The 57,587-nt window shown below is 42.1% G+C and overlaps 1 protein-coding gene across 4 annotated transcripts; it reads left to right on the top strand.

Moving 5' to 3' along the window:
• Positions 1-670: 670 nt before the first annotated feature.
• LOC111857177 (homeobox protein engrailed-1-B-like) lies at positions 671-13,736 on the top strand. 4 transcript variants are annotated; one of them, XR_011983008.1, is made up of 4 exons: positions 671-1,464; positions 4,007-4,434; positions 5,313-5,382; positions 13,474-13,736. XR_011983008.1 is itself a non-coding variant. In XM_023837739.2 (2 exons), exons 1-2 carry the CDS (start codon positions 954-956, stop codon positions 4,324-4,326), a joined length of 831 nt encoding a protein of 276 aa, XP_023693507.1. In that variant the 5' UTR covers positions 671-953; the 3' UTR covers positions 4,327-5,295. The 4 variants fall into 4 exon arrangements, 1 of the variants encoding a protein (XP_023693507.1); XR_011983009.1 differs by lacking the exon at positions 5,313-5,382 and having other exon boundaries at positions 13,474-13,735; XR_011983006.1 differs by lacking the exon at positions 13,474-13,736 and having other exon boundaries at positions 5,313-7,119.
• The last annotated feature ends 43,851 nt before the right edge of the window (positions 13,737-57,587 follow it).

Genomic DNA, 57,587 nt, shown 5'->3' with positions numbered 1-57,587 from the left:
AATAATCATTTAATATTCCTATACTACAGGCAGTATTTAGGCCCACTGGCTTTTTTAAACAACTGCAGATGTATAACGATTTTCAAAACACCGAAAATGAATATAACATTATTAAAGTTATTAAACGAAATGGTTAATATAAATGTAAGTTTATAATAACATAGGCCTACTTAACACCTGTCCTCATCTGACAGCAGGAAAGACAAAATTATCAAGCATATCTGTTCGCGTGAAACACCGTGTGCTTAAAAACTTTTTTTTTTTTTTTAATCTCCTGAATAACCGGCGTACTTTGACTCATTCAAACCTCTTAGAGGGTTTGTTGTTATAAATCATAAGTACGTACCACGCAGCTTGGTTTTTTCCTATGAAAGTACACCGTGTGCTGGTGGATCTCTATTGAAATATGCAGGGAATTCACAATTTTAAAGATTATTATATGGACTTTGATCACACATCATGCTGAGATGAAGACTATACGACGTAGTACTTCGTTTAGTAAAAGAGCAATCTTATATATTTACGGAGCGTCCTGAAATGCGATTGGACATTCACTTCAGTCGGAAATAGTTTCAGCAGTTTATTGGCTGACTGCACGTGTGTGGGGGATCACGTGTTTCCGGTTCTTATTTAAAAAAAAAGTGTGTGAAGCTGAGCAATTTTAGGAGAGTTTGCAGGGATCGAGCTGTCATAGATAAAAGGGGGGCAGGCACTGCAAATGAGCTGGCCATGCGATGTCAGACGGACATATTATAGCACTTCGGACTCCTGCTGATACTACCTGCAAGATGCCGGCATTTTAAGAACATAGCCCTCCAATTTATCAAGCGTAACTGTAATTATTTCAATTTAATTTAAAGTGGTTACACTTTGGTTGTAACTGGATACAAATACTGAGCAGCAAGTGGAATTTGGTGCGAGCGGCAGACGCTTTGGCCGATCTGGTCTCAGGCATGGAAGACCCGAAAGAGCCGAACGGACGAGATGGGAGCGAAGGGGAAAGCGTCTCTCTTTCCCCGAATCTCCCGTCTCCACCAGCCGTACCACACCAGGCGGCGCAGCAAAGTCACAGAACCACCAACTTTTTCATCGATAACATTCTTCGGCCAGATTTCGGTTGTAAAAAGGAGTTCGCGGGCAGGGAGAGAGCGCACACATCGGACAGAGAAAACGTCAATCCATTGGTAATCAGGCCATCCCTCCCCGCCACTTTGTGCCAGGATTCAAACTGCAGCAATGACAGCACCTCGTCGTCTTCCTTGTCGTCTTTGCCGCCCTCCAAGCAGAACTCGTCAACACGAGGGGAAGGAAATGGATCTAATTCTATAAAATGTGGCGAGAACACCGCGTCAATAATGGTTGTGAATGCGGATAATGGAAGAACTGCCCCCGTTACAGACCCCCAGCCACTGCTATGGCCTGCCTGGGTTTACTGCACGAGATATTCGGACAGACCGTCATCTGGTAAGGCAGAAGTCGCTTAAAAATACTTTTTTCTTACGAATTGCCAAGTGAAGGAGAAGAAAAGGAAAACGAAGAAAAAAACTACAGTTGTTATGGGTTAAATTATTTATGGCTACATATAGATAATATATATTCTCAATGTATATAATTTTATGATTTATTTAAGGCATGTAATTATTACTGTTTGAAGAAATATATGATTAAATTTCATCGCGATTTATTACCCGTTTTAGTGATTTTTAGTAAGAATGTATCTCTGTGTGTGCGTGTGTATGTCAAGTGTACAGTACTAGGTTTCGAGACCTTAGACTGTGTACATTTCGCTGTTTTGCCAGCGGCAAAAACAATTGCAACAATTTAATTAAGAGTACAGTTGGTAATATTGGCTTTATTGGGAAAATCAGTGAGACCCATTAAAAACTTTATTATAATTTCTGATATTATTATTAATAATAACGCCAATAATAATAATCAGCCATTTTATCCTCACTTATTCATTACTATTGTAACAAAAAGTAAATTATAGCCTATTAAAATCTATTAGTAACGTGCAACCTCTTCCACAGGAAAATCTAAAAATTCACCCTTTGATAGGATTTATTGCATCTTATTATATAGCTTATTACATTTTAAAGACAGAATAGGATGTTTATTATAAAACCCGTGGGCAGCTACAGGCTACGTATCCATCTCTGAAAGTATTAACTGACGCTCTCTCGGCTTTTATTTATGAAATAAAAATGGGAGGTTAAAGCGATTTGTAATGTTTTATGACGTACATTCGACGTGTGTGTAATGGCATTCAGAAAGTAGCCATTTTACACTGTCTGGAGAACATGAGGATGGGATGTTCGCAGTGTAAGAGTTTTTTTTTCATTCGCGTTTCTGGAAATGAACGGTATACAGGTATAGCTGCACAGATGGCTAAGACCTGACAGCCCAATGCTCACTCAATAAATAAATAAACAAATAGGATAGATAAGCATCGATTGGCTAAACTTTACTGATGAAGCTATCAATCTAATGTGACTAATACATCACTGCTTCGATTTCAGCTAAATTGAATAAATAACAAAAATAACCATACAGGCCAAGTTTGGACCTTCCCCATTGTTACCTATTATTTCGTAAATGTTTGCTCATTGATATTAATTCTGACTGCGTTTTCTATAATGCAGCAGCTTATTAACAGGAAGACATCGGTCGATGACTTAGAAATTTAGAAACTAAAATAAAACTTAAATATTTTGATAATCCCTAATTGAATACAGGTGCATGTTTGTTAGTTATAAATGATCGAATAGAAATAATGTCAGGTGTGTATGCCTACCTTTCAAGGTAATTGTATTTTCGCCGTTGTGTGTAGATAGATAGATAGATAGATAGATAGATAGATAGATAGATAGATAGATAGATAGATAGATAGATTGATTGATTTTGGTGTCCTTTCATAGAAAGATTTTTTTCAATATCTCCAAAATAATCTAACGATGTCCGCCGGTATTATCTTGGATGAGGATTATACATTGTATAGTTAATTTTACGTAATAGTATGATTGTATTTGACATTTAATTAATATTATTAAAAAGGGACTCGAAGCCTGAAATGCTAGCTAACTTTTCGTAAAAAACATAACAGGAATAATATTTCGTAGTCAAATGAAAATTTCAGGTCACGTTAATTGTGTTACTGTTGGTAAAACGTAATATTTAACAAAATCAATGAAGAAAAGACTGAATATATTTGGATAAAGGGACCTGCAGAAGTGCCAGTCTTCATTGTGCCGGGAAAAACCGCTTACAAACAATTGTAGCTGAAGTCATCAAAGACTGGCTGAAGACTTTTCTTTTGTCATGCATATGAAATAGCTATCCATTGTTTAATTCTATGCCGTTTACACATCACAGGCAAAATATTATTCTGGTTATGCAAATGATCGTGGATCATATAATGATGAGCACTTTACAGAAACAGCAGCGTCCAAATTTCGGACTTCGGGTAGCAAGCGGGGGAAAATACTTAGGGGTTTGTGGGATATCTCGAATAGAGTAGAAGTTTTTCGTAGTGCAATTTTAAAATATATTGAATCTAATGTCATTTTGGAATTCGAATTTGGCTCTCCCTGGACATGGGAAGCATGGTACGGTGTTTTGTTGTGTTGTAAATTTTGCTTTTATTTGGCCTTGAACTTCAAATCATACAAATCACGATTTTTTTAAAAAAATATTAAAAACAGCAAAGGATGATTTGTAAGACAGCGCGCATCACAATAACGCAGTTAATCTGCACGCAAAACACAAGATGTCCCGTTGATGTCGGAGTTGGGTAGTAATGATATTTTTTGCTGGTCATGCCAGATGATAATTAAATCATACACCAACGAGCTTCAATACACACGCTGGCGCATACATTGAAATACGGCCGTATATGAAATTGCGTGCTTACGTGTACTTAAAAGCTACGACACAAGACTCATCTATATGTATGTTTATCAGAGATGCTGGTGTTTATATCCTCGTGTCATTGTTGTTTGTACTGTAGGCCCAAGGACGCGCAAGTTAAAAAAGAAGAAAAGCACCAAGGAAGACAAGCGACCCAGAACCGCGTTCACAGCGGAACAGCTGCAAAGACTTAAAGCCGAGTTTCAGGCCAATCGCTACATCACAGAGCAAAGGAGACAGTCACTGGCCCAGGAACTGAGCCTTAACGAGTCCCAAATCAAAATCTGGTTCCAGAATAAGAGGGCAAAAATTAAAAAAGCCAGCGGTTACAAGAACGGTCTAGCCCTGCAGTTGATGGCGCAAGGCCTGTACAATCATTCCACCACCACCGTCCAGGAAGACAAGGATGACAGCGAATGAGCCTCTTCCCAGCGCCCCATCGGTGTGCCATAGACACTTAACGGGAGCATTTTTTTTTTCCTTTTTTCCACTTTTGTGAAAAAAGAAGATACGAAGGGAAATGGACAGGTGCTATTTAAAATCTGAAATTTCAGTCTGTCGTATAGCATATGGACAAAACTATATAAATTGCGAACATTAATAAAAAATCTATATATAGCCAGAAATATTTCGTTGTATATTTAATTTCAGAATTTCAGGTCCAGACGTTTGTGTCAGTATCCACTTGCTGGGTATTTTTTTAAGCATTTAATTTAGTTATGTTATCAACTACTGCCTAATTCTATTTTCTCCTCATTCTTCTGTTATTATTATTATTATTATTATTATTATTATTATTATTATTATTATTATCAACTTCTCAGCTAGAACTAAAGTCCATAATTCGAAACTCCGTTCCTGAGCCGCCGCTTCAAGCCAAAGGTTTTAATATTTTCGGAAGGTGTAGTCCGAAATAAAATTGTAGAATGTACTGCAATCGCTTCTCCTCTATGTCTGCCGGGTCACTTCCGCGTTCATTAACCTTAAGATGAGATCAGTCATGCTGTTAGGAATGTCGGGTTATTGTCTGCGATTTCGTTCGAGTTTAAATCGAGTGACTGGAGAGCCAGGTCATCAAATGGCGTCCCTAAGATATTTTAAAAAGCAAATGAATCTCTTTATAGTTTTCAGTTTTCTCTTTCTCCAGTACCTTCGAAGGAATTCCATGTTATGTTTTGGTTCCTAATGTGCTTTTGGAGATCGCTTTGCATCGACAAGTTCGTGTTTTTTTGTTTTGTTTTGTTTTTATACTCCTTAATATGAATTTTATGATATTCATTTATTTATTTAATAAAATACACGTGCATTTACTTTCCAAGGGGAAAATTTGTGGCAAGGATGGGTAAATTTGGCGTAGAAATGTTGTCATGCGTTCATCACTCCGGCTCTCCCCTTCTGTGTTATAGGCCAGACGAACAGTGTAATTCATCGCGTCCACATCTGAATATGGCGAAATGGATTCACGGGCGTATGACAGTAAGATCACGCGCTAACCGCGATCAAACTCGCTCAGACTAATGGTAATAATGACAATGATCACGATGTGTATTATCAATACTGAAGACATTTTATTTTTTAATGAGATATTACAATTTACTGTTCTGTGGAGTAAAATTACTTAAAGTAAAGCTAAGCTATAGATAAATTCTAGATGTAAATGGATAAAAATGGGTAAATTATTTTACATTAAAGAGTGTTTAAGTTTATATTGTTCGAGGATTGCATCACATTCAGTATTCGGAGCCGGCGTTTTTAAATAAAATAACTTGAGCCGATTTGAACGTAATAATAATAATAATAATAATAATAATAATAATAATAATGACACATTGCGTAATACATATAAAACATGCATTGTTTTACAAAGTAAATCATCTGTGAAGATATATTACTTTAACTATATTTTAACAAGCCACAGAAATCCCCAGATCGTTTTTACGTGTTTTTTACGCCTAGGCTGAAACCTGTATCCAGTGTACAATTACTTAGCTGTACATTGCTATGTATAGTGTGGATAGCAATCCATACATGGTTATATGGAAAACGTCATTCATACCAGGAAATAAATTAATGAATGGCAGGGCAACTGTAAAATGTAATTTCATGTAAGGATTTGTCCCAGTCGGTAAACAACTCTTGGCAAGTGCAAAATAATGTATTACAATAAGCTCTCTCAACACCCAAGTCTCACTATCAACCTGCTTTTGACGGTTTATTTACTTATAACGTCGCCATAGAGAATCTATTACACGTTTTTGCCCTCAAAACTTAACCCGTCGACCTAGTCTTGTCTTCCAGGCCTGACACGCATTGGCCTTGTTGGTGTGATCGTGCCGAAGATCGCCCGTTAAACAACATGGTCTTTTGTGTCACTGTCCCGAAATCAAAGCAGACCTTTAAAGGGATCTACATTCTGGGTTAAAGGTTAAACGCAGTAGCCAAAGCCAATTATGTATGCCTCCCTCCAAAATTTGATATAATTCGACAAGCCAAAGTAACTAAAAGACGGCGTTTAGCCTACACTTATATCTGCAACGAAAATATGTAATTTTATAGACTAAACTGTTCAAAATTACAAATACAAATCAGAATACAATATCTATCATTTTTAGTCTCATTTTATAATGGAATGTTTTCTGTATCAATCGCTTGTTCATTGATCGTTGCTTTCAATTCTTGTTGTAAATGACCAAATAGAAAATAATAAAAATAGACATCTTCAAGATAGATGTGCAAAATATGTTCAGGGGTTTTGTACACCATAGTAAATATACGGTAAACACAGTAATTTGTACAATGAAAATAAAATAAAAGCATTTTTAATATACTGAGGTGGGTATTATACACATAATACTTTTGCATTACTTTCGTTACCATTTTCTTCCCAATTGGATAAGTGGGACTTACAGTCCACGCACCAGCCTACTTGCTTGAAAACTTTTAATGAGATTCGAACTTGCAACCTTTTGGTTACAGCTCAGTATACTTAAAATGTATGCGACCTATTATGGATTCCCTTTTATTGATGAATGCATTTAACACCTTTAACGTGTTTATGCGCATTAGCGTATTATATTGATTGGATTTATGTTTTTCAAAATTAAGATATGAGTTTCTGCGGAACGCAAAATGTGCTTTCAGTACGTTGTTAATCTCAAACCATGCAGCTAATTATTGGTAAAACACCTATTCTCACACACCCCGTACAGACGCATGTATTGGAAACTTTTGTGTGGATTTCTAACGATTGATTTGAATCAATATTCACTCATGAATTATTATTAATATTATTATTATTATTATTATTAAGCACCAGCACCATTCGTAGTATTAGTAGTGATTAAAATAACAATAGTAATATTTACAAATATATTTTGAAATATTTAATATAAATGGGAAACGTATGACGTAAATATGTGGTTCTATTAAATAAAAAGAAGTAAATGTTAGACGATACAAAACCGATTTTGTATCCAATCCTATAACAGGCGTTCATGGACAAACCGCAAAAGCTACCATAACTATACATACAAATACGACAGTGACAGCAAAATAACATCTTTTTAATTTTTAATACATTATCACTTTATTTTTACATTAAAACTAAAAAAAAAAAAACAGCAACTGCAATAAATGACTCCAGTGTGACTCCTAACATTGTGGGGTATATGGTCGACATAAGATGTTGTAAATAATATTAAAAACCAGTTTGTATATCAGTTTATATATATAATACAATAAAACCAATAAACACGTTTATTGGTGAACAAGACTGACAAGAATAATAAGAACAAGAAGTTGCCGATAATAGTAAAATCTCTGAGCAAGATCGTCTTCATTTTTAAAACGCGTTGTCAGTAATGCAAAATATACTGTGTTAAGATGCACCTGTTGCGACTCCATTATAAATCGACATTAAAGTGTTTGCTGTGCTATTTGAAGAGTATTCATCTTAGAGTAATGTGTCTTGTGTACGGAATTATTTTTAGAGATAAAGTCTATACGGTGAATTAACGTACAGTTACACTTACCCTACGTGTTAATGCAATACAGAGAAAACGGCATTCCGTTCTTTTCTATGAAGTTCTAATTAATTGGCTTGTGAAAAGTTTAGTTGATCGATGAATACATTATAGTCCTGCATATTATTGTCTGAATAAGCATTTAACAATTTTACTATTGTTACTGAAGCGTACCATCTAGGCCAATTTCCCTTATTATTTTGATCACGATTCCACGATGGATGGCGTTTGAACTGCATGTTTTCAAAAGCTGAAAACAGAAACACAAATCGTTGCGTCATATTTCACGTCAGACTTTTCAGGTGCTTTTACAGGATCGGTGCAAGCGTATTCAACAAAAAAGTGGTCAAATAATTAAACGTTAAATATTTTGTTTATGCTGTTTATCTCCTATAATTACAGTCGTTATTCTCCTTACCTCTCGTGTTTGGTTGAAATTAATTTACTTAGAAAATCTGACACAACACCTTTTTTCTGTTTCCTATAAGTACGGAGTTTTACGTCCCGGATAAATCTGACGCCGTATTTGAATCTTTAATTGGTACAATTGCCTTTGTTAATCAACTGCATACAAGTGGTCTGTCAGAATTCCGAGTTCAGTGATTAGTTTAATTATCTGTGATGTATATTATTTCTACAAATACTAATGCGTTTTTAAATTAGATTTATTTTAATTAACTCTAACTATTGTTCGCCAAGAGAAGCCACGGGCAACGCGTTTTGCCGCGGGATACTAGTTCTTTCTAATTATTTTGCCATGAGTCATTTTGTCCAATTAAATATATTTATTTAATAAACACCATACGCATGAAATATTAATATACAATGACAAATAAAACGATGCGCAAAGGCCCGAAATGCGTAATTTTAGGGAAGATCAGCTAAACGACGGAATTAAAGGCTTGAGAGGACGCCGAGGGTGACGATATCGTCGGCGTTGCCTCTGAGTAACTGTTACTCTCTTTCTATAACCGGTTATCTTATCATGGCTACTGCCACGCGAGCTCGATTATTCACTAACTTTTTCACAAACTGTCGAATAGACTAGTAAAATGATAGCTGCACCTGCGCAAAGAAAAGCAGCGCCCATGACGGAGATCTTCCTCCAATGCTTCTCTACTGTCTTTACGTTTGGATGTTCAGAATTCATCTGTCCCCATTTTCATTGGTTTCCGGAAAGGTTTTGTTTCTCCATCTGACATTTAGTTTCTTTCACCAGCTGCCAGTAGAATGCAAACACAACAAAGAAACGAGCTCAGACAAAAAGTGGTACAAGATTAGTACAGATAAAATGTTACATACCAGCCTATGGCAAACCGAAAAGCTAATGTGACATGAAATATAAACAGCATTATAGACAGGCGCCGCGCCGCGCACAAACAGAATTCAATTACACTATTAGGATAACATGAAACAATGCTGGAACAAAGTAAAGGTTTCACTTAAGCCATAATTACTCCGTAAATATATACAAAAACTACCTGTATTGACCATTCAGACTGTCGTTTGTTTCTTACGAATTTAAAATATATATTCCACACACACGCTCTCTCTCTCTCTCTATCTATCTATCTATCTATATATCTATCTATTTCGACAATTATTGCTAATACAGGCCAAGGAGAAAGGCGGCCTTGTCTTTTTAAATATTATCCCTTAAGACATTGCATGTTGTAATTTGTTGTAATTTTTTTTTGAATATTTAAAAATTCTCTCTCTTCTATGGCAGATTTCGATGACATTGGCTTTTATGTGTTTCCTATAGTCGACAAGACCATATTATTATCTGCACAAAGCCAATCAATGTGTACACCAAATGGTACAAATACGCTCTGAGCGAGAACTCGGATATTTCACTTTGTCCATTTAGCTAAACGCAATAACGACCACGTCCACAACAACAATAGCAACAACAACAATAAATAATAATAATAATAATAATAACAATAATTTAGTCGCACCCCTTGGTTTTTTTCCTAAAGACCACGAGGCATCCTGTAAACAATGAATGAATTGTTTCATTAACAATTAACATGGAGCGTCAGCGAAGGGAGCGAATTATGCAGCGGCGACGCACGCGGGAAGCTTCACGTGCAGCCTAATATTTTGTCCCAGTGCAGATGTTGAATATTCGCATACTGTACTATTCGTGCACAGCTGCTCCATGCTGTCCAGCCACGCCACGGCCTTCATTTGCATGCAAATGAAAGCAATAATGTCCACTCAGGAAATTACTGCATAATAAAAACGGTGCGTTCAGGTAAATATTGTGAGGCTGGAAGGAAGGTGTGAAGCCATCCGCAGCTTCTTCCAAATGAAGTGCAAGCCCCCCGCCCCCCATATTCATTGTGTTTGAGAAATTTAAATAGGCAGGGGGTCCTGCAGCAGCCTGATGTGGAGGCAGAGAAACGCCTTTTTGCATGTCTTTATGCGGGCTGCTGCACTCATGCTACGCTGATCAAAGGAGAGGAAGCAAAATGACCCAAATGGGGCTGAAGTGTGCTAATCTGGTGGCCACGGGATTCTTAATCTTGATGGGATACAAAATGGGAAATAACCTGCAGATTGAGCATCAAATTAAAATTCCCCACTGGTTTGTTGTTTTAGAAAGTCACTGCAAATTAGCTGCTATGGTTATGCTTGATTTGTTTCTGTGGCGCGAACACAATTATACACACAAACACACTCATACACACATTTGTTATATATCTGCAACTGTGTGCAGGCAGTCATATAAGTACAAGTACATGTGTGTGCACATTGGGTCACGTATGCGCTAACACGTGCTAACACGCATGGTGCACAAACAGCAGGCCTTCACTTCCTGTCCCATGACTGCCCACAGAGCTTTTATCTTTTCATATGCTTCATTGTGTGTGTGTATATATATATATGTGTGTGTGTGTTTTCAAAAAAGACAGGCAGTTAATGGATTACTTACAACTTTTTCTCTGCAATTGAAATTAATGAATGACTTTAATGTTTATGTTAAATGGCAAAACACAACAACACAGATGACAATTGATGGCGGCGATGACTTTTGCAGCCAGTAGCTACGATGGAAAAGCAAGATGTTTCTTGGTCATTTTGAAAATTTGCATGTCATGATTTTTTGGAAATGATGGCATGACATGTACCTGTGGATCAATGCTCTCACTGCCAGTGAAGAGCAACTTAAAATAAGTGCACTGAGACATCTGCACTGACATCATTGTGGGGGATAAGGAAGTCAACTGATGTCACTCTATGGCTAGTAAAATTCCTCACTGTGTCCGTGGGATTTCACTACAAAGGACTCATTGAAGAGGAACATCTTGCAACATAGGAAAGGTTAGGGGAATCCAGAAAACAGTCATAAACAATAAAAATGGTACAAATTACATAGTGGATGTATGCAGAGCCGTCTGATAATTCTTCATCTCATACAAAATTGCCAGAAAAGAGCCTATTAGTTGACCAAGAGGATTGTATGATGGATAGCATCTCTCCCTCTCAAGATGCAGTCACTAATACCGTTATAACGATATAATCCAATAGGATTATTCAGATCATCACTTGGAATGGTGCCAATACTTCTCTGTTCTTAGCAATCCTTCATTGTTATCCCAAACTCAAAATTTCAGCAAAAAATATTTGAAAACATGCATGCTTGTAACTAAAAGGCATTATCATACATAATTGAGTACTTTATTACATGTGTGATTGCCAAAATTATCCAATTTAATTTATTCTAACTATTAAAAATATGCAGCAGTTGGTAACAGAATGCATTAGCACATGTGCATGTCAATACACACTAGGAAAGAGAGGCAATAACTGTTTATATTCATACCCTGCTGTATATTGTTTAAAAACTAGAAGAACATTTTTGCTGCCGGTTTAGGTCGCCACTTTAGCAAACAAAGTGTATTGTTTGCCTAAGGCTGAAGGCACAGTGACTCAGTGTGAAGTAGAGCAAAGCCCAGAGTTTGATTTCCTGCTGGATTCTTTGCCACAGAACCATAAATGTGTTATGGGAAATTCCAGTATGTAACCCTTCAGGCTCCTTATATCTTTAACTAATAGCGATGCAATTAAATTCCATTCTGCCTCACCACTGTTGACAAAAGGAATTTCCTTTGTTCAAATTCTCAAAATTACAGCTAAAAGAAAAAATAGCTTATTAAATTTGGTTTTCAAGTGCTTTTTTATCTATCTATCTATCTATCTATCTATCTATCTATCTATCTATCTATCTATCTATCTATCATCAGCACCAATTATATATTGAAATACCAATTACTGGTGATTATCAGATTGATCATTTGCATGATCATCACTCTTCACGTTAACCTTATTTTTAGACACAGTTGAAAAAAGAAGATGAAAGTTTGTCTACTTGAGGATGTTTCAGAGTAAAATGCTACAAGCTGAAGTAGCCAAGAGATCTTCTGTACCATGGCAGATCTGGCTGTGATTGTGTATTAGTGTTAACGTTTTGTGGATTTTACAAAATGCAAACCATTTTAGATCATGCATGTAAATAAATATGAAATAGGACAAAAAATAGGGAAAGCATTAAAATGGGTATAAATGAAACATATATCCACAGTGAAAGTAGAAGTTGCTGTAGCCACAGGTATGTGTTGATTAGCAGCCTGTGCTACGTTCTCACCTGGGAACATGTCCTTGTAAATATGAATCCATGTTATTGTGTGTTCGCACCTGCGTAAGTGTATGTTTGGGAATGTAGGAGTTCATTCATCCATTTATTTTCCAAACTGCTTATCCAGGGGGTAATCACAGTGATATAGGGGCCCTTTCTCTTTGTAATGGGGATTCCATAATGGCTCTTACAGCAAAGATTGCTTTGCCTTCCTCATAAATTTTTCTGCTGCAAGTCAGGATCAGCCTTTAGCCTCACTGAAGCTAAATGACCCGAAAATAGCATTAATATTTCCCGGGCCTAGATGGAGTGCTGGACAGGGGGCGGGGCTTGGCTTGGCCTTTCACCCCTAGAGAGAGGAACACCAGAAGGGGCCAGGAGAGAGAGAGGCAGGCGGGCGGGAGGGCGGGCGGGAAGGCTCTGGGAGGCAGGCCACAAGGCTGTGTGCCCAGCACTCCGAAAGTGCTGCCCGTTCGCATGCCAGCCTTAAAATGCCGTTAAGTGTAAATGATCGGTAATTATGTCGTTTAAGTCGTTTTTCAGATTCAAAATAAACATAAACACAGTAACAAGACTCCCTGAGCCATACTTAGAAATGTTTAATTATTTACCTGCTATTTAAAAAACCTCTTATTCCAGGATGGAAAGGATAGATGAGCCGTTCTTTGAAATCCTGTTATTTATATTTCTGGGAAATATAACAGAGTGAGCGTGTCCAATCAGATTCCAGCTTCGGTAAGCCTTTTGGCATAGTGGCCTGTTGAAAATTATACAGTGAAGGGACACTGCTTATGAATGTCTGCGCGAGGATATTCCTGTGGATGATGCTTCTGACAACATGCCATTTCTAACACCGGTGCCAATCGATTTATACTTTGTGTTTACATGACACCTCGACAGGCACGGCGCAAACCACCGGACGTGGTTCAGCGGCCAGAACATGCATCAGGCCTGTACCTTTTGACAGGACCCATAATCCGTTCCGCAGCCAGCCGGGTCTGCAGCTGCCATGGAGAAGTGTGGAACAGCAAATCGGAAGATAACAAGGATGGGAAAACCGTCCGAATAAAAACAAGAGATATGCACGTTTTTTTTTTTTTTCCTGAGAGTGACCCAATAAAGCAGAAAATCAGCGAACATTGTCCTGCACAAATAAAAATATATAGCATTAATTTACATATGTCTATGACCTTTTTCAGAACTAGAAAAGAGATTCAGTTCACATAGTACAGTCTAAGATGTTTCAGAGTAGCCCCCGTCTCATGTAGCATGAATGCGCAGTTACTTGGGGCTCACTTTTCAACACCGTGACTTACGGGTGCAAATAAGATGTGGAAATATTGCATTCAGCTCAAGCCAGTTGTTTTATTTAAAACAGTGTACCCCCCCCCCCCCCCCCCCCGCCTCCCCGCCTCCCAACCTAAGGCAGTTTCCCCAGAGTGCTTGGCAAAGGCTTGGGGAGCAGCGTAAGAGGTGGACACAGCAGAGTCTTAATATGTAGGACAAGCACAGGATCGCTGCATAAAATGAATACAGTACAATCTGGGAAATAACTGATAACATGAATCAATCTCACTCACAAAATCAGCACAGTATTCCCTAGTGCTTATTTACCGAAGCTGTGACTTAACAAGCCACATCCTCGCGCAGCAGAACTCTCCAGTGCTCCCAACCCCATCGTCAGGGTACGTGTTCAGTGCTGAGATTTCTGTTACAGTGCAGTGCTTGACTGTGGATGTGTCATCTGGGACAGGATCTGATGGCGATCACTGTGTGGGAGTGAACACTGAGGGTGACAGTGAACACTGAGGGTGACAGTGAACACTGAGGGTGACATGGCAAATGGGAAGGACTGAAGAAAAATATGAGTCCACCTCCTGGAATGATAAAAGAACAGAGGTCATATCTGCCCCCTGAGGAAGCTCTCTGTCTCATCGAGATTGTTTTTGAGTAACAGAGGAGGTACAGAAACATGGAGTAAACAGTGAGAACATTCAAGTCACTCGTAACTTTTACCTTTGGATCATATTACAATTCCTGCTCTTTCCTTAGTTCCATTTTCAGTTCCTTCCACAAGTGTTGCAAGTTGCCACAACTGCTTAACAAGGGCGAAAACACACACACACACACACGCATGCACACGCACACACACACACACACACACACATGCACACGCACACACACACACACAAAGGTTTGTAATTATATCCTTGTGGGGACTCTCCATTCATTTCTATGGGGAAAACCCTAAACCCAACATGAAGACCTTAACCCCTACCCAGCCCTAACCTTAACCACAAGTAACCAAACAAAATATGAGACTTCTGGCATTTTTAGTTTTTTGATTGCATTCACGGATCTTTGTGGGGACCTGAAAAATAGTCTCCACAACGTAGAAAATACAGGTTTTTATTACATTGTGGGGGACATTTAGTTCACAAAATGTAATATAAACTTAATCCACACACACACACACACACACACACACACTGCAGGCTTCTCTGTAGAGAGAAACTGGAAATTAAAACATGGTCTAAGACATCTGATATGGACATTGGGTAACATTTTACTTAAAGCAGTCATCCTGATACATTATAGATACCTTCAGTATACGGCATTATAATGGTATCTATAGTGCATTACAATGAGAGCTTCACAGAGTATTCATAATGCATAATAAACATGGTTATCATGTGTTTTGCCTTTTTATAAATACGATATTTTATAAATAATTTCAAACTACTATTTTGTGAATATTCTGTTTCAAACAGCCTTGTGCATGATATTTAAAAGTATAAAATAGTAATTGCACTGTATAAAACAATGACGTTTTGTAACACACAGGAGATCTCTGCTGACTTTTGCGATAAACCTGAAACGTAGCCTGCGGCTGACAGCCGTGAGAGCGAAGTGTGGGAGCCGCCTCTCCTCCGTCGCAAGTCTTCTTCAGCTTCTCACCGTCTTAGTCCTTCACTGTGTTCTTTGCCAACACAGGAGACAAAACCGCCCCTTTGCCCACATACCGATGGACTGTTTACGTAATGAGTCACAAGCCAAGCGATATTCACAAATCAACGTCAACACGAGACGCATGCGGGGACACCTTGAGGAAAACTGCTGAAATGCAGCTCGACAGGCCTGTTTTTGATCAGCCTTGAAGAGCTGCAATCTAATTATATAACTGCGAGTAGAGTGAGAAAGATACACAGCTGTGGCTTAAAAAAGAAGATGGCTTGAGTGGACTTGGCTTGAGTCGTCTCCTTCTGAAAGCACAGATGCCTGTTCGTTTACTCTGAGTGGTTAGAGACATTCTGAACAAACTACTCAGAGGGGGAGGTCAAAATCGCACCAAGCTGGCAGAAGAGATCTACTCGAAAAAAAGTTTGTATCTGCATTGCTGGCAAAGGTGCAATCATGTATTATGTTATTAATGCTACCCAGCCAGTATTCACTGTGAATTCCATTACAACAACATAAATGCTAGAACACAGAGATGGAAAATAAGGTAACAGGAGAGAGGAGTAATGGTTGATCTGTATTGTTCATGCAGTTCTCCATGTTCACGAGGCAGTGAGGAATTTAGGTTTGCATCTTTTAATCCCGGAACCCATCTTTTACAATATTTCAGGTATGTAATTGTAGGTGCAGGAAAGGTGTTAATAACTATGGACAGTTTAATAATAATGACAGTAATGCCTGGCATCAGGTCTTGGGCGTCTCCTGGCTTGTGCTTTGCACTGCCTGAAATCAACTACTGTGTAATGATTAAGAATTATAGATGATGATAATAATAATAATAATAATAATAATAATAATAATAATATGCTAGCTTGAGTGTGTCTGGGTTGAACATGAAAAGCAAAGCATTTAAGTTTTTTGTAACGCCTTTTACTGTCAGAAGTAACTGGGCTACTTCTGTAAGCACTAAGGAGCAGAGAGCGTTAATCGTTTGCACATGATGGCCCGATAGCTAAGTCATTTGTTATAATGTCAGACAAATATCTTGGGAAAAGAGAAAGAACAAAGTCTGTCCATCTCTGGGTGAGCCATTCTGGTTGCTGTGGGAGGGGTCAATAGGTTTTCTGGAGCAAGTGTGGGTCCGTGTCCATGATGCAACAATGTATTCTGGGATACAAAAACAGCAACAAAAACAACAAAAATTGCTGCACAAATTTAACAGCTGAGAATGTATAAAAACTTCTGTTGATTCATTGATAGTATATTTTATATATTTTTATACTTAGTATCTAAGTTCTCTTGAATAATGTAGACTATATGACCTGTGTATTGTACCACCATCATGTAAAATTCATATCACTCAATGAGCATTATAATTCAGAGATATATTATAGCAAGGAGAAGGAGAAGAAGAGGACGACAAAGACAAGGACAACAAGTCCTACACCTAGTTGCCTGTTAAATACCTCAAAACCAACAACTTAGGGCTCTCCACTGTTTCTGTATATTCTGTTTATATTATATTGCTAAGCTTGACGTGATGGAATATTTTTGTTTTGTGTGTTTTTGTCCATGTGCTGGGTATGTCCCCTGTGGTCATTTTATGACCATTAATCTTTCCACAATGCATTCCCACGTACATTTCCATGCGCAGATCCCCAGGGACCTCAACTGAAAGGGTACACATTGTTTTCTACGGCCAGACTCTTCACACAGAAGAAAGTACAGTCGGCTCAAGCAAACCCAGACCTTCTCCAGAAAGCCAGCAGTTTTCTGTGAAAAGGACACTTCAGTTTTTGGTCCCTTCATACTATAATCATAACTTCAAAACTGCACATTTCAAAACACTAACTGTTGATTTCTATTTTTTTAGAAGGAAAGTTGAATATCAACATGACCTCGATGACAGTACACAATGTGATTCCTGATATCATGAATGATAATGTAAAACTTTACTTGAGGTGACATGAATACTAAGTAGTAACTCAGTTACTACTGAAGTACACATCATGAACAAATATAGTAGCTACTTCAGATAAAAGATGCATCGTGATTCACTAATGATGAAATAACATGAGATCCGTATTTCACTTGTGTTAGTCATGACTTGGTTCTTCTGTAGTTCCTTTAATAGTGCATTCAGTAGTTCACAAAGGTTTACAGAATTAAAAGATATAGTAACAAATATAATAATTACTTGTGATAAAGGATGCATCAAGATTCATTAATGATGAATGAAAATTAGATCAGTATGTAACTAACACTTAATTTGTGGTTAATTAATACACATGTAAGAGCTTAATACTATATCATTTGTGTCCCCTCAAGTAAAATGTTACCAATGATAATTTGCCATAATCATGTAGGGAAAGCAAGACTGTAGTAGTCACAGATCTTCCCACGTATCTTAAAGGCTTCTAGGTTGGTGGCCCAGTGAGATACCTCAGCTAGCTTATATCTTTCTCGTTCCCTTGGTGAAATGATACCAATTATGATACATTGTTGTGGAACACCAGGTCACAGTGAGCAAATGTCAACTCGGACGTAAGCTGCAGAGTGAGTCATAGCATGCTGTAGCACCCTAGCTAAGTCATTCTGAAAGACATTGTAATAAAAATGGCCAAACGAAGAGGCAATGCTTTTCCTGGTCCATCTGAATATATTTAGACTGGACTCTACTTTTTGTACTAGTTGTGAAGCTAGTTGAACACATAATCAGATCTATGTGAGGTCTTGAAGTATCAGTCCTAAGTAGTTTTTTGTGGAGTAATATAGAAATAATGATTTAAAAAGTATTTTTAATAATGAGTACTGACTAAAAAAATAGGTAAAAGCAAAGAGTTTGAATTAATTTAAAAACTCCTGCACATAATGTTTATTATACATTCAAAAGCAAATGAACACACATTACAAGCTGAATTCAATGAAGGGAATAAAAATGAGCTTTCATTTTCATTTTTTCCTTTTTTTTTCTTTCCAGGAAAGAATAAAAAATTGCAAGCATGATAAATCAGGCCAAATGTGGAGCAGCCAGCTAACACCAGGATTCCCCCCCCCACCGAAGCTCGCTGCTTAAGTGGCTTTTCTGTGTGACGAAAACATGCAGATGTCCAGCTTGCTGCTTCCAGAAAGGACCACACGCAGAATGTGTCCAGCTGTCCAAAATGTCAGTCCAGCCCCTACCATTGTTTTTGCGTTTGTTGTTTGTAGAATTTCAGTTTCTGAGTATCTCTGTTTTTATGTATGTATATATGCTATACATGCATCATCTTGTGTCATAAATTTCTAATGTTCGTATGACACCTTCACAAAAAATGTTCCTGATATTTATTTATTTGTTTGTTTGTCTATTTAGTTATTTGTTTGTTTTCCAAACTCCTGAGGATGTAAAATTCTTAAACAATCACTGTTCCTTCTTTTATTTTTTTCATTTTTCTTTTGCTATATAATAGTTTAGTTACATCCACAAAAACTCTTAATTTTGCACTATTTAGATTTTCATTGAATGGACTGAATCGACGTTTGCTTGTGTCTTGACACAATTCATAGCTGAATTAGCGACGCTAAAATGCGGCTCCTGCTTCTACTAGGCATTTGTCATTTTTATATCTCAAATATTATTTCAAGTGTTACAATTGACTTTGACTCCTTTGCAAATATGACCACAAGACGCTGCTGAAGATCCCAGGTCTGGCCGGACCGTGTGACGGCATTTAAATGAAATCTAAACCTCTGAGATGGTTTACCAATCTCGCCGACTGTTTATTTTTGTTTTGAGAAGTTACTACATAGTATGTTTAAATTGATGTTGTCTGACGGAGACGTGTTCATCCAGGAGCTGTAAAAGACCTTGAAGCTTTTGACAGAATGAGATTAATATATACACTGATATATAAATTATCTACATACATATTTCCTGTAGCACACATGAAGTATAAGTACAGCAATCTATAAAGTGTAACTGGATGCCCATTTGGCACAACTGAGTGCAGCTTCAATCAGACATTACTGGCAGACATGTCCTACGTGACAGTTGTTAAAAAAGGACAAGCCTATATATCGCCTACATAATTCAATTATGATTTGATTCCTAAAACCATTTTTTCCCCTCATTTTTGTATTTGTGACTTCTGCAGTCATATTCTTAAGCAGATGAGTTGTATGGAGTCTAATTTTTATTTGACCTGGGAGGGATATGATGGCATGAGAAGTGATGTAAATAAAGAATGAATCTGATATGATTGTTATGGATGAACCTCATACTCCGTATGTTTACCTTTGTTAAGCTGGGACACACGTTATGAAACCCCACTGGGGGGTGAACACCCCCTGACAGGCTGTTATGGCCATATTGTGGGGAGAGGTGTAGTTCAGTCTTTGAGGAACTAAGGCGAACAGGCCGTGTTTTCATCACACTGCTCGTAGGAATGTCTGTTTAAAGCTTGTTATTTTTAATGTGGAATGTACGTCTTTTACAGGCAGTTTCTGGGTTAAGAACATCTGACATACTGGCAACTCGTACTTACGAACAGACTGCCGTAAAACCTATTATGCCTATATAAAAAAATCAGCCTAAATACAAATACAACGAAATAACGAATGTTATTGCATTACTTTTTGACGCCTGTGAAAACATTGTGTGGTTGTAGTGTCTCGACGTACAGTATGGTACTGCTTGCAGTGACGTACAGTATGGTACTGCTTGCAGTGACGTACAGTATGTAACTGCTTGCAGTGACGTACAGTATGGTGCTGCTTGCAGTGACTTATGTATATTATATTTATGTACTACAAATTTGACTTAAAGACAGACTTGGGTAATGGGTCTCGTTCGTGACCTGGGCACTGCCTGCACCATACGTAATTCTGAGCTTAATTTCACAATGCCTGATACTAGCAGAGAGTACAGCACGTTCTCCTGTAAGTTAGAGATGAGGGTAGCTACCTACATTAATCCATTACTAACTTAGCACTTCAGTTTCATAACATCAGATGGTGGCCATTTCTATGAGGGGGCACGATGACGGACAGAGATGGTGCAGAAGAAGCCTATCAGATATGGCCGCATCCCAGTGCGTCACCTTGTTAACCTCCTCCGGAGAGCCACAGGAGGATAAGAGCATGCTGGTGTTAGATTGCTGGCCATATCTGGAGACACAGATGTTTGGAATGTTGTGGTTGTGAAGGTATTCCCAGTCAATCAGAGGGAAATCACTCTATATTAGAGACTGTCATTGTTTCTGACGTCAAATTTGGATCTACCATCCCACAGACAGAAAAGGGCCTTGTTCATGTTTAGGAAACGTTTATAATAATAATAATAATAATAATAATAATAATAATAATAATAATAATAATAATAATAATAATAATACTGAGTTTGGGTGGGAGAGTCTTGGACATTAAACACACAATGAAATGATGCACATTTTTCAATATATTAATGTCAAGGGCATCTGAAGTGAATCAGTTTAAGAATGAAAGATCCTGAATTTAGCAGGGAATATAGAGACAGTTGCATTCATAAGATCACGGCATCATAAAGTGGAGATTACAGTTAGCCTAATGATTATTGATTCAGCTTTTCTTCTATATGCTAATTTGTGGTGAAGTCTATTAAACAGTCTTGTTTGCATTGCAAGACAGAAAGGAAGTGGTGATCATTTGAAGAGTTTCTGCGTGTTCCTTTACATGAGTTTTCTTGGAAGCCTTTGTTGTGCTTGTGTTTGCGTTAACTGTGAATTGGGAGATGAAAGTGCGAGGTGCTCAGAGCAGCCTGTGTGTGTTCCTTGTGTGTGCATCTGTATTAGTTTAACCCAATGGGAGAGTTTCTCAGCAGGTAGCATCTGTCTGGGTTGGTGCTAATCATCCTGACAGCTGGAAGCGTGAAATCTCTCCAGCCTGGGACAGATGACCTTCTCTGGAGGCTCATTTTTTTCAGGCCTACCTCCATTCCTGCTCCAGCTTTGACATGCCAGCATGGCTGAAGCTCTTCAGGTGCTTGGTGTGGCCCAGACCTCAGCCTCCAGGCTCCTCCAGAGACGCTTCAGTTTGCCCCTTGGGAGAGGAGCACCTTTATGGAGAGTTAGTGCTGTTTTTGGGCTCCAGAATCAAAAGCAAGCTGCTAATGTATGAACATAAGAACATAAGAAATTTACAAACGAGAGGAGGCCATTCGGCCCATCAAGCTCGTTTGGGGAGAACTTAGCTAATATCTCAGAGTTGTTAAAATCTTATCTAGCTCTGATTTAAAGGAACCCAAGGTTTTAGCTTCCACTACAATAGCAGGAAGACTATTCCATACTCTGACTACACGCTGTGTAAAGAAGCCTTTAGGTGGTGTGGAGGTAAGACCATTAACAGGTGATTAATGAACACGTTTCTGCATATAAGTATTTCTTGCACTGACTTGAATCCACTTGTATCCTTGAATGTGTGAATATTTAATTATATTTTTACATTTCTAGCTTCTACTCAAATACATATTTCCATTAAAATAATTCAGAGAAGGTGTCTTTCTCCAACCTCCTCCAGGAATTGAGTTTCGACCACTACTTCTGCCAAACTAAATATAAAACTATGTTAATTCAGCCAACACAAGGTTGTATCATTAAGGAAATCGCATTAGTAACATAGTTATTTTCATTAAATGACTGCATCAGTAGCCAAGTTCATCTGAGGTCTTGCCATTAATGAGCTGCAATATAACTTGTAAGTCAACAACTATTAGAAGCCGACGGAGTAGCTAATATTAGCGAGCTATCTGAGCGATGGTGTTTGGAACAGACTGGTATGTCTTGAATTAGACGTGCTTTGGGTGGTTTGTTTACAAGTTTACAAGTGGATGATGAGAATTTTGACCGTAACCTTAATTATGATCTACTTGGCGGACCTCGGTAACGAGAGCGTGAGGGACACAGACAGCCCTCAGCAGGTCGCCTGCTAAGACGATAAGGGAATGACCTGAATCTGGGGCAGGGAAACAGTCGGCAGTGTAATACAAGGGGGGGCCTTGCAGTGAACTCTTTGATGTCTTCATATGTACAGATGTGGAAAAGCTAAAATTTGTCTAAAATGCACGATAATTACCATAATTAATGTACCATAGTAACCTTATGACCTAACGGTAGAGTTTCTGTTCCCAATTAGCTTACAGGCTCAACTGGGAGTTTTGTTTTCCTGTTATTCTATATATTTCCCTTTACTATCAGTAATGGTAAATATATTAAAATATTTTATATTATATATTAAAACATATTGTTAGAAATATATTAAAATGTGTGTATATTTATATATATATATATGCACATATATTTATATATATATATATATATATATATACTTCTGTACTTTATTAAATACACAATCATATATCTATAATGTGTATATAACAAAATACACATAGCACTTTTCAATTATCCAGCAAGCTAATAAAATTATTTATAGGAATTAAATGAGTATATTTATTAGGTATCATCTTTCTGCAAACAGGACAAATAGGGCCTGATTTCTAGGCAACAGAAAAAGATCTCAGTGGTGATAGCTTACATGAGCCAGGGCTGTGGCAGAAGAGGATCTGCAAACGCAACCTGCTAACACTGACAGTATGTTTATACATGATTATTTTGGTATTTTCATTTATCCTGCAATAACAAACAGCTGACCCATGCCCCCTGACGCTAAGTCAGCTTTCTGTCCTAAAGTCTACTATTTGTCTGCATTCTCAAACACAGCTCATATAAATAACACGTTTCTTCATTTGGTATAGCTGTAGTATACCATCTGATCACATACAAGAACTAGAAATATCCATTTATTAACAACAAAAATAAAAATCAACAAAATCATACTTTTTCTTGATGATTGAGCATTTACTCCAAAAAACTTGAGCTCTTACAGTCAGAAAAGAAAGAGAATTCAACCAGATGGAGCTTTAAGCCTGTTAAGCAGAATCCTGAACTGGACCTATACTGATAACCTAGCATGTACATGCCCACATACATGCACACGCACTCACCCACACGCACTCCATCTGCACTTACGTGTACAAAGACACAGACGTAAACATGAGCAGCTACTGTTGTGTAGCATTCCGGAGCAGACAAACAATGCCGCGTGAGGTCGGACATAAAATAGTTGACGCAGATCACGCCAGCGTTGTCTCTGTGTGTTCTGCATGTTTTACAGAATAGATTAAAACAGAAAAAACACAAGGCTGCAGGCTGACATTTATGAAGAATTACTGAACAGCCCAGTAGATCACAACCAGATGATTCCTGGATCAGAGCCATGAGATAGCAGCACGTCCCACACATATGGGTCCAAACAGCATGCGAGAAAAAGAAGAAGAAGAAAAAAGAAGGTGTTAGTATTTGAGGGTACCTTCCAGACGCTCTGCTCCCACCAAAGTAAACTGTTATGACAGAACATGGTCAGTCACATGACCACCCTCCTTCAGAAGGTCTCATGCTCTGTTTACATTTTACAAAATAAGTTTCCCTGTCCTTGACATTTCTATTTCACTTTTTACTGTGAATACTGCTTTAAATGCTTACATCTCTTTAAGTCTTCTAGGTAACAAAATTAACATTTCCAGCCTGCAGAAGACTATCACTGCTGACACTGTGCGGTAAATTACTGTCCTTCTCCACCATGCAACCTTTCGCACAAAAACAAAAGAAGCTTTTGTATGGCTGGTGTTGCTTGTGTATTGATAACATGCCTGATGCGCCTGAATGATTAGAGCCAGTTTGATTGCATCTGGATTCCTGATGTTTATGTTTGGGGGAAACATGAAGATTCAAGATGAGCACTGAAGGAATGAGCTGTTAAAGCGAGCCGTCTGAACTCCAGCGTCTGCTCCTGATTACTCTGAAGGCTTGATGGATTCAACCAACCTGTCTCGCCATCGTGGACTCATGGTTCCTCTCAGATGATGGCCAGGTCAGGAGAAGTGTAGCAGAAACCGCTAGTTCTGTTGTAGCACTTGAAACATGGCAGCAGTGCTAATTTGGGTGAGGATGGGCTGTTTCTCATGGATTCCCTACCTTGCACAGACACTCAGTGAGATGTCCTGTAAGCTATTTGTGTCTTTTCCATGGTCAGATGCCTGCATTCCCCAGCGGGAACAAATAACTGTGGTCCCATGCAATACTGTCTGCTAAAGGAGTGATCAAATATCACACAAAAGACACACAAAGACACACACACACATGCACACACATAAACGCTGAACACGCTGTGAAACTGTGACTTTAAATTATTCTCTTGGAAGATGCAGACCAAAGGGGTATAATATGAGATGAAATTTGGTGACAAGGGGCTTGAAGCATGCAGGAACTTATTTAGAATGTGCTTGAAAATCTCTGCGAAAGTCTTGCCATCTAAAAGCTCAGGATAGCTGCAAGGAGTTACTGAGCTTCAGGATCTGGAAAGATTCACTAACTCTGCATTCAGCTTCTTATCATTTAGCAGAACGGATGCAGCTGTATGTGCGACATGCGTCAGCAAGCGTGCTTATTGTTTGTTTAGTTGTTTTGTTTGATCATTTGCTTACCTGACAGTCACACGATGCGCCTTGCAGCTTGTAAATTTTCACAGTATTCATCTATTAGAATATATTAGAATATTCTATATATATTAGAATATTAGAATCCTAATATTCACTGATCAGATTTGGGTTGAAATGCTGGAACGGTAGTAGACCAGCAGAGCACATCCTGGCCTTGCTGCCAGTGACCTTTTGACCCCAATATGGCTCCCCCCTGTACTGTAATCTCTGCAGCAGCTTCAAGATGAACTATTCCGGTTGCAACGCATGTCTCTTTGCATGTTGCAGGATGCATGTTCTTGTCAGGGCGTTTCCATTCCACCTGCACTCCTACTGTCTTGAGGGTCATTAATCTGTTCCACCTCTAACCATCCATGTCGTCTGTTTCACCCTGGTTTTGTGAGAAGGCCATGCCACTCCTGGATCTGGCTAGCCTTGCTTCCCCAGGGGCATCATGCCAGCTGCCATCAAGACCCCCCCCCCCAGCCACACAATGTCAAAATGTTTGTAAGATGAATAAGATGGGGAGGAGGAAGGGTGTCATGTCTGATATTTACTGTTTTTCTAGGTGGTCAATTTTTGTTCTCCAAAATAGTATCAGTGAACACTAGGCCCATTAACTAGATCTATTACACCAAATTTGTCTTCTTGCCTTCTAAAATTCTCAGTGTATTAGTCATGTGTACAATATTGGACAAAGGAGGTCACATTAACGAAGCACACCCGTGAATGGGCAAGCTTTATTTGATTAATGCAACTCATTTTTTAATTTCATAATTATTCATGCAAATCACAAACCAGCTGTGAGACGCGGGGGTGTGTGCTCATCTTGGAAAGGAGGATCAGGTGACCAGGGCTCTTCATGGTGATTGGCTCATCCCTCCCACGCCTCTGCCTTTCCTGCATCCTGGTCCCAGTGCCTCAGCCAGCTCTTACCCTGTGTATCCTTCTCAGCCTCCCTGCTGTCTTCCCTGACCCTTTCTCTGCTCAGGGTGTGAATCCCGTTGAGGCACCCCCCCCCCCCAATAAACCTTTTACTGTCTTCCCACCTCCACGTTACAGGTCCTACTTGCTCTCGTGCCTAGAGCTGCTGGCAAAACAGCCACGGCGGGCTTGGTCTGCCTTTTTCCTTAAAAAAAAAAAAGTTCTTGCAAAAAATGCCTCCCCATATAAAATACTTACAAACAATCAGCCAGTTGACATGTTCTCTTTGTTTTGCTCTAAAGCCTCCGGTTTTATCCTCTAGCACAAAAATATACAGTTAGGTGAACTGGAGACTCTGAAATGCCCGCAGTATGTGACAGAGTGTGACTCTGTTTGTGTATGTGCTCTGTCATAAGCTGGTATCCCATTCAAGGTGTCCCATGACATGGGTGTCACCATGGCCCAGTGGCTATGGAAAATGAATAATAATAATAATAACTAAACATATTCGATGCATTATTAATACAATAATAATAATAGCTAAACATATTCGATGCATTATAAATACCTTGTCAGAGTCAGTAACAGCAGCCACTTCCTGCTATCCGTAGGAAATCACCAAAATACAGTGTGAGCTATTGTGTTAGCTGATTTGGTGGCTGTTTAAAATGTACCGTTCTGTTATTGTTAAATATAGCAAGTGCTATAGGGAGTCTCTTATGAATATTCATTCACCAGCGAGACACTCACTTCTTTAGTCTGAAACGCATACATTTCTGACCACCATTATTACAGACCGAAAATATATTCCAGGCGTGCCAGCTGATGAATATTCATGAGCCAGAGACACAGGGACTCTGTGTCAGAGCAGGAAACAGGGACAGGAAGAGATGGCCATCTCACCGCGGTCAGGACGCCATCCTCGTACAGATGGATCCGAGTCACAGCAAGAATTAGGCCATTTACATACTTAATGAAATTCGATTGAAAACAGGTGACGATGGATCAACTCGAATTATGCTCCCCGATTTAAAGAGTACGTTTGTACTTTTTTTGATTTTGCCAGAATTTTTCTCTCCCAATCACATCCGTTTCAGATGTTGTCTCTGAGGCCCGTTTTCCACGTCGCCTGAGCCCTGCCGTCGTCAGAGCAGAAGGTTACTTGTCACGCCTCGCCCGGCAGGAACCATCGCCATCTTTTCAAAGCACACCAGAACACCATAATAACTAATTAGCGTATAATAAAGACATATATTCCCAAGATATGGATCCTTTCATAAGGGGTATTTGCAGCAACACTGAACCTAAATCAGACGACAATGGCAGCCTAAATGAGTTCAGTGCATCTAGAGGGTCACTACTAGTGTAATATCAGTGCAGAGCCCCTCCCCGATTGTGACTCTGAGATGGAGGGTGGCGTGATCTTATTGCCCAATCCTACAACATGTTTCTCATTTTTTAGCGTTAATTTTTTTCAGCCTCACCACATACCCATTTGGTGTTACATTCCCAAGTCGAGAACAGCACAGCAAAAACGCAACTTTAATGTTTTATTTAAAAAAAAAGGAGAAAAGAAAGATCAGGTATTACCAGGTCAGTTATTAGACTTCCATTCCCTCTATAGATATTCCCTCAAATTCTCGCCTCAATCCTCCACTGAATTGCTCCTCGTCCCAAAATATAAATGCTTGCTTTTGGCAGATGCTGTGTAGGGACTGTCGTAGCCAGAGCCCTAATAAAAATATAATTAGAGTCTCAGCGTGATTGAAGACACACATGAAAAGCTCATAGGCTGGAATGAGGAAGGATCATGTGACGTGTATCCTTTTCGCAGTAATATGAAGAGATCTCTCGTCACCAGTTAGAGCGTCTCGAGATGCCTGGCAGTTGCCGACTGCTTAGCAGTCTTCATGGCTCTGTCCCTTTAGCCACGTTTTCGCTTGTCTTCATTTAGTGCTTGTGTCACCCACGCCTCCCCCGGGGATAGATTCTGGCCGGCGAGCTATCTGGTGTACGCTGGAAGCCGCGGGACGCTGAGCAGAAGGCCTCTGCAGACACCCAGCGGTACCTCCCCCGAGACCGCGCTCCAAAATTCACGCTCTGCCACTCCTTGTCCTGGATGGCAGGTTTACCCGCGATTAAAGCTCGGCCGCGTCTGTGAGCAGGCGACCATGCAAGCGGGCGCCTTCATCTCGTTTATCCGCGTCCGCGTGACATTTTGGGTCCCCCTGAGTTCCACGCTTCATTCCTTTGCTTATTGGCTGCGGGCCTGGTGCAGGTAGACATAATCTTCCAGTCAATAAAGTCTTTCTTCAGGGACAGTGCTTAGCAGAAATCACGATCTGATTTTTAGACCCCTGTTAAAGCATCACGTGACTTGAACTGTGATAGTGTTAATAATGTCACCAATAATGCTGTCAATTTTTCAATAATGTTATTAACAACTGTATGGATCGAGACTTGGCTGAGTGATTAACGTTTAATCTATTACCATCAGAAATATAAAGCATCACGTTTCTTTCTGTGGTCTGACACACAAATCGCACAGGAACAGAAAATGCTCCTGTTCTCAGCCTCTGAAAAACTGTTGGATGACCGAACATCCTTCACTTAACCTCTAACCTCACTTAACCGAATATCCTCTGACGAGAGTCTCATGCTGGATGCTCAGGGATGGGCCTCTTTTTAATAAGCCATGAAGTCCGTTATCACATCTAGAGCTGTGGGCGGCTTCTTTCCTTGCAGAAATATGACCCTCTGAAGTTTTAGAGAGATATTTCTATTTGATATAAATGTTGATGCCTGGTTCATATACTGCTGGGCCTCTTCTCATCAGTCCAATAAAACAAATTGCTTTACTGTGAGATGTGTAGTAAATACAAGCCCCGCCCCATCGTTCCAGTGGGCGGTCCTTTGCTGTATGAACAGGAGCATTGTGGGTAATGTAAAAATGTTCACGAGCTACACGAGTAGCAGATAAGTTAAAGCTACCAGCAGGAATCTCTGCATCATGAGTGAAATTCATTTTCATTTGGTCGCATAATGATATAGCAGTATTTGGTATTAATGCCAACCATAGCAATCACATGAACAAGACATACAGTTCTCAGATTTTTTTTGTCTGTGGATAGCTCCTTTCAGCTACGCTTTCCATGCAATAATTGGCATTGGCAAATGGTAACATTCTAGCTCACTGAAACCAGAATGAGGCTCTTAAAGGGATTTTCAACATGTATTTCTTTAATTCATCTGCCATTTATTAAAAAAAACTGCTGGAATGAAACTGTTTTTCGACTTCAGCACATATGGTTTACAATCCATGCGATTCCTTTACTGTCGGGCATTCTTTGATGCAGCCGAACACAGAGAGAATTATTAAATCACATCTCCGTCTTGTGTAATATAAAACTGCACTGCCGTTGTTGGTTTATGTGCAATCAATTTTGCGAGTAGCAGGGTTCCAATTGGCGGTGCGTGCAATCAGCCGCTCCCTGGCACCAGAAACCCATTAGGCAGCTCGGGTACCGCAGTAACACAAAATGAGCATGAAGTGTAGGGACTGTGTATATTTAGTCTAGCACCCATCGCAGATCAAAAGACAGAAAAGGAAGCCAAAAGCAACAGTTTACCACCCTTTGATCACAGTGGCATTTCTATTTATTGAACTTAGGAGGCAGCAAAAGGTCAGAATCAATTTCAGCACCTCATACCAACTGCAGAATGGCTGTTGTGCGATATAATGCACAAAGAATGTGTAAAAGAAGGCTAGGCCCGAGACTATGAGGTCGTACCACGGTTCCTGCTAACCTACTATTGCTAACCGCCAGTCTCCCATTGGCTATTAGCACTGCAAGGTCTTCTGACTGACACATGATGATCAAACGCTAATTCAAAATAAACGTCTGCATTTGTTAAAGGGAGGCTGACAGGAGTGTACTGATAAATTTAGCAGTAAAATTAAATTATTCTCATAGAATTAACCACATAGAGAGAACAATGTGTTTACGACTGCAGTATCGCCAGTTAAGGGATGTTTGAATGGCTGACCTTGGTACTTGAGAGTGACCTTGGACAATGTAAAAGGCAAAGAAGATACATTTCTCTCTGTGTCGTGACATGCTGTGAGGTGGACATTATGTTTATCATGTTATTTACCTGTATGTACTTAATATTATTTATATTATCTACCTCTGTTTCATAGTGGCTTGCAATTCATCAAACATAAGCCTAAAAATCCAAAAATATGATATCAAATGAAGAAAAATGACATCATGAAATGAGGGAAATAAATGACCTGGATTTAGGGTTTTATCTTAAGATGACTCAGACACTTCCGGAAAACCTCAGTCACCGCCCAGCCCCCAAAAGGCTCCTCCGGCTTTCTTTCACAGCTCCTCTTGACTTCCCTCCATCCTTTTCATCAAAAGCTATAAGCTTTGGATTTAATCCGGTACAGTTTCCGTGTCGCAGATGATGAGAAACTCAACTCCATGGAGTTGATCATAATTGATGAAATCAACCTCATTCGCTTGAAAAATACATATTTCTCAGATGATTCCCAAGTCTCTATTTAAAATAACGGACTCTCCCAAGTGAACCTGGACCAGGGAGACTAAAACAGGAAAAGAAATCTTATTGAAGCATTGAATCGTTTTATCACTGGATGTTTTCACAGTATAATTCCGACATTCAGCTCCCAGCATCCTTTATTCTCTGTATCCATTAGAACTCGTGGATGGTTATACTCTTTGAGCGATTCCCTGGATGAGGCAATGCGGGGACAACCCAGGTCCAGACAGACCATAAGTCAGTGTCCCAGTGCAGCTTGGGGGATTAGTGGTGTGCATTACGGCACAGCTGGCCCCCGTCGACGTGGGGTGGGCCTCGTCGAGGCTTCCTCCCCAGCCACTTGACAGGAAGCTGTTACCTGGCAGATATTCAGACTAAGTTCTCCACAGGCATCTGCGTTTGAAGCCACAGTGTCATCAGTACTGGAGCACCACCGAGAACATCGACTCAGATTTTCCCACTAATGTTTCTGAAACCCTGCACCAGGAAAACCACAGAACCCGTTAGAAAAATGTATTTTTTTTTCTGACATGATGAAAACCTGCCAAGTCTGTTTTGATGAAATAAAGATTAAATAACGCAGCGCTCCTGCGCTTTATCAGGGTTCCTGCATGAGGGATAAGAGTGCAGTGAACACATCACTGGCACTTCTAGGGCCTAGTGCTCAATGTAGCAACATGTGTGAGTAAACAGCTGTCAGCCACTTGCTGGATGGGTGGCAGTCAGCTGGTCTTCCTTAAACTGGCCATTAACTAACCATCAGCACCTGGGATCTTTAACTACAAGCCTGCGAATCTGCAGTTGGACAAACAAATTCATTCATTGACCTAATTGATAGAAGACTCTTAAAAATGTTTATAACTATTGCTGACAAATGTCGCAGCAAATCTATACGAATCATGTTTAAAATTGATATTAAAGTACAAACGTTATTCTACAGATGTATGAATTCAGAGGAGAGCCTGAAGTGGGTTTGAAAGCTATTATCTACATTACTTGTTCGCCGATTCACCTCAGATTTACCCAACAGGAACCTGCTAAGAGCACGGAGCTCTCAGGACGTCCTCTCACTTCCGAAATGATGACACACCCCTCTATCATTATGGACGTACCCAGGTATTAGTGCATATTAGCGAGCCGTGGCTGAGTGGGGTCAGGATGAGACTGGGGCCTGGGGAGGAACTCCGAACCTCATCCTTCACTCCTTATCTGAGCATCGCCCTTGGTGTCACATCAGGACGGCTGTCTTCTGGGTGCCACGGTAATGACGGCCCTGCTCTGCTGAGCCATGGGGTCAGGGTCCACATATTTCATCGGTGGGCAGATTCCACTGATACCCCCGCGTGACGTAGACGGTCTGCGGGGAGCCCTGAAGCTGTCAGAAAGGTGGCAATTAGAGCCAATAGCGACGGATGGCCGAGGCCACGCCCACACCTACTCCCCCGCACAGGCCGCTGTGACTTCAGCTTCCGCCCATCTGCAGACGATAACCCTTCCTGTAGATGCAATGGCCCATAAATCAGCTGCGTGTCAGGATACAGATGCTATCTCAGCCTTTGCTAGTGGCACATATAACGGCTGGCGCTGCACTGCGATTAAAAACCGGACCTGGACTTTTGCCCATACAGGCCCGGCATAAATACCTACCTACAATAAATTGATCAGGGGCATCCCCACATTGAATTTTGTAGACTGGGGGTGGTGGGGGGGGCATCCCCACGATAAATATCGATCGGAAGGGAGTCCTCCATGATTCATTTTTTGAGCAGCGGGGCGGTGGGGGGGTTCCCCCATGAAAAATTTTGCTGCCTCACAATCCCATTGGCCCACAGGAAATGCCCGGTCTGCCAGATGGCCAGTTGCAGCCAGTCATTACTGCGACTTGAAGACCTGGCCATCTTTCACTGGCTTGCGTAGCAGATGACGCTTGTGTATGAACCCAGACAGTCACTGTTCATGCTAATACTGGCATGTAGTGCATAGTCATCTGTGGAATCTATAAACAGAAGACAAAAGTAATAACATAACAAAAATGAGTGCAACAGTACTGCACTGCATCTGTGCCTCCTTGCTGCATTCACTGTGAGGAAGTGGCTGTCGCCATGGAAACGGCTCTCAGCTCGCCTCTGGTCCCACTAGAAGGACCTACAGGATGTCCTGCTTGCAGTCTTCAGGCAGAGCCACCTCTTGAATTCAAGGTGATGTCACCATTGGCCACATGCACAAAGGTAGTTTTTTTAATGTTAACTTTTTAAATATGCATGAAAGTACACTTAAAATCTATTTATCAGCAAAATAGCAAAATACAAACTCATTCACCAACCTATAAATATCTCTTTTTTATGGAATAAAATTATTATTTTAAAACGGTAGAATACGCAATATGGGATAAGCTTGGTCATATCTGTGATATTAGGGTGACAGTCAGATGTCACAATCAACACTCAGCTCTGTTGATCTCAACAGACAAGTTATTTAATTGATACACACCTTGGAACTGGAATTATTAATTACTAGTAGTATCGCACATCGCAATGTATTGATGGATTCCAGATAACTCGGAACCTGAAAATTTACTACCACCTACTTAAAAAACTACCACAGAACGGCTGAACAAATGGATTTGTATTTAAAATTTACACACGGCGATTCTCACAGACATGCTAGCGGAAATTAGCGCATAGTAAATCATGATGTGCGCCATGTGAACAGAATACAGGTGTCTCTTTGGCTTTATGTCAGCATCACTCTCCAAACCTAATCATTATATATTACAATACGGAATCCTCTGCCGACACTAATATCCTTCCAATAACAGCCTGAAAAATCAGTACCAACACAAATTAGCACTATAGATGGTCGAGCAGGACTAGAGGAACAGATACTGATCTAAAATGTGTGTAGGTTGAAGGTTCAGAGGAGTTCAGTGCATGACTCTGAGGTCAGCTAGAATTCAGCAGGAGCACCTTCCTACATTACAGCTACACCGCCCCCCCCCCCAGGGCTACACAGAGATACACTCAAAGATACACACTCGTGCTCTCTGCCATGCCGGGAAGCAACGCCATCAATCTGCAGAATTTCACATAATGACACACCTGAACACTGTCAGTCAAGCTCCTCGGTCCAAACTTGCCGGCTGCTACCCAATCCAGTGACGCCGTGCGTCCTTTGGCCCGCAGCTTGGAGCGGATCCCAGAAAATTATACCTTGGCTCGACAGGCAAATTAGAAGCAGCTCCCGAACGTAGAAAAAAAAGGTGGAAAACTGATATCAAGTGTCAGCGTCGATGTGAAAATAACCTCCCTGTATTGTGCCAGCCCCCCCCCCCCCTCCCCCGCCACTTTACACTGCCTCTGTGCATGCAGGGCATCTACCCTGATCCCCCGAACAAAGATTTGATAATAACTGGAAGCTGCTCAATGTCAGTTCTTCAGAGCCGAATGAGCAGATGAGTAAGGATTTATTGCATTATTTAGTTTTTAAAATGCCCATCACTTACAGCAAGCATGCTAAGGTTTTAGTCAGCAGTGACTAAGCAGCGACTGAGACTGTGAGTCAGATCAGGAAGTCGGTGAGCAATCACTCAAGACCTTAATCTTAATTCAATTCAATGACAATAATGACATTCAAGAAAGCAAATTAAGAAAAAATGAAAATCTAGATCAAATTAATATCCATCCATGCATTATATTTAGCAACTAATTCAGTACAGAGTTTTCATTGTTATTTGTTGTGTATTATAGCATGGCAGACCTGTGGCTTGTGATAAACAGAATATGAAAATGCTCCCGCACCACACACTCAACAACATTGATGGTAACGAGAATCTACTAAAATCAGTGTTCCTGACGATATTCCCAAACTAACTGGCATGCGGAAATATCTGTGTATATTGTACGACAATGCAGAGAAAGGAGACCGTAACAGATTACAAAGTAGCAACGAATATCAGGAGCCAATTTAAGGTAAAACTGAATCTAGCATTGATTATTCTCCCATTTCATGGACGGTGGAGGAGTTCTTTCTGGGAGCGACCCAACCCTCAGACACTCCCAAATCGTGTGAAGAAAGGTCACCATTGTTCCCCAGAAGCACAGCATACAGCATGGAGAATTCGTTAAAGAGTCACATGCATCCTGCCGTGACATAACTGGTGATCTGGGTTTTCAGGTGCATAACTCAAATTGGCCTCCAAGAATTATTACTTTTTGAATGAATAAAATGTGTCTCCCCGATACGGTAACGGACAATGGTGTATAAGGCCTTCAAAGTGCAGAGAGGCTGGCCAAGTTTCTAACATCAGTACCACTAAAAATTATATATTGGGTGAGGTGTAAGAACTGTGGCTTAAAGAATCCCCATTGGGATCCTTTGCGAGGAGAAGACAAGGGTAAAGTGTCCTGGGAGATTATATAATAAATAACTTCAGGTCCTGGAAGGTATGTAGTTCACTGTCACCCAAAATATGATGGGAGGAAGAATAATGTGGTGGATTTAAAAATATACATTTCTTTCTAAATATCTCTAAAATATCTTCACAGCAAATTGGAGCCCATTTTTCAGTCTGTTAATTTTTTTTTGCTAGGATTGCTGAAGAGAGAATAAGATTAATCCTTAACCATCTGAAATTCCTTTGTCCCATTTCCTTTCTTGTACCGTTTGCTACAGATAGGATTATATCGTGTTTGTCTCAAGGGAGAGTCAGGTGTCAGAAGTTTGCGCTACTGATTAGTTCCACCTGTTCCCTGTTACCTGTGTATAGTATATATTTCTGTGCTCATTTCACCACCAGGATCCCCGGCCCCAAAACCACACGTCCATCCTGCAAGGAACTGTTCATTTATTTATTTTTTCACATCCACCAAAAAAGGGTCCTTTATTTTTCATCTTAGGCCCTTCGTGTTGGCCCCTTTCTTCACCCGACACCGGCGTTCCAGAAAAAAAACCCCAGTAAACGTAACCATCCCTGCCTCATGTACTGCTGCCCGCTGTGACGAAATCCAGTGTGGGTCACAGTACGGCATCAGGGGATTATAAATCTTATGGTTAAGAGGGGAACCTCTGAAGTAACAAAAGCAGAGATTGACTTCTGCTTGTAATAAATGATGACAAAACCTCTGTTGTCTTTGTGCATTTAAACAGGCATTAACACATGCAATGTGTTCCTTTTTAAATAAATAAGTATTCCTGACTGTGCCCCAATTCAATGGCTTGGTGAATCTGGCAATGAACTCTTCTGCCAAACTGCTGACTGTTTTCTGTATTTGTTTTGGTATCTGCGGCCACAGTTCTGTGCTGCAAGAAAAACTGCAAATTATCCCCGTTTCTCACCCGCTGGCCCTCTCCGAAGGGCCTGACAATAAGGCGTCCGTTGTCCATGTACAATGGAGGGAAATTATCTTTCCTGGAGTCTCCATGTTTCTCCGTAATCCCGCGACACAAAGACACTTGGGGCCCCCTTTGTTCCGTAGCGCCTGCCTTAAAGCTGAAAGGGGGACACAAAGCCCCCGTACTGCCAGTAACGATTTAGGAAAGGAGTCATCATAATTAATTAGCGAGTTCCTTCAGAGTGACCTTTCCCTCCTTTTTACTTCCCGGTTTGTGTCTGCGAGCGGCGAGGCTCGCTCACAAAGCACGTCTGTAATTACAGGATGCAAATGACATGTGTCTGCATGCACGTGGCGCTTGGCAGCAGACGGCCTGCCTTTATCAACCCCCACACACCTGTATCCCAGGGAGCCTGCGCCGGACAGCCCCCCCCCCCCCCAGTCCCCCGGTCCTGCCTCCTCCAACTGTCTTGAGCACAGGCGGCACACAGTACCAAGCAGCACGCTGGGGCACATCCCTGTGACACGGGTTACGCGCGCCAGCTGGATGGAACAGGTGCATGGTGAGTTTGCTGTCAAAAGGCAACGTGCTCTTGGCTTTCCACCAAAGCGTGAGAATGGAAAACCTGTTTTCCAAACAGCTCCGCACCCCGAGTGACTGACTACCAAGGGGGAGTGAGCTTCAGCGTTATGAGTTAGTGAGGTTTCCACCGGCGCGTCCCGCCTCTCCCATGTGGCCCCGTGTCTCGTCATAGTTCCGCTGTTCTGCCGCTAGGAGCTGAGCTGAGCTGATCACAGCTTTCTGGCACTCCACTGAGGAATGCTGAAGGGGTTCTGCTGGTGTGCAGTACTAATTGTGCCATGCAGGCTTCTTCTGGGTCCCACCAGTGTGTGGTACTAAGTGCGTCATGTAGACTTCCTTCTGGTGTGTGGTTTTAAGTGTGTTATGTTGCTTTTCGGTGCCGCTGAGTGGAAATCCACCAGTATTCAATTTGTAGCTCTGTCTGGGTAAACGGTGCCTGGATATTTTAACTATATCGCCTGATCAGTCTGTCTGCTCTTGCCAGGTTTTATAAATAAACAAAAACATGTTTTATTAATTAATTTATGTGAAGAATATGCGTAGTGATTAAATATTTTAAGCTGCGTCTCCAGTGTCTGGGGCAGTCGTCTCAGCTGGGTGCCCTGCAGACACAGGGGGCGGGGCTTGTTCTTTCCCTGTTGAAGTAAATGACCAGATGGACTTCTCATTCAGCTGGAATGGGGAAAACTGACTAATAATAACAGTAGCGGCTCCACAGCCATGCGCAGAGAGCCACAGAAATGTGAATGTTCAGACAGTTCTAACCTGAGCCCATGGCCCCCGGGGCACGTGAATAAAACTTCCAGAGACATTAAGCGATGTTTCTAAAAACTATAGTGGGATAGAGAAACACAGTTTTAGCCTCTTCGCGTCTCTGCAGCCACCAGATCCCTTGGGAGCGGCATGACAAAATGTGTCTTCAGCATGTGTAATTATTCAACATGGGAAACTCGCATTCCTGTCATTAAGCTCCATCTGCACAGGCCGCGGCGCCCAGGACAGGAAGTGACACTCCTGACCTCGAGCAAACACAAAGGAAAGTGTTTCGCCCAGGGGACGGACCCCAGGTCTGGTTTCTGTGTCAGATGTGCGCCTTTGGGCTGATGGATCCAGCCCGAGATGTATCTTCAATAATTAGGACCATTATTGCAATTCTCTGATCGCCTCTTTGAACCATATTAGAGGAGAAAGATACATGTTCCTATTGTAGCTGCTGCTTGTCTGGCTAATTCCCCCAAAACAGTGAAAGGCCCGCTGATGAGCCGTGTAAATAATTATAACGCCCAGCTTTTGCCAGATCATTGACTCCCCGGAGAAAGCAGAGAAATCGGCTGCACAAATAATTTGATTGTGTTTATTGGGCAGAGACAGCAAACGGCACCTAGATAGGACAGGAAGACCCATTGTGCTAAAGAGCTAATATCCATTAGCAGAGCCCGAGCGGAGGAGATGAGCAGAGACCGGGGCGGGGTGCAGGCCTGTGGTCATTCATTTGTCGATAATGATTTTGGAACATGGTCACTAATAGAGCGTCGTCAACCCCTCTGGCTCCCCTGACAGGCGATTTATGCCCGTTGAGAGGACAACAGCACCAAGGGGCCTGATAAAAGCAGGCTTCTATTGGAGTAAACAGGATGATGAATGAGGTACAGTCCCACTAACTCATCTCATTACTGACTCTTGCTCTGCCTATTTAGCTAATGTTGCGAGTCATTGTGCGCCCAGGGACTATTTTGCAGGTGGGAAATTAATGACCCCCCAAGTATAGGATGTGGAGGCTGGGGCCAACAAAGGCCCCCGCCGTGAGGTTAACCCCACGTGTCAGGTGCTAATGTCTGAACCTTGTTCGAATCAGAAGGGATCCGCAAAATAATACACAAATAAAATGCGCTGGATGTACTATTCCTGTGGTGCTGGTTATGAACCAGAGGCCAGCGCTGCTCATAGTGGCTCACAGGCGGCGAACAGGGAACCGGATTCACAATGAGGCAGGGGATGGTCCTCGGAGTGGAAATACCGCTCGTCCATGAAACAAGGTTCTTTAGCGAACGTCCACCTGTGTCAGCATTAACGAGTCTCAGCGGGCGGAGCTGGATGTGTTAGGAATAAGTACACATGAGAAGGAGCGGCTCGCTCCCTCAATGCAGGGGCACCGACGATAAATGTGCGCTTTGACAAAAGTGGTCCGAATCGGGACAAAGCCGTAATCTGTCTTTGCTGTCGGGATGAGGAGGTAGGGACGCTCTCTTTCTAGTGTGGGAGGTGGCTCTCCGGAGATCAGAGCAGATTGAAGCTCTCTAAATCTGCGCTGTGTTGCTGATGCTGGAGGTGAGAGCGTCAGCTCCCCTGGCAGGGGGTTGGACGAAGAAGAAGGCCCTCTCGTACTCTCATACCAGCCCGTATCCCCATGCCGTTACCTCCCTTACTAATCTCCCTAATCCAGCTTTCATGCATCTGAGAATTTGTCCAAGGTTCACTAACTGAAAAGGAGAATCCACTTCCTTTGTCGTCTTAATAAATCGCCATGCCAGAAGAAGTTACCCTGTCCGTTGAGCGGGCTAATTCTCGGATTAAAACAAACGTGTGCTTTTGCTAAACCTCCCGCCTCTCTGTGCTTTAATTGATGCGCTGTTCATTAAAATGGGATTTCGGCACATGGATGGGAAAGTCAGCCTGCAAGTCGGTTCGCTGCGGATCCCCTGCCTGCGATTGTGCCTGTAGATGCTGCCAGGGACCCGGGGAAGGGGACGGTCACCACTGTTTATTTCAGTGACCGGCAGCAGCCGCTCCTCTCAATAAAAGGTAATTACATCCAGTAGTAACAAGCTAATTGGATGCTAATTAGATCAATCAGCACTCTAAGTGCCTCATATTGCATGATGGATGGGTGACGGAGGTCACATGACCCGAAAGTATAAGGGGGAGGCAACAGGGGGACAGTTATAGGCAGCAGGCAGGGGTCTGGGGGGACTGAGTAGAACTGCAAATCAAATGTGACCGGGCACCACTCTGAGGTGGCCACAGAGAGGCCTGAGCAGACATGATTGATTCAAAGGCAGTTGTCGGAGAGGAAATGAGTGTTGAATGGGGGGCTCGCTGTCTGTCGTGACTCGGTGACCTCACGCTTCACCGAAGACATTCTTATGCAAATGAGGTGGCTCTGTGCCCCTCCCCGCGTTCTATTAAACCCGAAACGGGATGGAGGGAGGTAACACAAAAGGACCCCCGAATGGCTGTTAGTGCCGCGGCAACTCCTTCAGAATGTTCCTGATGCTGCACGTAGCAAGGGATCTTTTCTGTTTGCAGCTACGACAACTTGTTTATTTTTGGACAGCTGTTGTCTTCTTTCTGTTGTCCTTTCTGTTGTCTTTTGGTTGATCCTCCCAAACTCATGTTTTGACATGTGATGTCAGGGAGAGCCATACAGAAAGTTGTAACCTGCCCAAAAAGAACCATCACCCAGCTATAGTCATACGTGACATCCATGACTTTAAGGTACGGATTTACTGCCACGTCCTGCTTGCTGAACATGAGGGGATAATTTATTCAGTTCACCTTTGACGAACAAGGCACAGCATGGACGAGGGCTCGATATAAACAAGAGCGTGAACCGAGGCAGTAGACGAGACTGGCGTGTGCCAGCACTGCCTATCAGCCGGGCTATGCCACCATCTCCGCCCCTGATCAAGTGGATCATTAATCAGAGCGCCGCGACCTTCGGTTCCCCGAGAATGAGAGCCTGGCACTCTGTGCCGCGCAGCGCTCGTGAAGACGAGCGCACGTGGGCACTTCTCGGCTGAATGAGTCGTGCGCGATCCCCGTGGATTCCGTGAAAACGTGACGCTCGCCGGGCGTAAAAGCACACGGTGGCTGGGATCTTTCGTCCAGGGGAGAAGCTGTCTGAGCCAGCGGACTGCTGGAGTGCGGTCATACTCATTATGCAGAAATGCCAGAGTCATGTGGCTGTCGCTATGACGATCCCACATTATTTGCACCTAAGCCAAGTCGCCCCCCGCCCCCTGACTACTGACGGCATAGGAGGAAACACCAAGAAATTCATCACCCTTCTATTTAAGTCAATGTCTTATTCATTAAAAAAAGTTTTTTCGTTGTGCTCTTCCGCTGATGACATGAGCACTACCTAAAACCCTTGGTTCTCAAGAAGCCACTCGCATGCCTCTAATTTCCCATAGACTACAGAAAAACACGAGCACTGACCGTGAACAGATGTGCTGTAAGTGCAGTAGTCATGGGGTGGCTGGCACTAGGTACCAGTACCTACTGGACATTGCCACCGTTTCATGCTGACAGCGGAGACATACAGACCCTCTGCATGATTGGGTTACCGCTCCGCTCACATGACCTTCTCAGTAGATGGACTCAGAGTGGGTGGCACAACTGTTGCAGTTATTTGGAGTTTTACCACCCCAGGGGGGTCAAAGGTTTATTGGAACGAACGAGTTAGTGTGCGTCTAAAATAAGGTCCAAACCCCCAAGCTGAGGTGGGCTGCAGACAGGACACCCGCAAGCCAGCCATGTCTTGTAGTGGGGTGGGGGTCTAGTGTGATATGCGACTGCAGAGTGTTTGGGGTGAGGCATAGCTCTACATTTAACGCTGCTCTGTCCTTGGTTTGGTGGCTAAAAACCACTGCTACCCAGAAGCTCTTGTCAAATTCATTGACGGTCTCTGCTCGTTGATGTGAGTCTGAGGTTATGAGTCAAACATGTGAGTCAACCAATAAAAACAAACAAGGGGATGTTTTTTTGGACTTGAGATCTGGGAGTGGTATCTGTACGCTCTCCTAAGACATTCAGGGGATCATTTGTGTCTAGACAGCCCATCCCGAATGAAAGACACAGGGCAGAAATCGACACGCTCCCTCCAAACCATTGTTTGTTCTTCCCGATCCTCCTCTCGCCCTGTCCGATGGTCATTGTTATGGGATAATACCCCACCGCTGCTGCTTCCTAAACTTGTAGGGGCATTGCCTGGCTGCACAATCTGGCCGGCGGGGGGGCTGTCCCCACCCGGTCATGGTAATCAAGAAGAGCCCCACTGGAAGCAAACGCTCTCCCCTCAGAGTGGCCTCTGTCTGGGCTTCAGCTACTATAAGCATGCCAGTGTCAGTCAATGACCAGAGATAAAAAAGAGGGGAAAATGTGTCGCCACCGGTGGGGTCTTGGCTACACAATAACAATACGAACTTCTACCGACATTTCAGCAAACAAACAAGCAACATGAGCCTTACTCTGCACGCCTGAGAGATTTGCTGTGATATTCATATCTGTGACCCGCAGATTTATCGCTGGAGACCCCGCGGTCTTCCTCTCGCACCCTTTAGACAATATGCCTGCCTTGTGCTGCACCCCTGCGGTTTAGGACTGCACTTGGCAGAAATCACATTAGCGCACTCTTTCGGGAAGGAGGGAAGGAGCCCGCCCTTCCACTTTGTGCCCATCCCTTATAACGAAGCCCTCTGTATCTCCGCTTAATGAGTACATCTCTACAGCACGGCAAATGGGTCCTTGTACAGTGACTCATTCACGGGAGCTTAAGGCCTCAGCCACAATAACTGCCAGGACAATAACACTCAGACAATAGAAATGTTAATTTCATTGTTATCGTCTCCGTGATTATTTGTTGCAGCTGATAATTGCATTCAGCGCGCGTGATATCAGCAGTAACCTTCTGGCTGTGTCGTCTCTGGGGCCTGTTGAGTTTTCATCTGCCTTCATTAAGGCTGTCGGCCTGCGAAGTGTATAACCTCTGCCGGCTCCTTCGCCTCATTCAGACGTGTGAACAATCTAGATTTCTCACTCCGATCAAATTATGAATAACTTCGCGTCATTGTAAGTTTTCTGATGTTTCGTGGTTGGATGTTCATGGGCCTGCTAGCAAGGGGGGAGACACCTGGGAATTTTATGGGGGAGGCATAAGCGAAGCCTAACCCTAAACCTAACCCCAACCCTGACCCCCAGGAACACCTAGAGGCAGCTGATCACGGTTCTAACCTCTTCCACATGTCCCTCGTTTATGACTCAACCACATATTAATAATCAAGGTCTGATCTACCTCCTCACAGGAAACCGAACTGGTACCTGATGGATCTGCTCGGGGGGGAGGGGCAGCTGATCTGGATCGACTTTCATTCAGTTTCCATGAGACCCAGGGCCCAGTGGAAAATGTCATTCTCTTTTGCTGATATCACTCCCCACATTTTCCTGTGCTTCCCCTCTACATTACTTCAGCCCCGTTCCTGGAATCTGTTCGGTGTTTTATCCCCGTGTCACATGGTTCTCTTTGCTGTCTCAATTGATTAGCATTTTAATTGCATTTAATTATTATTTTCCCATTTCTGTACATGATCGTTCCTCATCAAGGGTTGTTTTACATCCCTCAGTTTCTTCCTCCATTATTCCAGTTTCTTCTTTATATTCCTTTTTTTGTATAAAGTGACACTGACAGAGGCAGTGACATGTGTGGTACAGACACTGGGCCCAGGTGTATGGGGTAAGGTCCCTTCTGCACTTCCTGAATTAAACTACGAATTGGCTGTTTAAGGTATCCAGGGCTGACTATGTGAGGCAGGGCGACCTAGGCCAGGCTGGAGTGGGCTGTGGTCCATGCTCTGTAAATCTTTTGTGAATCAGCGTCCGGTGGAACTCAAAGTGTCTGGAAATTTAATCTCACCCCTCTGGGGTCAAAAGTGAGATGGTGCAGTGGTGGCGAGACTCACTCATAATTTCTGAAAAGAAGCGTAACTGCAGGCCTGATGAGAGTCAAAACGGCATTTCCATGGTGCCCCAGATCCACAGCATAAATTACATGCAGCAATTATGTAAAAAAAAAAGACAAATAAAGGCTGAATATTACTGGTTTGTAAACATACCAAAATGCCTAAAAGTGTTTTACATCTTTTCTGCATATTTAGAGAGAAACATTATTAAGATCAGAGTCTAGGCATACATAATAAAAACAGCAAGAAGAGAAGAGCATGCAGGAAGCAGGGACAGTAGATATAGCGATTGAGTCTTTGTGTAAAGGGTTCAGCTTCAGACTGAGCATGCTCAGTGTGGGCCACCGGTGTGGCCCATGACCAAGAGCAAACACACATTCCTCTGTGGTCCCTGAGATCCACATGGGTGATTTAAACCCTCCGTACAGGTGCAGTGTGCAAGGTGCCTGTCTCTTCCCTCACATATATCAACAAATGACATTGTGCAGAGTGACCTTGTGCCCCAGCATTCTCAAGACCCCCCCGCCCCCCCACCATCTTCAGCTGCACTGCTGCCGGTGTCCGTCTGATCCCACGCAGCTCTTTCTGGGATTTCCTACCCCCCACGCTCTGGACAGTTGGCTCGGCCACAGGACCCTTTTAAAACCTACGTGAACTCTTGCCGGGCATGCGACCTCTGACCTTTGACCTGCAAGGCACCTGCACCGGCTGTCTTCACGTGCAGAGGCTCAGGTTGTATGTGAAGAAGCCATTATTTGACCAGTTTTTACGCAGTGTAAGTATGTAGATAAAAATACACTTAAGTCTGCCATAAAAAAACATAAGTAACCGATGAATCCATGAAGAGCCACGAACAGTTAAAAGGTGTCAGCTGGCATAGGAAGGCAACCGGGCCTCAAATCAGAATTTCAGCACCACTGACATTTTCTAACTCCAGAGGAGTTACAGGCCAAGACGGACTGGGATTAAAAAATCAGGCCAGTACTTTTGCTGCCCAGACAGACTCATCACACATATATATATTACCAACATAAATTTTGCTCATTTTGCGGGGCCCCCACAATGAAACAATCAATTCTACTGAATAGGGTGCGGTGGGCGTTTAAATCCTGGCGGCTCACAGACCCGTCAGCCCACCGGGAAAATGCCCCGGTATGTGAAAATGATTATCTACCATTTGAAGGAAGTGTAGTTTCCGGACATCGACATGTATCTCCTAGAGCACCCATGTGTTTGTAGGGCTCTGTCAGCCGCTTCCTAATACCAAGAGGATTCAAAGTAGAAACTCAGTAAAGAGTAGAAAACCTGTAAGTTCCACTGCACTTAAATCTCCATTTTCTTATATTTAGGATGGAGGAGAGCAAGATGCAAGATGCTCAGCATGTAGGATTCTGACTGGGGGGGTGGTCAATGAATAACTGCTGACGATAAATGATGATTGTGTCACATTTGTCTTCATTACTTTCTAATCAATGTCCAGTGTGTTGAGGGGGGGGGGGGGGTCAATCAGACACTAATCCAGTTCCAGAAACCAGTGAATGATTTAGAGTGCTATGCAAATAGCTACCAGATATCTAGAAACACGATCTTTAAAGATCTTTAAATTAACAGCATGTTCAGTGAAATTCATTAGAGATATGTTAATTTGCATGAAGATTTAATTACATTACTGAAAAAAATACAATTAAGAATATCATAACTGCATTTTTTAAAATATCTTAATGAAATGTAAACATTTTAAATCTAGAAATAACCCTAGAAATTGCCACTAAATATTATAAAACAGTTTCAGTGCATTACTTGTAACCTACAGTTTGGTTTTACTGTTACGCTACTCGTGTTTTTATGTGCTAACCATTATTTTTTATACCTTTTTTCAGCCTTCATTTGTTTTTAACATGGATATTTAATCATGAAAATAAAATAGTCCAATGATACAATTGATATTCTTCCATTGACGCTGGAATCCTTGGTCTTTGTGCCATAATAATTGCTCTCTAATGGCTCTGCCGTGTTTCTGCCTTTCCAGATGGTTTCAGTATAATAGGTGAGATTTATATCTGCGGTGTGACACAGTACTATAGTGTAGTGTGAGTTGCACTGGGAGTCTGCTATTTGACAACAGTGCACAACATATATCAGTTTATAGGACCTTCCAGTTTATAAATCTGCGGCTCCCTTCCTACCTACTTCACCAGTTAGAGGATCCCTGCACTCTATGTCCCTTTTAACCTCCATCCTCAGTATTCACTAGAGCAGCCACTCAGGGGTGACCTTTGACCCCGCGGCTCTCTCCCGAATCGTGGCTCGCTTTACGACCAGAGCCTCCCTCTAATCCCACACTTTCACTGAAGGTTAACGTTCCATTTATCTGCATGTCGGATTATCTTTTAAATCTGCTCTTCACTATTGAGAGGTTAACCCCCGCTATCGCTATGGCAGCGCTGCCCGTGCAAACCCTTGTGTGTGGGCTTACGGGGATGAGATAAATGTTTACTAGTAGCAACTCAGAAGAGAAACAAGTAGGAGTGTTAATCTTGCCAGTGGACTGACCGCGAATTCATACAAATGCAAAAAAATAGTCTCTTTAAATATAGTATACTTATATAGTTACTCTTTAATTAAGATGCTGCATGGTCCTTATTCAGAATGTCAGAAAATAACTTATTAAATATTTGTGTGTGTAATTATAGTCATACTAGTTTAGAAGGCATATTTGTTTCTACGACGGACATACAATTTTAACTCAGTCATCAAGTGAGATATTTGACTTTTATTGTAAGTGCGGCTTCTGAGGCTGACACACTTAAAGTGACAGGCACGTTTTTTTTAGGTGCTATGCTACCTGCTGCTCCGGGACAGAGACGCCACCCCTGTGACCCAACCATCTGTGCAGATATTTCTGTGCAGAATGTGCACTTAAATACCTACCAGTGGTTAGGTCACAGGGATTCCGGGCGACCGTTTCTTCATGTACTATGATATATTTAACATATACCTCTCCGTTTGTGCACTCATTTGCTTACCCATCCAAATCCAACTTTTTACAAATCTTAATTCAGCAGAAGTTCTCAGTAAGCCTGGAGCTCACTCATTTATACGCCAATGCGGAGAGAACATAACAGACTCCACACACATGCAGAGTGGGGTTAGGAATCAAGACCACGGCCCTGGAGCTGTGAGATCAGAGGGTCACCTATGCTAGTTTCTTTTTTCAATCTCAAACCTTCAGCTGTTTCCTGTCTCAGAAATAAAACATTGAGCGGAGAGAAGCCCACCTGACAGACGCACTCGCAAGTCCTCCCGAGATTGACAGCTGTTAACAAGCGGTAATGAAGACCTCAGTACGCGGCCTCATGGTGGGGCCACGTTGTCAGGGCTGACAGAAGCGAAATTACGAGCCTGCGCACCAGTTTATGGAACACATAATTTTTTTTTTCATATTCACGTTCAACGTTGTTGTGAAAGCATAATTAGGATTGTAAATCATGCTGTGGACAAGGTGTTTAATTAGGTGCTCTTTAAAGACCCGTGGAACGTATGAGGCTTGAGAATTAAAGTGTCCGGAAGCATCAGTACCAGCAACAGCAAAGGTCTACGATAGTTTGTAACATCTTTCCATCGATCGACAGTTGCGGGTTCCGTTTGACGGATACGCCAATCGAATTTTCCCCTCTTCATACATGTGCTTCCGATTAGACAGCGAAATCGAGCTAATCGCATCAAGACGACATCATAACTACGGCACAGTGCGCACAAAAACGGGAAAAACGCAAAACAGATCTGGGCAGTCAGCTCTGCCATCAAGATGAATGTGTTCTGCATACAGTAATCTGAAGTGAGCTGCAATATCTCTGTGAACTCCCAGGAATAGACCAGCAGCTGGAGGAACTGCTCTAAAACAAACCCTGACAATATCGCTGTACATTCCCATCAAAATAATGGAAGCTGAGTCCTCATAGCATGAGATGTTCAAAAAAGCCAAGCCTTTAGAAGAGTGCCACGCTTCCATCAAAGGTTACAGTCCCCCTGTACTGACCCCACGCCGCAGTTCCTCTTCGATTTATCCTGCTTTATTTTTTATTATCTTCCCCGCATGCACAACTAAGATGCACCGTAAGGGACATTAGCAGAAGTCAACGGCCATTATTCATCGCAGCCCGCACCGAGGAATTCTGGGAAACAGGCATGCCGGGATTCACGTTTCAACCGCACTCCCAGAAACCCCATGGATGAAAGACCGTCCCGATGAGAGTTTCCTTGGCTCTCACTGCCTGTTTTCACCATTCATTCAGATACTGTGCCGTACGAGTCTCTTAGAAAAAAAGACTCCTACCACACAGGATTGACAGTCGGCCCACCCGGAGTACGGCTGGGGGAATTTCACGGGAAAAGATGTGGGGTAATTCTAGACACAAACTGTGCCTGCATTCTGCAGCTGTACAATCCCCCACCGACATTCTCATCTGTCTGGATTTGGATGTGTGAAAGAGAACGAATCTGAGGGAATCATTTTAATTGACGCTGCCACAGCCAAAATATATGAGAAGTATCACAAGTTGAGTGGAAATGAGAGAAGTGCTGCTGTTTTCAGCTGAAGGGAAAATAACCATGCCTGAGTCTGCGTAGGGCCTGGTCTGGCCTGAACAGGAGACCATTTGGGAATACTGACTGATCACATGGCCTCTTATCAGCATGACTCACTTGATGTGACCAGGATCATAGGATCCATCCATTTTCTGTGGCTGTGTACCTTAAACAGGGTTACTGGGGTCTGGAGGCTACAGACACGAGGCAGGGAACAACCCAGGATTGGGTACCAACCCACCACAGGGCACACACACACACACACACACACACACACACACCATTCACATCTATGGGCAATTTGGTAACTCTAATTAACCTCAGCGTACTTCTGAAGTGTGGGGGGGGGAAACAATGTACCCTGAGGAATGCCCCCGGGGAGAACACACAAACCCCACACACATGGAAGCATAGGGGGAACTCGAACCCTGGTCCAAGAGGTGTGAAGTGACAGTGTTAACCACTGCACCACCATCCCACCCCAGGATCAGAGAAGCTGTATAAAAATCACCATGTGAATTACTCAAAAAAAAAAAAAAACACGATAAGGGTTTGGCTGCAGCTTTCCCCAATCATTAATTATAAGCTTTGTCAGGTGTTGGTGGATATAGTTCTACTTATATGGGTTTTACATGGGCAGCTTTCTGCACAACAATGTAAAGTTTGCTTGTCTAAATAACAAGATATTTCTACTGTAGTTCTCCAGGTTCAGCATTTTGCTCAGTGCAATAACAACAGGCCATTAATTTTATCCTGTCTGATGGTTAGAGAGAGATCTGCACAGTACAAACCTCACACCTTACCCTCATTTCTCAGGTTAAAATTTACCTCAAATGGTTCAACTACATGCTGCAACAATACCTTTCATTAGCTTACTCACTATCAGTTCTTGCCAAAGCCCGTCTTTGTATCTATTCATATATGCAGCTTGAGACTTTTGGAGCATCACACAAGGAGAAAAATCCCTCTTTTAAAAACAGTATGAGATGCAAATTGTTTATTTTCTATTTTATTATTAAATTCATTGTGAGTGTGCCCTGAAAAGTGTGTGTGTGTGTGTGTGTGTGTGTATCTGAGAGCACGTGTCATTCTCTTCACACGGTATGCCACTTGAGTGACTGCAAGCCACATGTATATCGTGGGGTCTGAAGTGGTCGTGCTCAGCGCTTCATACACGCTAATCACTGGCAAGAATGAAGAGAATGATGAACACGAACACGCATATTTAATCCTCAGAAATGTGTGGCAGATGTTTAGGGAAAATCTTTGCAGATGGTTCATAACAACATGAAGAGCAGTAGCTCAAAAAAAAAAAAAAAGTTTTCATTTTTTGTAAAATCAATATTGATGTACGATGCTCTGTCCCAGCAGACTGTTCCTTCCCTCTGAATCGCAGAAATTTCAGGCAAATGCAGAAACACAATCATAAATCATCGTGTCATAACCGTCATGATCAGTCTATGGTGCAGACGAGATACTGGATGTAAACTCATTCTATCAGTGTTTGTCCGACCTTTCTGAAAGTCTCAATGTGTATGGATACTTGTGTATGTTTACATATGTGATTCTCTATCATCCGTGTCATTAAAGCTGCCTTTTTTTCAGGTTTTGTGTGCACTTACTGTGTTTATGCTGTCAAAATGCACACAGACACACAAACATATACACACACAGCACACCCATCCATACTGCGCATACCGAGTATCCGCTGTCCAGCTATCTGCTAAATAAAGTGCTACATTCTAGTGTTAGCATGTTAGCTAACGTAATCTTCTGTTTAGAAGTTACTGTCACCATACATAAATATAAAGATACGGTCCTTCAGAAAAGTAGATGTATTTTATTTTATCCGTAGCCTGTGACCAATAGCTAATGTAATGAGTTAAACAGGCTAATGTGATTTGGTAAACTGGAACAGGGTGTTAAAAGACTGAAAGAGAGAGAAAATCGGATAACTTTCTAAGAGAGGGGTCTTGAATGACTTAGCTACGTAGCCTGAACAAGCATGTGCTCTCAGACACCTGTGTGCCCCCGTCAGCTCTTAAAATCATGCGTTGCCGTTAGCACCCAATGAGCCCAGCAGCTCCACCCATTTTGGTTTAGAACTCAATTGACTGTTGCCGGGGAAATGTTGAAGGAAGCAGAAAGAAAGGTGATGGATGGAAAAATACATAATCTAAGTGAGAGGCCACTACAGCTCCATGCAGGCCGGCTAACAGGTGTCAGATCATTATGACTTTACTGGAAGACCCCTCTGAAAGCACTTAGAAAGAAGAAGAGATGTCGGAGATGGTGAGGCTGACGATGTACCGGAAGATCCCGCCCACAGAGTACAGGGCAAATCCTCCCTCCCGCTCTGTCATCACTAGAGAGAGGATCAGGTGGTGGAAACCACCACGATCAGGGCCAGCTTTAGCTATATGCAGTTGCCTAGGAACCCCAAACTACCTGTATTGTGGAAGAAGTGAAACAATCATTAGTTTTCTTCCCAAGTAAAGCTTTGCCTAGCGATTCTGAGAAGGTGGAGCCGGGCCGGTCTATGATAACTACTGGGCAGTCAGGTAAAGGAAGACACAGAGGGAGAGGTACCAGGTGGAGGGCACGCCCAGTATAATGTGCTGTAATAGCAGCCAAAACTAGTCAAGATGCAGATGTAGGGGATTAGATCGCTCTCCCTGAGGGGCATCTGCAGAAACTTTTCCAGCAGAGACAGACAAGACCTGAAGCTGACTGTGGTGTGATGACTCAATCATTCCTGCAAGCAAGACCCTTATTAATACCATGAGGATGCTGAACATGTTCCTGCCAGCAGCAGTCACTGCCAATGAAAGTTTAACAAGCTTGTCGCGGTCGGGCCCGTCTGCCCGCGATGCGTTCGACGTTAGCGGCGGCGACTCGCCCCATGTGGTTCCTGCGAACTGACTGAGGACTGGCTATAGCCACGGTTTGGGATTGGGCGGTGATTTAATGACACGTCAGACCGCGAGGCCTCCTGGTCGACATCGACGGCTCCGACGCATGTCCTGCGAAGGCTGACGACATGTCCGGCCACTTCTTAAGAAGGGACCCGCTGTGAAACTCCTTAAATAACACAGGAACATGTCTCCATAAGGGCTGACTCTTCATTTTCGGTTTTTCTATGTGGTAAATTCCATTTTTGACTGTTAATACCGATCACATGCCCATTTCCCTGAAACGAACCTTCGGTCTGACTTAATGGCTAATGTAAACAGCATGCATGGGATTTTTCTTGAGTTTTGATGAGGGAGAAGGTTCTTATTACCGTGTATTTTTCGAGTGAGGTTTACCATTCCTGTGACTTATCTCTTCAAACAGTTAAGCGTTCAGTTAATGTTGGCACACCGCTGTCTTTCCTTCTGTCAGTCTCGGATCAGCACACATACTGAGCCACTGTGTCACTCTCCACTTCAGCTGAGCTCACGCTATGGAAGAAGCAGACCTGAGGCAGGGATACCGTACCGTACAAAGGCTAAACACCATAACAGCATATTTTATCAAAATGGAGTTATCGCTGACATCTGGTCTCTTAGGCTCTTCATCTTGTGGCAAAATATCTTAGTTCAACTATACACAGTTTTGAAGAAAAGAGTGAAAATATTACCGCAACTACAAAATTCTCACTAAAACCAAGGTAAATTTCCCTTGTTCTCAGGTTCAGTGTCAGTGTAGTTACCGTGTTTTACCTCTATAGGGCTTGTACTGGTCAGTAGAGGGTCGAAGACGGACTGAAGACTGTCCTGCCAAACGCTGAACAGAGCACTGACTTACAGACAGCGTGGCAGAGGATAGCACCATAAACACACACACAGAACTTTCTGCCCTATACAACATCAGCAAATCCAGAGGAGCTGGGCAATCAGTTGACCATGGACCCAAGTTTCCTGTCCTGCATTGAACGATGGGATTTTATCTCCTCTCCTCTGTTGTCTTCTGGCTTTTATCCGCTATTTATTGTTACCCTGAACTGTGTTATGGCAGTAAGTGACAATGTTATTTGAATCTTTGCAAACTGCTTTGGGAAAACCCTGTTTGGAAAGGCGCTATATCGGTATGAAAGGAATTTAAATGAAGGATAGTCCAGGATGACAGTTCATCCATGATACTGTAGCTGGCTTCTTTAGCATAGAAGACATATTCACACAGAGTCCCCGGATACCAGGCCCTGAGATGATGAACTGCACATCATATAAAAGGCTTGTTAATTCCAAATTCAGAACGTACTGCATGACTACAATAGCAATCCTCCTTGGAACCCCATGTAATCAGTAATTGTGTGCTTTTTAAACTTTAATTTGTGCCCTTAGACAGAGTATGAGATTAAATTTTCTCAGGGAGCTGCCGGGATTCGGCTGTTTCTTAAATACTTTGTGAATCAGACGTCGCTGCAGGAGAGGGAGAGTGCGAAGGGGAAGGATTCACGGGCACTGCAGTGAGGTGTGTGTCCGCTTCTCTCTATTTGACCAGCAGTAGTGCAGTGACTAATGATCCCAGCGGGTGTTTCAAGGGTCCCTGGTGCAGAGCCCCAAGTACCCAAGTACCCAAGCAACTTGTAGTTCCACAAAAATATCAAACTTAACATAACAGGGCTACCAACTTTCATGCATCTGACGTGACTCCCACACTCTCACGATCACACAGGAAATCTTCCAGCAAATCTATATTATTCCATTATAAATGACAAAAATTCGCTGTATCAAAAGTGTTGGGGTAGTTTGCAAACCCTGTAGACTATTTAGAAGGTAATAAAGCTGTTACATACATGTAAATGTGTATGCATGTGTGCGCAGACTTGTCTCGAACTGAAAATCTCACTCCAGCCAGCTGACCAAAGTTGGCAAACCTACCATAAGCAAGTAATTTTGAATTAACCCACCTGCTAAATATTATGACAATTACTGACAGAGTGTCACCAAGTTGGAGGATGAACTAGGGCTTACATTCATACACGTTATTAACTTAACTAAAATAAATAGCACTACTATCACTGTAATTGGCTCTGCTGGCTTATTCGGTAATAATTTGCTCCAATACCCTCTTCCTGTTCACGCACTTCTGGTGTTTTTCTATTGGCATACAGGAACCAGGCCGTACCTGATCCATACCATGAAGAGACGCTAGTTACAGGACATTTCTAGCTCGCTAGCTGCAGAAGAGCGGCGAGTGATGTAAAACCGAAGAGATGCTTGTTTACTGTTCACACAGTGTACATCATGATTTACTATATGCTAATCTCTGTTAGCGCATCTGTGAGAATCGCCATGTTATGTTAGCATCAAACGCTAGCAAAATTAGCATTAGCTTGCATAAATTTGCATTATAAATCAATTCCGTTCAGCTGTTCTCTAGTAGTTTTTTAAGTAGTAGGTTGGAAATTTTCAAGTTCTGAGTTATTAGGAATACATCAATGCATTGCAATGTGCAATACCTCGAATAATGAATATATAATATGCCCTTTTTTCCTTCTGACAATCCGTGCATATCAACACAGAGCATCGCTATATTTTGAACGCTGCATTTTGAAAGATCAGCTTAATCATGCTTTCGGCCCTGCTAGCGAATAGGGCCATGTCAGCACTGGTAAGACTGGGGTACAGCTTGCACAATTTACAAAGGAAAATCCTGTCTTCACGGTACGGCTCAGTTGTAGGTGGCAGTGGAGAGGCTTTAGACCGCTCACCTTCGTCTCTCTTTTGGTAGCTCCTCCCTCTTCTTTGTTAAAAGACGCCCAAAGCGAAACCAGAAGAACTACAGTCATGCGTTGCTTAACAACGCGGATGAATTCTGAGAAACGCGTCCTTAGGTGAACATCACGCAGTGTATGTACACAAACCTAGATGGTATAGCCTACTGTACATCTAGGCTACAATAAACATTAGTAGAATGAGTACATTCTAAAATAACAATAAAAAGTGCAGTATAGTAAATACATGTCAGTAACATAGATGTTTATTATCATTATCAAGTATTGTGAACTGTACATTATTGCATGTGCTATATTTTTTCACGACTGGCAGTGCAGTAAGTTAGGTTACACCAGCATCATCACAAACATGCTATGACATTATGACGGCTATGACATCACTAGGTGACAGGAATAATTTAGCTCCATTATATTGTTATAGGACCACCGTTACATACGCATGCTGTCATTGACCAAAACGTCATTATTCAGCACATGACTGTACAATTGTGCATATAAAATATACTCAAAATGTTATACAGTATACCGACTGTGACCCTCATCAGGGAAAGCGGTCTGAAGATGAATAGAAGGATTACATACATATCTATGTATCCACTTTGTAACTGGGGGGCAGGACCCTATCCCAGGCAGCACAGGGCTTGGGTCACCCTGGATGGGATGCCCGTCTGTTATCCTTCCCCGTACATTTCACCTATCAGTTTCACAGAGGTAGGTTTTTAATGGAGGTTCCATTCCTGGAATGTATCCAAGGAAAGGCAAAGTGATCGCAGAATTTTTAAGACACCGACTGAACGGCACATCTTGGGAGGAAACGCACACACATATGGGGAGATCGTGGGAGAGCTGGGGAGGAACTCAAAGCCACACAGGTGTGAGGTCACCTGGCCGCCGCAATCTCCCTGTCCAGAAATTACTAGCATATTACAAGATGTTTGCGGCCACACCTGCAGTTATGGAATGTCAACGCTATGTAGAGACACTGGGAAGTCGCATTAAACTCACAGCACAAACCCCAAAATGAAATTATACCCTCCCATCTCTACAACAGGCGGGAGGTGCAAATATTAGACTTTGAGCCTGTTGTGCCTCCGGCTGCTTCATTAGAGGTGATTAAGTGAATTATCCGCTGGGGGACAGTGCTATCGCCCGGCCGGGCAGTCGGCAGCTCTCGGAAAATTGAAAATTGAAGCTGACAAAGGGAGGCCCGTTGTCGGCCGCTGGCTGGGCGGGATCAGCCTGATAGGTGGATCCTGATTAGAAAGTTTCCCCCGCTGAGTTTATTCTGTGGGGCTCGCTGCAGAAAAGCTGTCCTGGGAGAGAAAGCATGTTTGACATTATTAATTGCCTTTTCTTATATGGAGTCAGACGCATGAAAAGGTTTATCAAGCTGAAATAATTCATTTTGCCCAAAATTGCTGACAGTTCAGTTCTTCTTCAGAAAAAAAAAAAATTAGTTTAATCTTTCTCCTTTTTTTTTCTTCATTCTTGCTAAAAGCTCTCTGACTGGTACCATAATGGTGGCAAAATTTCAGGTTTTGTTAAAAAGAATATAATTAAAAGGAAGTTAATTAACTTTAACTTACAGGGAGAAAAGGGCGTCTACTTTATCTGGATTCCTTACAATGAGGAGAGACGAGAGCTTGGTATTATTTGGCTAATGTGTATTGTATTTTATCCTAATTAATTCAATATTAAGGGGGAAATGATATATTTAAATATCATGAACCCTTATAGTTATCTCTTAAATCACGCTTGACATCAATTGCTTATTTGGTTCCATAATTGCCATAATTAATGCTTTTATGAAATGGCCATTCGTTAAGATGTGAAAATCCTAATCCGCTCTGGTGTCGACCCGCAGGGGGGTGGAGTTTGGACTGGTCGGAAGAATAGCTATTTTGTGTCAGGCTTCATTGACTGAGCTTGACCATCTCCTGCTAGCTTAGCCTCCTTGTTCCTTAATAGTGCTTTAGCTCCCATCCTTCTCTACACTGACAAGTCTAATGTTTAAAAAATGTATTACTGTTTCTTCAGTTTCTCTCCCTGCAGTTAGTCTGCGAAGAGAGCTATGGAAACTGTAGTAACCGTGGGAATATTTATAAGACAGAGATTATTTACATGCAATCCCTTGAAGAATGAATGGATACAATTAGTAAATGCACAATACTGAATAATTTCAAGGGGTTTCCTTTTAGAAACCTGTTTGCTAGTTTTTCCCCATGTTCTTTACTATATATATATTCTGTGATAATTTAGTAGAATATAATTTAATATGTGACCTGGTTCGTCCACCTTCTAAACTGGACATCGAACATTATTGCACGTTTTCTAAGTGCTGTAGGGACAGGCTGAGAATGCTGCAGGGCGACATCGTCTTAGAAAAGAAAGCTTAAATTAATAATCTGTCATGCAAACAGGTTTTTTAATTGGATGATGAGAAAAGGAATTTCCTGTCCGTCTTGTACAAAGTGCCCCCTGTTTGAATGTCTTGATGTGGACAGGGCTGTAGGAACAAGGCCAGATCAACCTTTTCAGGGGCCCTGGGCAGCTACCTATTCTGCCTACAGCTGGAGCTGCCCTGTTTACAATGTGTTTATTATTTCATGACTTTTGGTCGCCTTGTGCCAGTCGAGCTCTAGGCAGATGCCTCGTTTGCCTTTGTCTGGATCTGGGTCTGTGTAGGAATAGAGGTGAGGGTTGGGAAGGGGGTTGATTGAAACACTCAAAATTTAAAGTTTTATCCCCCCCCCCCAATAAATAGACCTTTGCATTCAAATCACTTACTTAGTTTTTACCGCTCAACATCAAACTCTCTCCTTCACCTCAGGACGTGGATCAAACTTCCCGGAGGAAACGGTTCAGTCTTCTGAGTCAGATTTCTTCACTTCCACCAGCAAAACAAAAAAAATTACGGAAAGACCCCAGTTGCTTCATCTCTGCTCTGCTCTCCTCCTGTGAGTCATTCCTATCGTAGGGTTGTCAACCATGTATTTGTGCCTAATTTTTTTTTTTTCACATCAAATCATTAGGACGACAAAGACACTTTAGTGAGTCACAAATCACAGTCTGGGGCCTCCCTACCCCCAGCACTGCATTCAGAAATAAATGTTTTCTGAGAGCGAGCCCAGGGCTCTGGGGGACGTTCATGGACACCGCCAGAGTCCCTTGGCTGGCCTCCCGGGAGGGGGGGGGGGGTCCTCTTCGACCACTCGTACGCGTTCATCACGGTAGGTCTCCGGGGACGGACTCCAGTCTCATTTAAAACCGCTAATTAATTTGAACGGGTCATTTCCAGCAGCAGAAAAGGCAGCCATGACAGGCTGGCCTTTGATTCCTCCCATCTGCAACTTTCAATTGCCGATGCAGCCTTGCATGGCCTTATAATGCGCTGACATTTATTACACAGCTGAGAGCGGGACGGCCAGACGCGCTTGGCCCCTGACTGGGCTTACGTGTTTCAGCGCATGACATGCACAGAAACATGCGACGGGATATTTATCAACGCCGGTTTCGTTTGCTACTCATGTATAAACTGAAACTCATGGGCTAATTCAGAGGCATTATAAATGTACTTTAGTGTGCTGGTGCAACACTAAATTTACTCTAAATTTGAACGCTGACCTAAGTGATTTTCAATGCGCTCTGATCTCAGAAACCGCCACCCCCCTGGGACTCTCATGCACTACAGTTTCTAGTTTACAGAGAATGGAGAGATAAACAAAAACACACTCAGTCGATGACGTTTTCATGCCGGAAGACATGCCTTGTTAACTGGAGAGGTCAGGGAGGAATGGCCGAACCCATTAACGCTAACAGGAGTGGATCTGGCCTGGTACTAGCTAGTGACCGCTGAATGTGCATCCTTAACTGCCTCACGCTCTTCCTCATACACGTTCCTGGTCACTTAAAGTCCCATCTCAGGCCTTTGTTTGCAAATCTGGTGAATGGCATACAGACCCATTCATCTCCTGCATAGTGTGAAGAGATGAGATTTAGCAAATGCAGGTAAGTCAGACAGTCAGACAGTCAGACAGGGCCCAGTGCATCCTGA

The sequence above is a fragment of the Paramormyrops kingsleyae genome, chromosome 16 (genome assembly GCF_048594095.1).
Source record: "Paramormyrops kingsleyae isolate MSU_618 chromosome 16, PKINGS_0.4, whole genome shotgun sequence".
NCBI lineage: Eukaryota > Metazoa > Chordata > Actinopteri > Osteoglossiformes > Mormyridae > Paramormyrops > Paramormyrops kingsleyae.
The sequence above is the reverse complement of the archived record's forward strand: the minus strand, read 5'-3'. Positions and strand labels throughout refer to the sequence as shown.

Coding starts and splice junctions, on each gene's coding strand:
- LOC111857177 (XM_023837739.2), top strand. CDS start 954: ATGGAAGACCCGAAAGAGCCGAACGGACGAGATGGGAGCGAAGGGGAA. Junction 1,465..4,006: donor TTCGGACAGACCGTCATCTG/GTAAGGCAGAAG, acceptor TTTGTACTGTAG/GCCCAAGGACGCGCAAGTTA.